Source organism: Scyliorhinus canicula, chromosome 15, assembly GCF_902713615.1.
Source record: "Scyliorhinus canicula chromosome 15, sScyCan1.1, whole genome shotgun sequence".
NCBI classification, from domain to species: domain Eukaryota; kingdom Metazoa; phylum Chordata; class Chondrichthyes; order Carcharhiniformes; family Scyliorhinidae; genus Scyliorhinus; species Scyliorhinus canicula.
This window is the reverse complement of record NC_052160.1, coordinates 23,506,582-23,578,670: the sequence shown is the minus strand read 5'-3', so window position 1 is coordinate 23,578,670 and position 72,089 is coordinate 23,506,582. Positions and strand designations below refer to the sequence as shown.

The window sequence follows — 72,089 nt, the reverse complement described above, 5'->3', positions numbered from 1 at the left end:
CCTGCAGCCGTATTCTCCGGCACGAGTTTTCGGGCAGGGGCGAGGTTTACGCCGCGCCAATCGGGGGCCATTGGCAGCGACTCCCCCGGCAATTCTCCAGGCCCAGATGGGCCGAGCGGCCATCGTTTCCTGGCGAGTGCCGCAGGCGTGAAATGGACATGGTCCATCATGGTGGGACCTTGTAGGTCGTTTGGGTGAGTCCTCTGGGGGGGGGGGGGGTTTGCGGGGGGGATCCAGCCCAGGGGGGAGCCCCCCATGGTGGTCTTGCCCGTGATCGGGGCCCACCGTTTTGTGGGCGGGCCTGTGCCGTGGGGCGCTCTTTCCTTCCCCGCCGGCCTCGGTAGGACTCCACCATGGCCAGCGTGGAGAAGAACCCCCGTGCGCATGCGCAGGAAACACACCGGCTGGGCTGCGCATACCTTCGCCGCCGGTTGGCACGGTGCCAACCCCTCTGCGTCGGCCTAGCCCCCAGAAGTGCGGAAGATCCCGCACCATTCAGTTGGCCCGATGCCGGAGTGGGTCGCGCCACACTTTGTGCTGGCGTTGGGCCATCCGTCCAGTTGCGGGAGAATCCTGCCCACTGTGTTTCAACTTGGTAAGATGATGTAACTAATGGGAGGAGCTAGAATGCATTTTGCAGAAAAGCAGGCAGGGCAGTTCATTCCTGGAAGTCAAGCCATGAAGTTAGTTTCTAAAGACTTCAACGAGAGATTGTACATTGTTCTGACAGGAATCAGGTCTATCACTTAAAAAGTCTCAAAGAACATCTCTTCAGCAAGTATGCCTGAGTCTGCTAACTGTATTTAAAAGGGGATGTTGACCTGAGACGGTTTTGTTGTTTGAATGGAAATAAAGATAGCAGTTCAGGGTTATTGTGCCACTGTTAGCATTGTTTAAGGGGCAATTGTAATCTGTTATCTTGTGTGATGTTAAAGATATTTTAATACTGTGTTAGTAATAAAGTTTGTTTCAATATACCACATCCCGACTTTGCATGAAACCACCCCTGGAGCGAGGTGCCCTTTCCTCACAGTCTTACAAAATTAAAAATAATTTTTAAAAGTTAGGGGGCTGGATTCTCTGCCAGCGCGATGCTCCGTTTTGCCGGCAGCCCGGGGGTTTTCCGATGGCGTGGGACTACCCCACAATGGGAAACCCCATTGACCAGCCGGCGTAATGGGACATTCCGCCAGCGTGCTGAAACAGAAATGTGGCGCGTCGAGACAGACAATCCAGCCCAGGGTTTCTGTCCAGTATCCTAGCCACTGTTGGGGGTCTGGTCCGGGATTGGAATAGGAGTTTGAGGAAATTGGTTTGAGTTGGCTGTGAGCCTGAGTCAGCTCTGATCATGGTGACTTCATAGTCCTCCGAAATTGTAGCACCCTGTAGTGAGGGGAGGGCTGGTGGTTCCCAACATAAGTTCTGAGATACCCTCACTCCTAAGGCCATGGGCATCAGGGTTAGTTCTGAGAATTATCATCTGAGTGGCAGGCCGATTCACCAGGTTGTAAGGAGGATACAAATAGTTTACAGAGAGTGGACAGAAAATTGGCAAATGGAATTCAATGTGGGAAAATGTGAGATTATTTATTTTGGAAGAGAGAACGAGAAGGCGGATTATTATTTAAATAGAGAGAGACTGCAGAAAGCTGTAGCACCAAGGGACTTGGGTGGTCCTTGTTCATGACATCCTGAAAGCTGGCAGATAGGTGCAGGAGGCAATAGGGAAGGCAAATGGAATGCTGGCTTTAATTTCAAGGAGGCTGGAATATACATGTGAAGAGATGTTGCTGCAACTGTGCAAGGTACTAGTGAGGCCACGTTGTGTACAGTTTTGGGTCCCCTTATTTATGGAAAGATATATTATCATTGGAGGTTTACCCGGATATGGAAGGACTGCCATATGAGGAAAGATGAAACAAGTTGTGTCTGTACTCCTTGGCGTTCAGAAGAATGAGAGGTGATATGATTGAAACATATAACATTTTTTGGGGGTTAGACAGGGCTAATGTTGGGAGGATGTTTCCAGTCATGGGGGAGTGTAGGACCAGAGGACACTTTTGCAGAATATGGGGGTGCTCATTCAAGACGGATTTGAAGAAGAATTTCTTCTCTGAAAGATTGGCAAATCTTTGGAATTTCTTATCCCAGGAAGCTGTAGAACCCGAGCCCTTGAATATGTTCAAGGCTGAGATCGATAGGGTTTTAACCAGTTGGGGAATTAAGGGTTACGGAGATAAGGGAGGAAACTGGATTTAGTGAGCGTTAGATCAGGCATGATCTTATTGAATGGCAGTGCAGGTTTGAAGGGCTGAATGGCCTACTCCTGTTCCTACTTCTTGTAGTCTTATTCTGGGAGCCTCTTGCATGCTCCCACACTTGCCCCTCCCATCAGAAATGGCATGTTATTACACAAGGCTCTTCTTTCTAGTAAGGAAGAAAGTGTTGTTTAATGCCAGTTTCCAGCTCAGATTGGGCAAAAGTACTTCTCAGCCTATCATTTGCAGCCACTTGTTTGGGGAGAAAGATCTAACAAGTGGGGTTACTTGGAGATGCCCTGCTCCTGCAACATCTGAGCCAGTGACTCAGGCTTCATAGCCTCATAGCATTTACAGTGCAGAAGGAGGCCATTTGGCCCATCGAGTCTTCACTGGCCCTTGGAAAGGGTACCCTACTTAAGCCCAAGTCTCTACCCTATCGCCGTAACCCTGTAACCCCCACCTAACCTTTTGGACTCTAATGGGAAATGTAACACGGCCAATCCACCTAACCTGCACATCTTTGGACTGTGGGAGGAAACCGGAGCACCCGGAGGAAACCCATGCAGCTGTGGGGAGGAAGTGCAAACTCCACACAGACAGTCACCCAAGGCTGGAATTGAACCTGGATCCCTGGCGCTGTGAGGCAGCAGAGCTAACCACCGTGACACCATGCCGCCCAACAGTGCACCCTACTGGATATGGATGATAAGGGAATAGTGTAGATGGGCTTCAGAGTGGTTTCACAGGTCGGTGCAACATCGAGGGCCGAAGGGCCTGTACTGCGCTGTAATGTTCTATGTTCTATGTTCTGTACTGTCACCTTGTTGAATGAGCTCACACAGACCCAGAGTAACCAATGCAACAATTGATTATAATGACAGACACTTGCTAATGAACCATCCCCATCTCAGCCCAAATGGTGACCAGGGAGAGAGGATCATTTAATCATCTTGAGACCAGAAGAAAAGTAAAGCTTTTTACAGGCAGACATTGGCAGAGGTGCTATGTATTATTATTTGGTCGCAGATTCTGAGAAAACATCAAAGCTAAATTAAGCATATAATCTCTTATTGATTACCGGTGGTTTCCTGAAACCATTTGTCTCCCATGAAAATGAAGAGAGAAGTTTAATCAATGAATTTGAACTGCAGCAGGGTACATTTAAAAATAACTCCAATTGAAACTGATGGTTGCGTGGTTAACATATTAGAATGGCGCAGAATCAGGTTTGTAGCAGTACAGAAATTGCAAGCGTGGTTTTCTTTTTCAATATGTGTGTGCCTTATGACATCTGAGGAGGTGCCATCTTTCAGATGAGATGTTACACTAAGGCCCCATTTGCCCGTGTAGGTGTATGCGAAAATTCCCATGGCGCTATTTTGAAAAAGAGCAGGAGAGTTATCCCACATTCCCTGGCTAATGTTCATTCCTCAATCCACCTGATCAAAACGGATTGCTTAGTAATGATCATATTGCTGTTTCATTGAATCCCCTAGAGTGCAGCAAGAGGCCATTTGGCCGATCAAGTATGCACCGACCCTCCGAAGTGCACCCTACCCATTTCCTCTCCCCCATCCACCCTGCCCTATCCCCGTAAACTAATCTGCACATCCCTGGACACTAGAGGGCAATTTATCACAGCCAATCCACCTAACCTACACATCTTTAGACTGGGAGGAAACCGGAGCACGGACCCACCTCCCATCCATTGATTGTCTACACCTCCCGCTGCCTTGGGAAAGTGGGCATCATAATCAAAGACCCCTCCCACCTGTGTTATTCTCTCCACCAACCTCTTCCATCGGGCAGAAGATACAAAAGTCTGAGAACACTCACTAACAGATTCAAAAACAGCTTCTTCCCCGCTGTTACCAGACTCCTCAATGACTCTCTTATGGACTGAACTGATCTCTCCTCGCATCTTCTCTACTGTTGTAGCACCATCTGCTTCACCTGATGTCTATGTCTATGTATTTACATTGAGTATTTAAGCTTTCCCACAGAATCCGGAGGAAACCCAGGCAGACACGGGGGAGAATGAGCAGCCTCCGCACAGACAGTGACTCAAGGCCAGAATTCGACCCGGGTCCCTGGCGTTGTGAGACAGCAGTGCTAATCACTGTGCCACCGTGCTGCTCCTAATTTACCTAATATTTGTGAGAGCTTACTGTGTACAAATTAGCTGCTGTGTTTCTTAATTTACGAGAATGACTATGGGTGCAATTCTCTGGCCTCCTTGCACTCTTGCTCAAGTGAAATGAGGCAGGTGTATAGCAGGAGAGGCCAAAAACAAGAACCGCCCCAGGCACCAAAACATTTGTGATGTAACCAGCCCCACTCCCATTGGTGAAATCGGGATCTCGCTGTAGCGTGCCAAAAAAGCAATCATCATCACTTAAACCCCCTTTCCATACAATTAATGATAGCGACCCCATATCCAATGGCCTCCCATCATTCAGCGACCTCCCCAGCAAGTGCTCACGCTGGCACCAATTAGTACCTTTGAAAATGTGAACCTGGCGGAAGGGCTTCTGCGGTGAGCTGAGGAGGTGAGTAGCCATCTTTTCTCACAGGCAAAGAACCCGGGGGTACTAGGCTTGCCGCCCCAGTGCTTGGCAGGAGGAGGGGGACCCTCAGCTGGGTGTGGGGGATACTCTGCCATGACGGGAGGGTGAGGGGGTGCACTAGGGGGGCAACCGGAGGGCAACTGACATCTCTGACATCTCCCTCTGAATGTCCCGGCTGCTCCCTATCGTCTGCATCAGCTCCGAGTGTACCTCTTCCACAGGCTCAGCATCAGGCTGGGACCCAGCTGGGTCCTGGGATCCTGCAGACCTCCGACTGCTGTCTCGCCCGGGGGTTCCTGCCTCCACCGTATGTACAACAGCAGCTGTGTGATGCTCACCAGATTGTGTCCCAGAAGCCTGACCACTAACATTTCCCACCGAGTTGCATGTATCTGCGGTGGTGGAGGAAGGGTGGGGATGTCAGCTGTGCCGCGACAATTATGGTGGCATCCTCAGAACTCTCTTCTGAGGTGGTCTCCTGGGAGGCAGGTGAGGGTGTGTCCAGGAATGGGCCGGTGCCGTCGCCTGAAGGACCTGCGGGAGAATGGACATGTGGTCAGTGGAAGGGATGGGTCAGTCAGTAAGGCAATAACAACAGGCCCTTGGGGTGGAGCCTGGTGGTTCCTCACCTCTGCGCATACACAGCTTCCATGTTGGTGACCACTCTGTCCTCATCCACAGTGGTCACCTCCAGGGCACGCTCCTCGTAGGTGGTAAGGATCCTGATGTCTGGCACACCACCGCCAGTCTGGGCCGGCTCGCGGTGACTGTGGCGAGCGCGGTGCCGGCGAATCAGCTGGCGAGCCTTCATTTGCAGCAAGAAGCCCATGAGGCCTCGTTAAGTGGACCAATTAACGTTGAATAGCGTAGCCGGCCTCGCTGGGCCGAGCACCGGGATACTCATGGCACCGCTCACTACAGCACTTAGAAATCTTTCTGGAGAATCGCGCCCTATGTTTCAAAAATACTTAATTGACCTTGAAAGTGCTTTGGGACTGAATGGCACTGTATAAATGCAAGATCATTCTCTTTTTTTGATTGTCACTGAATCTGGAAAGATTATGGTGTTCCTAAGGAGGCCAGACATCGGCTAGGACCTTTTTGCTTCTAATTATTAATTATTAATGCAATTTTAATGTTGTGCACTTTCTGTCAGTCAGGGTATCTTTTTTTAAATTAAAACAAAATCCAATTAAGGGGCAAGTTTGGCATGGCCAATCCATCTACCCTACACATCTTTGGGTTGTGGGGGTGAGACCCATGCAGACATGGCGAGAATGTGCAAAATCCACACGGGCTGTGTCCCGAGGCTGGGATCGAACCCGGGTCCTCGACACCGTGAGGCAGCAGTGCTAACCACTGCGCCACCGTGCCGCCCTCAGTCAGGGTATTTCTCGGGCTGGAATTTTCCAGCCGTTCTTGCCTGTGGGATCTCCAGTGCGGACTTCGCTGTGCGGAAACACGCCATAGGGGACCCGGAAAATCCCAGAGGTCTCAAAAATGTGGTCGGTTTTAAGCCTTCCCACAGACTGATACAGCTCTGAAGGAGACTGTATGTCTATGCTGCATCTTGGAAAGAACTATCCAATCATTTCAACACCTCTGCTCTTTTCGTATAGCCTTGAAAACTTTTCCCCTTCAGGTATTTATCCAATTTTCGATTGAAAGTTGAATCTGCTTTCATCGGGCTTTCAGGCTGCGCATTCTAGATCACAGCAACTTGCTGAATTAAAAATAAATGTCTCCCAATTTCACCTCTGGCGTTTTTATTTTGTTGCCAATTACCTTTAATCTGTGTCCTCTGATTACTGACCCTCCTGCCAGTGAAAACAGTTTCATCCCTAGTTACTCTATCAAAACCTTTCACACTTCTGAAGTAATTCATTAATGTTTGATGGATGTGCTGCATGTGGCATCAGTCACATCAGTCGCAGAAGGAGACAGAGGAAGGGCGTTCTAGTCAGCAGATGGGACCAGCAACGTTGTTTGCAGATGGGTTGTCACATCCCTGGAAACAGCAGGAAGCAAACTGGGAGCAGTGTGACGCACAAACCTCATCCTTAGCTCTTCAAGCAAGCAGAGAATGTTTTGTTTTAATTAGAGGCAGTTCTGAAACTCTGAATGGAGGAAGGTTAAACAGCACTTTTCCAAGAATGTTCTCATTCCGCGCACCCGTTGGTTACTTAGGCAACACCGCATTTTTCTCTCGGAATAGTACATTAGGATTATAGAATCCTACAGTGCAGAAGGAGGCCACTTGGCCCATTGAATCGGCACCAACCTTTTGAAGGAGCGCCCTACCCAGTCTCAATCCTTCATCCTATCCCCGTAACCCCACCGGGGGGCAATTTAGCAGAGCCAATCCACCTAACCCTCACATCTTTGGACCATGAGAGGAAACTGGGGCAACAGGGGGAAACCCAAACAGAAATGGGAAAATGTGCAAACTCCACAGAGACAATCACCAAAGGCTGGAATCGAACTGGGGTCCCTGGCGCTGTAAGGCAGAGGTGCTAACCACTGTGTCACCGTGCCACCCATAGAAATAAAACACTGCCAAAAATGGGAATCGGTAAGTTTTGAAGTTGTGCATTGCAGGAATTCAGGGGAGTAATGCCCTTGGTCTATTTTTTATTCGTTCAAGGAGTGTAAATGTCACTGACAAGGCCAGCATTTATCATCCATTTCTAATTTCCCCTGAAAAGGAGGTTGGGAGCCACATTCTTTAACTATTGCAGTACTAATCCCTCACTATGAGGATGCTCCAGGGTTTTACTAATGATGAAGGAATGGCAATACATTTCTGAGTCAAGATGTTTAGTGATTTGGTGGGCAACTTTCCGGTTGGCATGGCAACTGCTCGGCCCAAGACTGTAAGAAACTACAGAGAGTTGTGAACACAGCCCAGTCCATCACACGGACCCACCTCCCATCCATTGATTGTCTACACCTCCCGCTGCCTGGGGAAAGTGGGCATCATAATCAAAGACCCCTCCCACCTGGGTCATTCTCTCTTCCAGCCTCTTCCATCGGGCAGGAGATACAAAAGTCTGAGAACACTCACTAACAGATTCAAAAACAGCTTCTTCCCCGCTGTTACCAGACTCCTCAATGACTCTCTTATGGACTGAACTGATCTCTCCTCGCATCTTCTCTACTGTTGTAGCACCATCTGCTTCACCTGATGTCTATGTCTATGTATTTACATTGTGTATTTATCATATGTCCTATGATTTTCATGTATGGAACGATCTGACTGGACTGTATGCAGAACAATGCTTTTCACTGTACTTCAGTACACATGACAATTAAAACAAAAATTTACATTACCCAATTCATTTTTCCAATTAAGGGGCAATTTAGCATGGCCAATCCACCTAGCCAGCACATTTTTGGGTTGTGGGGGAAAAACCCACGCAAACACAGGGAGAACCTGCAAACTCCACCCGGTCAGTGACCCAGAGCTGGGATCGAACCTGAGACCTCAGCGCCGAGAGGCCGCAGTGCTAGCCCACTGCGCCACCGTGCTGCCCTAACACATGACAAATTGAAATCTAATTCTAGTGGTGTTCCCATGCGCTTGTTGTCCTTATCCTTCTTGTTGGTGGGGATTGCGGATTTGGAAGATGCTGTTGAAGGAACCTTGTCGAGTTGCTGCAGTGCAATTTGCAGACGGTGCACACTGCTGCCACTATGTGCTGTTGATTGAGATGGTGGGTGGCATGTTTTGTCCTGGACAGTGTTGAGCTTCTTGAGTATTGCTGGAATTGTACTCAACCTAATGCAGTGGGTCTAATGCAGAACTGAAAGCTACCATTTTGAGGGACAAATTACAGTCTTGTCTTGAGTAATCTTGTGGTTACTATCATGGACAACTATAGTATTGCAGCCAATGGATTTGTGAGGCGGTAATCATGTTCATCACTCTTAACTGATACGCCCACCACATTCATAGCTCCATTCTCATGGGGTGCGATTCTCCGCACTCACGACAGATCGGAGAATAGCGGGCGGCGCAAATTTTCACGGCGACGCTGGTCCGATGCCCTCCCGCTATTCTCCGAACCCCGCACAAACTCCAAGTCGCCATTCCCGTCAAACGCCTCGAACGCGCCCCCGACACGACCAGAATCGCTAGTTTTTGGCCCCCCGCTAGTCTCCGGCCCGGATGGGCCGAAGTCCCAATGTCATCACGCGCTGTTTACACGGCGTCCAACACACCTGCTTTTCAAGTTCGTCAACCAGTCGTGCTGGCTGATGACAGCTTCGAGGAGGTGAGCGCACCGCTCAGCGCACAGCTCAGCGCACCGCTCAGCACACCGCTCAGCGCACTGCTGGGGTCTGGCCACAACGGGAAAGGCATCCCTGAGAATGGGAGGGGGGTCCAGAGCGGGGGGGGGGAGTGGGGGAGACGGAGGGGGGGGAGTGGGGGAGACGGAGGGGGGAGTGGGGGAGATGGAGGGGGGAGTGGGGGAGACGGAGGGGGGAGTGGGGGAGACGGAGGGGGTAGTGGGGGAGATGGAGGGGGGGGAGTGGGAGTGGGGGGGGGGTTAGGGAGAGAGTGAGCGAGTGACCCGTCCAACCCCGTAACAAAATGTCTGCCACCATGCCATGGCGTGCCGGTCACAAGGACAAGGCCGCTGGTTCCCCTGTGGCTTACGGCCACAGGCCACTGACACACCGGTGAGGAGGACATATTTAACTGCCCGTTGGATGCAGAAAGTGACCAGGGGTTAGGCTGCCCGCGTATCAGCAGCGCGCCCAGGCCACCGGAACACACAGGTATCCCGTGGCAGGCGGCTGCCGAGGTGTCGACTAACTTCCGTCTAACATTCCCGTTTCTCTGCCCCCACCACCCTTCTGTAGGTTAGCACAATGTCTGTGAACAGAACGGCGATGTTCTGTGCAGTGGTTGGGGCCGCTGCACTGCATTTGGCGATGCAGCAGCATCCACACCCACAACCCGCAGTGGATGCAGGGCCAGCTGCAGCAGCAGAGGGAAGGGCCGAGGAGTTGCCAGTCGTCGAGCAGCATGGGGGGGAGGAGGAGGAAGGGGAGGAGGAGAGAGTGAGGGTGCAGCCACGGCGCCAGAGGCGACGACCAAGGCCGAGGGTGTACCGTGTCCGGGTCTCTTTCCTAATAATGACGGACATCACCTACAGGAGGAGACACCGGCTGAGTAGGCGGACGGTGATACATATCTGTCACCTCGTGGTGCACCTCGCCCCACGTGGAACGGGGGGAGGACACGCGATCCCAGTTGCCATCAAGGTGACGGTCGCTCTTAACTTCTATGCGACTGGCTCCTTCCAGTCTCCGAGCGGGGACCTCTCCGGGATCTCCCAGTCATCGGTGCACAGGTGCATCCGGGATGTGACCGATGCCCTCTATGCCATCGCGGATCGCTACATCACCTTTCCCGAGGACCGAGCAACTCAAGACGCACAAGCTCGTGGATTTGCCAGCGTGGCCGGGATACCGATGGTGCACGGGGCAATCAATTGTGTTCATGTCTCCATGCGCCCGCCTGCAGGGGACAGGGAGGTGTTCACAAACAGAAGGGGGACATATTCCATGAATATCCAGGTGGTATGCGACCCCCACATGAGGATCATGAATGTCTGTGCAAGGTTCCCAGGGAGTGTGCATGACTCCTACATACTGGCGCAGTCGTTCATCCCTGCGATGTTTGAGGGACGTCCCCCCCCGGCTGAGGGGCTGGTTGCTAGGCGACAGGGGTTATCCGCTGAGGTCTTGGCTGATGACGCCTATACAGAGGCCTCAGACCAATGCGGAAACCCGATACAACGAGGCCCATGCAGAAACCAGGGGTGTGGTGGAGCGCTGCCTTGGCCTCCTGAAGATGAGATTCAGGTGCCTGGACCGCTCCGGAGGGGCCCTGCAGTACCAGCCCGACAGGGTCGCTCGCATTGTTGTGGTCTGCTGTGCGCTGCACAACATCGCGATGCAGAGGGGAGATAACCTGCTGCAGGAGGCGGAGGGAGAAGCCAGTGGCAGTGGTGCCAGCACAGAGGAGGAGGAGGAGGAGGAGAGGGAGGAGGAGGAGGAGGAGGAGAGGGAGGAGGAGCAGGAGGAGGAGGAGGCTGGTGGAGTGGCGGGCGTAGCACGCAGACACGACCCAGGTGCTGGTGATGTCCAGGAGGCGGCACGACGGACCCGGCGAGGACGGCGGGCACGCGATGCCTTGGTGGCAGCACAGTTCATGCATCGCATGTGACGTCACCGCTGAACACCAAACCACCACCTGCATCGCTAGTCATGCAGAGGGTCACCACACACAACTGCCACCACCACAACCCCCCCCCCCCCCCCCCCCGGCCCCCACCCCCCGCCCCCACCCCCTCTCAGTGTACACTGCTCCACTTCGACATCACCCTTACCACTGGGTCCAGATGGTATGGCACAACATTGATGGTTGTGTCAGCGGGTGTGATCAGTGCCATGTGGAATGATGACAGCCCGCTCTGCGAAGAGCTGTGAGCTCAGAATCGTTAGAGAGAGTCTGACCCATGGCAATAGCTGAACCATCCACCTTGGTGGCCACTGAGTTCGTCATGGACACTCCATCACGTGCCCACGTGGGCTAGCTGTGGGAGGGGGTGGGGGGAGAGGCAGGGACTGCACACCCGGCACCGAGGTTTCACCACCCGTCACCCCCAGCGACACTCGGTCACCATCACGATTCCTGTGGCTGTGGAACAATCACACAGTTTTACAAGTAAGGTGGAACAGTGCGTTTAATGTTAACAATAATTTACAGGTGCCCTAGCCCCTTCAACTAAACTGTGCCCTTCACCCATGCCAACTTACTCTGTGTCTCACTTTGTTGCCTTACGGGCCCTACCACTACGTCTACGTGAGTCCCCAGATGATACAGCAGGAGTGGAGGAGGACTGCTGCGAATCGCCCCCTTCGACTCGTTTCTCCTTGGCCAAGCGTTTCCTGGGGCGACCCGGCCTTGATGGGCCAGGCTGCTCTGCGGGCGTCTCGGGTGATGTTGTGCCACCCTGCTCTGCCTGCTGCCCACCGAATGCACCAGGGATGGGACGGGGGGAGGCCGAGAATTCCGGGACGTCCCGTGATGGACTTAATGGGACGGGCCCCGAAACCTCCTCCTCCCTTGGGGAGCCCGGTGGCCCCCAGGCCTCACTTTGGGACAGAGGTGCGAGCGGGGAGGTGCCCCGTTGCGCCACCGACACCTGGCGCTGCCAGTCCTGGAGGCCTGCGACGGTATCCACCAGGATCCGAACGTTTGCAGACACGGAGTCCAGGGAGTTAGACATTCCCGCCAGGGACTGTGCGACCTCAACCTGTGTGTGCACGACGCCATCCAGCACATGTGTCAGGCGGTTGATGCTCTCGGCGACTGACTGCTGCAACTGGCCAATGACCTGGTGAGACTGGGCCAAGGCCTGCAGGGCGCCGGCAATGTCGTTTTGGCTCTGGCACATTGCTGCCTGTGAGAGGGCCGAGGATGACGCGTGCACATTAACCCCAACGCCTTGCGTAACCTGACCCATTGCCTCCACCGCGGATGCCATCCATGCGGTGTCGGACTGGGTCGCTGCCATGAGCGGCACCACTCCCTGCTCGTGGACGTGGTTCGACTCCTCTAACAGCGTCTGCAGAGCCAGGAAGACAGCCCTCATCCCGTCATTGTTTCCCTGGGTTTCTTGAGGCATCGGCTGTGCGGGTGGGTTGAGAAACTCCAGGAACTCCGAAAACGTCTGGGAGCCAGCTGGATGCTGGGCCTGGCCTGGCCTCCGCCAGTCCGGGCCCTCGTCTGCTCCGACCTCCACCTGCTGTACCTGCTCAGCTGTGATGTGCGAACCAGACTGTGACCCAGGAGCCTCATCACTAAATAGGCCAGCCGGGGTGAGTGTCTCTGGGATGGTGGATGGTGTGGGAGATAGCAGTGCCGCAAACTCAAGGTCGTCTTGGGTTGACGCCTCCTCTGTGTCATCATCCAGGTGAGAGGCCGCAGGGCGTTGGCGGGCCATTTCTGTTTCCTGCTGTGTCGCCGCCCTCTGGGCGTCCTGCTCCACAGATTCTGTTGGGGAGGATGGGACTCCCCGCTGATCGGGCACCGAATGTTGTGCAGCCCTGGGTGAGGTGGGGCCAGATGCGTGTCTCCGCCTGGAGGCAGACGGCCCTGGTCGTTCGGCATCACGTCCTAGGGAAGAGAATGAAACGGCTTATTTAGATTCGCTCGGCCGGGCGCTGGACGGTCCCAGTGGGCAGGGTGTGAAGGGACAGAGGATGGGGAGGTGTCCAAGTGGGCAGGGTGTGTGAAGGGACAGAGGATGGGGGAGGTGTCCAAGTGGGCAGGGTGTGTGAAGGGACAGAGGATGGGGGAGGTGTCCAAGTGGGCAGGGTGTGTGAAGGGACAGAGGATGGGGGAGGTGTCCAAGTGGGCAGGGTGTGTGAAGGGACAGAGGATGTGTGGGGGGGGGGGGGGTGTTTGTCATGGAGGGTTGTCTCACTTGTTGCAGCTCCGCCAACCTCGCATAGAGCGACTTCCCAGACCCCCCAACAAGGTCCAGTGCCCTCTGCTCAAACGTGGTGAGGGGGTGCAGGTTGGGCGAACCCCCTCCAGTCTGGTGCCACTCACGGGTGTTGTGAGCGGTCTTGGCCTGTTGGGGGAGGGGACATAGGTAGATCATTACAATACGGCAGGTATCAGCAGTCCGTTCAGATACTGGCACAGTTTGGGGGTCAAGTTGTCATAAGACCATTGCATCTCTCCACGGGGGCCAGAGCGCTGGGTCTGTGACAACTTTGTGAACCACCCTCAACTAACTCTGCCCCAATCCCCCTCCACCCCCGTGCCAGGGGGGGGAGGTGGGTGATTAAGTTAAGGGGGGAGAGATGGTTGTGACCAGGGGGCACCCTCTTGGCACTTACCCTGGCAGCCCTGGTGAGGTCGTGCATCTTTTTTCTGCATTGCTCTGCTGAGCGAGGGGTCTGCCCCACAGCACTAACGGCAGCAGCCACCTCACGCCAGGCCTGATGCACAGCTTTGGCAGGTTGGCGATGCCCTCTACGCGGGCAGATGATGCCCCTCCTCTGCTCGACGGCATCGAGCAGCGTCTCGACATCGGCCTCAACAAACCGAGGGGCAGCTCTCCTGAGCTCCGACACCATGGCCGACAGATTCTGTGCTCGCCCGCGCCTTTTTACGGCGTCGGGCGGCATCACGTGGGCGTGGTCGTATCGTCATCGCGTTCCGTTGTCATCGCGCACGTGATTGACGCAGCCGCGTTCCTAGCCCATTTCCCGGACGTGAATACGTCGGGAAATGGACCCTTCCTGACCATCGTAAAACGCGCCCGTTTTAACGGCCAACTTGGCGATTTTTCGCGGGTGCGGAGAATCGCGCCCATGGTCTTTTCCTACATTTAATCCATCCCTGATATTCACACTTTGGACAGCTGTTCCTTCAAGAGACAACCTGACTGAGTCCCAATCTGATACATCAAAGGCATTCAGATCTTACAAAACATTCAAAATAAAAGTGTGCATCAGCACCATATTAAAACTGTGATGGGAACTGACAACGGAAAATATAGGAAGAAGAAGGAGTTTCAGGGTCAACAGTCACAATTTCTTTTCCATTGATCTCAATCTCACCTTCTGACTGTAATCTTTTTGTCCTCATTGCATGTAGTTGCATTTTGAATCCACCAACATTATTTGTTATCTTGATAACTGATGCCCAAGGGTTTGAAGCCGTGCTCCTTGATCTTAGAAATTATTGCATTAATGACTTTCGTGGAACTATACTTTAAGAACCCCTTCAATGTAATTTGGTTGGGGGGGGGGGGGGGGGGGGGGGGTGGCATGTGGCGCAGTGGTTAGCACTGCTGCCTATGGCGCTGAGGACCCGGGTTCAAATCCCAGCCCTGGGTCACTGCCCGTGTAGAGTCTGTACATTCTCCCCGTGTCTGTGTGGGTTTCACCCCCAAAACCCATAGATGCGGCCATGCTACATTGCCCCTTAATTGGAAAAAAAATTACTTATTAAAAAAAATGTACTTTGGCTCAAGGATTCAGTAAAATTGCGGAGACAGGAATTTCATATACACATGTTAACCATCTTCAGTTGCTTCACCAATGACCTTCCCTCTATCATAATGTTAGAAATGGAGGCTGTTGGCTAATCATTGTACAGTGTTCAGCTCCGTTCACAAGGTCATGGATAATGGAGCATTCCATGCCCATATGCAGCAAATCCTGGACAAAATCCAAGCTTGGGCTGATAAGTGACAGGTAACACTCGGCAAGTGGTGACCATTTCCAACAAAAGGGAGCCTAACTTCTTGATATTCATAGAATCATTAAAATCTACAGCACACAAGATGGACATTCGGCCCATCCTTTCTACGGTGGTCAACAGATAGCCATCCTGCATAATCTAATTTTCTTGCTCTTGGTCCGTAGTTTTGTAAGTTTTGCCACTTCAAATCCATATCCAAGTACTTTTTAAATGTTACGAGAGTTCCTGCCTCTGTCACACTTTCAAGCGAGTGGTAGCATTACCATTGCTGAACTCCCCCTCATTGTCAACAATCTACGTCCACTATTGAACAGAAACTCATGTGAGCCGGCCACGTAAATAATTATGGTAAAATCTGGGCTATGACATAAAGAGCTGAAAACATAACAATGTGCTCAAAACCTCTATTGTGCATTTTGCTGTTTTTCAGCAAAAGTGTGGTTCCCATAGACATAAAAAAATAGGTAAATAATAATAATATTTATTGTTACAAGTAGGCTTACATTAACGCTGCAATAAAGTTACTGTGAAAAGCCCCTAGTCTCCACACTCTGGCACCTGTTTGGGAACACAGAGGGAGATTTCAGAATGCCCAATTCACCTAACAGCACATCTTTCGGGACTTGTGGGAGGAAACCGAAGGAGGAAACCCACGCAGACATGGGGAGAACGTGCAGACTCTGCACAGACAGTGACCCAAGTCGGGAATCGAACCTGTTGCTGTGAAGCAACAGTGCTACCCGAGGTGCTACCGTGAGCAGGAGGTGGCCATTCAGCCCCTTGAGCTTATTCCGCCATTCAGATGATCTGTATCTTAAGTTTGCCCACCTGCCTTGGCTTTATAACTCTGGATACCTTTGGCCGACATAACACAGATAAATTATATCCTTGAAGTCAGGAATGTCAATGTTGGCAACAGAATTGTAAAACTTAATGTTCCTCCGAGTGTAACACTGACATTTGAAACTATAACCATGGGTTAAAGAATGACATTTCATCCTACCTGCCCAAGCAAACTATCCCCTGGTCACAACCATTTGACCAGCAATTTCAGCCAGTTTTTGCGCCATTAATTGGGTTGGAATTTTCCTGATTTACTTCATTTAGGATCCTTTTCCAGGAGAAAAAAAACTTTTTAAAATCTCATATGTCTGGGTTGGATAGATTTTCAGGACCCAGTCATTTTGATTTAAAATCTAAAATCAGCAACTACTTTCTGAGGATCGCTGTTTAACAAAGTATTTTCTTGCTCATTGTCTTGAAATTAACATATTGCAAAAGCATCTTACATTGACCTGTCAGATGTTTGTATGGTTACGTCTACAGCTGACACAGAGGGGTTGATGCACAGATGTTTTCAGCTTTTGCCAGTTATCTTTGGATGACAGAGTTCAAATGGAATACAGAAAGGTCACATGAGGTAATGACACAGCAGGGGGAGATGTTACTTTATTTTTTGTAGCATTGCGCCATGAGTAATTAAAATGGTCTTCTGCCTCTGTTACGCATTGAGATGATTTTGTGAAAGGTATCTAAGTTAGTGTTAATGCCATTGGAAATTATGCTGTGTGCGTGCATTGTTTAAATTCAAATTAGAAAAAGTTTAATTCACAGGCTGGATCATTTAAAAACTGACCAATTTTATAGTGGAGCGTGGAATGGTAGTTTTGGTGTCTGTTACAATTACAAGGTTTACAAGATTTATATTTTGCTACTGCATGTTTAAATTTAGGGTAAGTGAAAGGGGTCATGGTGACCTGTTTTGCAGTCTGCCTGACAGTAAGCCTGGGTGGTTTAAACATTAGAAGTCAAGGTAGGACATAGACTGTTTTACAAATAAGAAGGTGCTTGGAGACAATGGTGGCAAAGTAGACCCTGAGTCTCCTAAAGTCCCAGAAAGATATTATGGATATTGAATTTAAACGGTTATGCTGTCAACGATCTATTTACTTCTAACATTAAAGTGAGTGGGATAAAGGATAACTAATTACCATTTTTAGTTAGATATAAATTGTTATGTTGTTAGGGGATAGAGGGTTAAGAAGTTTTGATATCAGGTTACAGGCTTCCTATAAATTAATGAATAATGCAGACAGACAATAATTTCTCTGCAGCTTTCTGAGAAGTAGAGAGCAGGAGATAGGAGTCGACATTCTTGCCCTGGGTCAGAGAAAATGTTGACTCAATTGTTCATCACATTGACTGTGGGTGGGAAATCAAACTCAGTTTGAAAACAAAGTGTGTGAGGATTTAAGGGAGGCCAGAAGATTCACTCAATTTGATGCTAGAGGGAAGGCATCTACAGTGTAACTTCCACAGTGAAAGTCAGTCCTGGGATCAGAAGTTACCCGTCTGGGGGAGTGAAAAGAGGCAATTCATTGGAAGCTGTGAGTAACTGCTATAAAATCTGTAATTCTGTGCAGAATGCAATAGGTGATAAGTATGAAAAGGAACTTTATATTTTCTGTGGTTTAAAGTAAAGGCTGCCTACAAATAGAAAGTAGTAATTAGTCAATAAGGTTTTCTTAGTCATTTGTTACAGTAAAAGTTTTTAAATTTGAAAATTTTCAGTCTAATAATTTCAGCTAGTAACTGAAAGTTCAAATTTATTTTTTTAAGTTATCAGCCTTTAGGGAGATTGTAATGAGTCATTGGGAAATGTAAAGGTGTCGGCTGTGCTCAGTGGGTAGCACATGCTTTCTCCATCGGAGATACTGAGGCTTGAGCACAAAATCTAGTTAAGTTCCACTCTAGTACCAAAGATGTGCAGCACTGTTGGAGGTACCATCATTTTGATATAATGTCTGCCCTCTCAGGTGGGCATAAAGATCTCATGGTCCTATTCCAAGAGATACAAAGCTGTCCTCCCTGTTGTCTTGGCCAATATTTATCCCTCAACCAATACAGGTATTGCTTAAAAAGTGTGGGGCTGGTCATTACTGTTTGTGGGAACTGGCTGTGCGTGAAATGGTTGTCATGTTTCCTATACTAGGACAGCACGGTAGCATGGTGGTTAGCATAAATGCTTCACAGCTCCAGGGTCCCAGGTTCGATTCCCGGTTGGGTCACTGTCTGTGCAGAGTCTGCACGTCCTCCCCGTGTGTGCGTGGGTTTTCTCCGAGTTCTCCGGTTTCCTCCCACAGTCCAAAGCTGTGCGGGTTAGGTGGATTGGCCATGCTAAATTGCCCGTAGTGTCCTAAAAAGTAAGGTTAAGGGGGGGGGGGGGTTGTTGGGTTACGGGTATAGGGTGGATACGTGGGTTTGAGTAGGGTGATCATTGCTTGGCACAACATCGAGGGTCGAAGGGCCTGTTCTGTGCTGTACTGTTCTATGTTCTATAACAGTGGCTATCCTACAGGAATGTTTCAGTTGAGACATACTGAGGTCACGTAAAGTGTTATATAAATGTTAGGATGTCTGTTGGGCCAATCACAGTCTCAAGAAGAGTTCCAATGTGAAAAGAAGCCAAAAATAAATTTTCTGACTTCAGGAATGCCGCTGTTAAAGTGATGAAATAGCAGTAACCGAATAGTAAAGGAGTGGCAAAGTTTGGCTCCAACTCCATCGGCAAGTTTACTGATAACTTGAGCATAGTGGGTCAGATCTCGAACAACGATGAGTCGGCGTGCAGGAGGGAGAAAGATAACTTAGTGGCGTGGTGTAATGACACCAATCTCCCCCTCAACGTCAACAAAACTAAGGAGCTCGTCATTGACTTTAGGAAGCAAAGTATCGTACATACCACTGTCTGCATCAATGATGCTTCATCTTCTGTGGCATTCTCGAACGAGAGGTCATAGTTTTAGGTTAAGGGGTAGCAGATTTAAAACAGACATGAGGAGAAATTACTTCTCTAAAAGGGTCATGAATCTGTGGAATTTACTACCCCAGAGTGTGTAGATGTCAGGACTTTGAGTAAATTTAGCCAGATTTTTAATTAGTAATGGGTTGAAGGGTTATGGAGAACAGGCAGGGAAATGGAGCAGAGGTTAAGAGGAGATCAGCCATGACCATATTGAATGGCGGAGCAGGCTCGAGAGGTTGAATTGCCTGCCCCTGCTCCTCAGTCTTAAGTTCTTAGATCCATTCTCACCGCATTGATATTTGCCCCATCCAATTATTTATTTTTACTCTGGAGTGCTCCTTGCCCTTTTCCATAGTGAATCTAATCCTCATAATATTATGATCATCTCCTGACACTTGATCCACTTCTCCTGCATCATTTTACAGAACCCAATCCAACAATTCCTCCTTCCTTGTTGGACTGGAAACATACTGATATGGAAAATTCTTCTGAATGCGCTTTAGAAACTCTCCCTCCCGCAATGCCATGCATACTATCTGTACCCCCGTTCATACTGGAATCAGTACAATCCCCATCCATTAGAATGATTCTATAATTCTTTCACCTCTCAGGAATTTGCTTGTAAATTCGTCCTTAATGTCTTTCCTACGTAGGTGGTTTATTAAAATTTACCCAGTTGTGTCACGGTACATCCGTCGTTTCTTAGCTCGAACCCAAAATAGATACTAACTCATCGGGTAATGTTAACCTGGGCGAATGGACCAAGTGGGGATTGACTCGTCGGGTGATTGTTCAAAGAGATCGTTAACCTATTTTTCTTGAACTCCCATGAGTAAAATCTTCATCAGCTCCATGTCGTTCAATGATGATTCAAGTGGAGATGAGTGTTGAATGGAGGTGAAGCAATAAGTGAATGGTGGTGTGGGTTCGGCTGGGGGGTGAGGGGCATTCGCGTGTTTCCTGCCTTGGCTGCTCGGATATTGCAACATGACTGATGTGGAAACCGACACAGGGGCGGAGCTGCAACTGTCCGGATCTCGTTCATTCCTTGGAGGCTAGCTGACGCAAAATCTTTTCCCACCAATAAATAGGCGCGGATGAAGGCGGCAAGAGCATTAATCGGCTTCGGGGTGTGATCGCACCGCCAGTTGCAACCCTCTCCCACCGCGGCTCCCTCATTCCCACAGCCGGCTGGAGTTGCTGCCTCACTCGGAACTAACTATCTGGTCGCCACCAGCATGTTGCTTCTGCTGGCTGCCGCCGCTCTTCTCGTTACCGGCATCAGCTCCACGGCACCGGCCCACGACTCGAAGGCCACCCGGTTCGTCTGCACCTCCATACCGTTAGATGCAGACCCCACATGCCCGGTGCCCCCTGCGGCAGCTCAGGTTAACACGCCCCAGGAGCAGGACCTCCGGGCCACGGTGATGCACCTAAGGGAGACCATCCTGCAGCAGAAGGAGACCATGGGCAACCAAAAGGAGACCATCAAGGAGCTGACCAGCAAACTGACCAGGTGCGAGGGCGCCCAGCTGGAAACCAAGTACAAGGGGAACCGGAGGAAACCGAGCGATAAACCGAATGGCAAAGACACCATGGGCGACCTCCCCCGGGACCACAGCGAAGTGGTCGACCATCTGGGTCGAGCAATACAGGCACTGAAGGATAGACTGGGGAGCCTGGAGGTAAGACCAACAACTTCAAGCCCACAGGTAAAGACATGTAAGAGTTGTCAGCCCGCACTTCTCACCGTGTTATTCTCCTCTTTTCCCTCTGCCGAGCTCTCTGGAAGTGCCCTGATGTGCTCCAGTTTCTGTAGGGTCGCGATAGGCTCTTTGAGCCAGCTGAGGCTCGGAGTGTGTGTCACAGATTTGGAGTCAGGCTGGGCGAGGTTCAGCAATCGGGGCAGGAATGATCATCACGGCTCATTTGGACCGTTTTCCCTCCAGGCGTTCACATTTGCTCCTTCTGGCATCGTTGCGCCCACAGCGGTCCCGGGGAGTGGAGCTGTCCGCGGTGCTGAACTGACCAACGCCGCAGAGAGGCAATAGCCGGAGCTGTCCTTGGAGCCGAACCGAGAGTCTGTAGCCGGAGCTGTCCTTGGTGTCAATGACTGGTGCTGTCCTTGGTGCTGAACCGAGTCAATAGCTGGAGCTGTCCTTGGTTCTGAACCTCCAGATCTGTGAACTAAACTCCCGGCCACTCTTTAGGATGGAATGCACAGCGCACTGTGTGTGTGTGAGTGGTGTGTGTGTGGGTGGGTGTGCTTTTAATGAAAGTAATTTGAGAATAGGGCGAAACAAGAAGGGGAAATGTAGATGAATGTTCCTCTTTAAGTGAGAGGAAATTTTTAAGCCGCTCTTAGACTTCAAGACCGATAACATATGTCTGTCTGATGCACTTTCAGAGGCACAGGCCATGTTTGCCAGTGACATACTCTGACCCAACAAGTGCTATCAGCTAACGAGTCTCTTTAAAGATGAGCAGAAACTCACTCTTTGCTTCCCATTGAAAATTAATCACTGAGAACAATATCATCTCAAAACGACTTGCTCTGGCTTTGTAATCATAGAACCTTCCGGCACAGAAGGAAGCCATTCGGCCCAAGGTGCTTAGTCTTTGAATTAACTATTCAATTAATCACATTTTTCAGTCTTTGCTCCGTGGTCCTGAAATTTTTCTCCCCTTCAAGTATTTATCTGATTCCTTTTTGCAAGTTACTATTGAATTTGTTTCATCATCTTTTCGGGTAGTGCACTCCTAACGTCAAGTAAGGCATATTGTTCTGACTCTTGTGCCAAACAATAAAACAGGACTTATTTGAAACACCATGAGCAGTCCTTCCAGCACACCATGAAGCAAAGACAGCACCAGACAAGTAGTTTGAGATTAAGTCATTATCAATGGTGGATCTGCTCGCGTATGGCATTAGTTTCACTGCAATAATTGCCATATTAACCAAATGAACAATATTGATTTGAAGAGGAAGGCTGAGTTAAAGACACCTGTATTAATAATTTACTAGGAATCAGTTGTGTGTGCCCATCAATTGAAGAGAACTCTGGGGTGGTGCTACTAGAATGGGGGAGGTGTTGGTGAAATAGTTCAGTTGTTTTCCACTAGGGTGCTAAAAGGAGGAGTAGGGTCGATTAGTAATCAAAGAAGAGATATAAACATGGAGGCATGGCCGAGGTATTAATTTTAATTAAGGCCCACGTCCTTTGCATTTGTCTTTACCCAGGCAGCAGGTGTTGTGCAGGCCATAATGAAAGAGGAGGTCATTCAGACTCCTGCAGGTTTTAAAATTGATAAGAAGAAGGTATTAGATAGACTGCCTACACTTAAAATTCATAAGGCACTTGGACCAAATGAGATACATGCAAGGATAATATGGGAAGTGAGAGTGGAAATTAGGAAGGCACTAGTCATATTTATTTCAAATCTTCTTTAGTCTCATGGGTGGTGCCAGAGGCTGGAGAGTTGCAAATGTAATAGCCATTTTCAAAAATGATAAGCCCAGCAACCACATCCAGTCAATGTAACCTTTACTGCAGAGAAGTTTCTCTAAATGATACCTTGGGACAAAATTAATAGTCACTTGAGCAAATGCAGATTAATTAAGGAAAGACGGCATAGATTTGTTAAGGATACATTGCAGATAACTAACTTGTTTCAATTGTCTGATGAGGTCAATGAGAGCTCGAGGAGGGTAATGCTGCTAATGTGGTGTGCGTGGACTTCCAAGATATATTTGACAACGTATCACACAGCAGACTCCTGAGCAAAGTTAGAGCTCATGGAATAAATGGGATAGCAACAACATGGATACAAAGTTGGCTGAATAGCAAGAAACAATGGTTGCCAGTTATTTTTCAGATTGCAGAAAGATTTATAGTGATGTTTCCCACTGGTCACTGTTAGAGTAACTACTCTTCCTGATACATATAAATAACCTAGACCTTGGTGTACAAATTCACCTTTTTTGGATACAAAACTTTTGGAAGTATTATGAGCTGTGAGGAGGATAGTATAAAACTTCAAACGGTTATAGGCAGTTTGGTGGAATAGACGGACAGGTTTGAAATTTTAATGCAGAGAAATGTGAACTAATTTATTTTGGTATAAAAAATGAGGAGCGACAATGGTCGTGATCTACCTGAATGGAAACAGTCCCACAGCTCGCGCACGATTAGCTGGATGTTTCCTAGTGCTCAGAGTGCTGAGAAACACCATGCTATCGAATGGCCATTTGGGTAGATTGAGGGCTTCAGCGGGGAACTCCCCAATGAAACCACACTAAGTTTTGCCATTTTTAAATGGCATCCCAATCTCTTGACCTCCAGGCCCAACCCCCAAACATCAGCTCACCTATAGGGGATCCTTGGGGGCGGGTGGGGTAGGGCAGCACAGGGCACTCCCGGCCCAATCCCATTGTGGGAACTATGCCAGCATGGGACTGCCAGCTGGCAGTGCCCCAGCCACCTCAGCAGTGCTAGGGTGTCACCCTGCCCATTTGCCTGGGGGCTTCCAAACCCCTGGGAGACCCCCATGAGTGCTGCTCCATCTGGTCTCCATTTGTAGAGACCAGCACTGATCAGCACTTGCCCGAGGTCTCCAACGTGAAGGGATTAGATCCTGATGCCTGTGTAGATAGTGGGAGTGCATATTAGAGTGAGTCTCGCTGTCTCGCTCTAATATGCAAATTTGTTAAAAAGCGATCCCGCCCACAATGATTGGATTTAGAAGACAATTTTGGAAGAATGCAGTACAGTCTTCATCTTTTATACATTTATTCATTTTAATCTACATTGATTTTTTATCAGAGAATGACAATTCTGACAATTATTTTATTCTGTATAAACATTAAACATGGCATTCTCAAGAAAATTGGACATTTTAGCAAAATGTTCTGATTAAAATGTTTACATAGGCGCCTTTCTGACATGAGTCTCATGTTTATTAATAATTTCTTGAACAGATGTGGCGATATTCTCTTGATTTAACTGAATTTAAATGACTTCTCCAACTTTAATTTCATACCAGCTATTTTACATAAAATACAAATCACTGTCTTTCCTTTTTATCCTTATGGTTTTTATATAATGTTACCTGCGATATTTATAATGTGCTTTGTTTATTACATAGTGTATGTAGTTCATTCAATATTAATGTAGTCTGTTCAATATTATTGTAGTTTACTAAGTAATGCTACGTATTAGTCCATTTAACATAATTTCTGAACAATTACACGTGAAATTTGAGGAAATGTGCTGAAAAGATTACCTTTTCACAAAAACCTAAACACAATCAAGTGATGAATTATTTTCAAGCAAGGTGTAAATCCAAAGATGTGCATGTTAGGTGGATTGGCCATACTAAATTGACCCTTACTGTCCAAAGATGTGCAGGTTTTGTGGGGTTATAGAGTTACTGAGATAGGGTGGGGGAGTGAGCCTAGATAGAGTGCTCTTTCAAAGGGTCGGTGCAGACTTGATAGGCTGAATAGCCTCCTTCTGCACTGTAGGAATTCTGTGGCTCTATGGTGTACACTTACAGCATTGAACAAAATTATAGACATTAATTTGCAATGCGCATGTAACCTAAGCACCCAGTTCTCCCAAACCTAATCTGGAATAGATTAATTTACTCTGATTTAAACTGTACTTGGCCCACATAATTACCTCTCCAACCTCTCTACTGCATAAAATTCACTACATTAAGGGCAGCCTTGTATATTGGGCAGTTTTGTGATCAACCAAACATGTTATGTAGAGAAACCTGAAAGCTAAATGATAGATAATAATTTCACTTCGACAGGCTAAGCATTCTATTAATGCTTTAATCCAATAAAGGAGAGTATGGCTTAACCATTCACATGCTTTCAACTAATGATATAGGTCTGACTTATTTAATATTAGCAAACCAGAGCTTAGCTTGTCTGTATCAAAATGTCTTTGCCCACTGATTCACTTAATTTTAAACTGATGAATGGCTCCATGAAGATATCAGGCAATCTAGGTTTGTTAAGTACTTGTGTTGGAAAATTAGACTATGTGATTTAAAATGCTTTAGCAATTAGAGAACTGTCACAAAAGTCATATTTAATGGAATAAAAACGTTCAACCGGTCCTTGTTGCTCGATGTGAAAATGTGTTACAAATGTCGGTGCCTGTCAATTAGCACCAGCAGGGGTGGGGGAGTAACTGGAGTCAGTAATGGAACATGTGCACTCTAAATAACAACATTCCAAGGGGACAGATCACTAAGGTGAAAAATAGAATATCATGTGTTATTACAGTGGCAGTCTGTTCAGTGGTACAGCACACTCCCAGCCTGCTGTTATTCTCTGTGCAATACATTTCCCAACCCCTGCACTGTCAACAAGACCAATGATTTTCAAGGAATTATATATGGAGGATCCCATTTGCAAAATATTGATGGCCTTCCAGGAATCTTCTGCAAATATTGATATATTCTGGGTATCCTAAATTCCAAAAGTGGTAACTACCTAGAAGGGAACACTGCTGACGTAGTAAATGATTTTTTAACATTATTATGTTGCAGCAGTGGAAATAATCCATTACTAAGTCAGTCAGTAAATAGATAAATATGATGATTTCACAGACCTCTCTCCAGATGATGACTTTGGTTTGAAAATTTGTAAGCTAGAGGATAGTGAAAGAACAGAATATATCAATGTATATTAAGTTAGTAAGTAAGCCCATGCTTTGAAGCTTATTGATCATGGTTCAGTTCTCAGTGCTTATGGTCTGTGTTTTATTTTGCAACAGCAACAGACACGTCCTGATCTTTCCAACCATGCTTTCCCCAGTGACCTCCGTGAACAGCTTCAGAGAAAGCTCGGGGATTTGGAAAGTCAACTGTTGAACAAAGTCTCTGAGCTCGAGGATGACAAATACATTCTTCTGAATGAGACTGCAGCCCACCGTTACAAGACAGAGTCTGCTCTCAATGCATTGCATGAAAGGGTTACTGAATTAGAGAAAGGTATTGACTGAACAAAGTTATTGGAATATTCGTCTTGAATCAATAACTTCTGGTTATTTTAAAATAATGCTTATTTAGATTATTTAAAGTGAAAACACATTTGACCTGATAAGATAAACAGGAGAATTGCCCTTCAAGGTCTTATTTTCAGCCAGTTATTGATTTACACTAAAACTAGAAATCCCAATCTACAAATTGTGCCAATGCACAGACCTGCAGGACCAAACATTAGAAATTGTTGGTTCGTTCCAAGTCTTAATTGTCAACTATCATATTCGTATTAATTATGAATATTAACATAACCTTGGTTAAAAGCTTGAATGGAATGTTGTCTGTCACGATTTACTTACAGTTTTAGCTCAGTGCCTAGTACTCTTGAAGTTTGTGGGTCCAAGTTCCACTTCAGGGTCTTGAGTACAGAATCAAGGGTCACACTCCAGTGCAATATTGAGGGAGTGCTTCATTGTTGGAGGTACTGGGCGGAATTCTCTGATCCTGAGGCTAAGTGTTGACGCCATCGGAAATGCCGTCGCGTTTTACGATGGTGTCAACAGGCCCCCAGATTCCTGCACCCTACAGGGGGCCAACACGGCACTGGAACGACTCACGCAGCTCCAGCTGCTGATACTGGTGTCAAACAGGCACCACAGGTCTGCGCACGCACGCTACAGCTGGCGCGAACTCGCGCATGCACGTTACGACCGGCGCAAACGCAACATGATGGACAGCTACAGGGGTCCGGCACAAGAGTGAAATAGGCCCCGACCAGGAGAAGCTGGCTTGCCGATCGGTAGGCCCTGATTGCGGGCCACAGTGGAGCCCCCCCCCGGGGTCGGATCCCTCCTCCCCCCCACCAGACCGTACCCCCCGCGGGATGGACGGCGAGGTCCCACCGGGTAGGACCGGGTGAACGCGCCGGCGGGACTCAGCGGCCACGTGGCCCAATGCGCATGGAGAATCGCTGGGGGGGGGGGGGCTGCGTAGAGCGGCCCCCATCGGCGCCGCACCAACCGCGCCAGTGCCAATGGCAGCAATTCTCCGGTGACCCCCCCCCCCCGGCAATTCTCCAACCCGGCCCGGGGTCAGAGAGTCCCGCCCGGTTTCACTTGAAACATTAAACTGGTGCCCAGTCTGCCCTCTCAGGTGGACATAAAAACCCTTTGAGACTATTTCAAAGAATAGATGCGTTATCCCTGGTTGCCTGATCAATATTTGTTCCTCAATCAATATGACAAAAGTGGATCAGCTGGTCCTTATCAGATTGTTGTTTGATGGAACTTGCTGTTCACAAATTGGCTGCTGTCTTTCCTATGTTGCAACCGTAACAACACATCAAAAGTAGTTTGTTAACAGCAAAGTGCTTTGGGTTGTCCTGAGGTTCTGAAAGGGGTTGCATAAATATAGGTTTGTTTTTTAACAAGGTGACAATATAACCACCGCAAGTACATCTCAAATCACCGAGCCTTAGATGGCAGAGTACTTTCAATGGCTTATACGCAATGAATTAATGCCCCTCTGTTCTCTGTAGCATTATGCAGTCCTGACCTTGAAGTATATAAAGCAGCAAGTAGAATGACTGGATACAGAAAAAGACAATCCTTTGTACAATGGCATCCAGTTGTTCAGGATCTATTATTTTTTGAAATTACAAATATTTTGTAAACAATTGTTCATAAATGTTGCTTTGAGATTCCCGGATCTTCTCAAAATATAATCTGTATCTGACAAATAAAAAAAATATATTTTTTAATCATTAATTATTTGCCCCCACTAGAGAGCAGTGGCTTTAAGTCACCCGATGATTTCAAGGTGGCACTGCCTTTGCGAACAAATTATCTGTTTGCCAGGATAAAGAAGAGTCTCCCTGAGATGTATGCCTTCACTGTGTGCATGTGGATCCGGTCCAGGGCATCGTCTGGTATTGGAACACCGTTCTCGTATGCTGTGTCCGGACAAACTAATGAAATTGTGCTCATTGAATGGGGAAAAAATCCAATTGAACTTCTTATCAATGACAAGGTATATATCATGTCTTCCATATGGCACACAGAGATAATTGATAATATTAATGATTGAACATTTACATGTGTCAAAATATATTTAAGTGATATATTGACTTTTTTCGTCAAACAATTCATTGCCATTTTGAAACGTGGGCCACTTTAAGAATGAAGGTTTTCATCTTTGTCAACTTACGGAATAGATAATTCTGACTCCAGGTATTGATCCTAAACTCCTCTGCTTTGCTAGTTCTCCCCCCACCTTCAAAGCTTCCTTATAGTCTTTACATGACTATACATCCACCGTCTTCTCCCCTAACTCTGAACCTTTCTTTTGTAAAGCACATTGAGAATGCCACAAATTTATGAAAACCATCTAAGCTATTAAATGATGACTGTATGTTGTAAACGGTGGCTCCATATTATGGTCGAGGAGGGCAGCATGGTGGCACAGTGAATAACACTGCTGCCTCACAGTGCCAGGGACCCGGGTTCGATTCCGACCTCCGGTGACTGTCTATGTGGAGTTTGCACATTTTCCTCATGTCTGTGTGGGTTTCCTCCCACACTCCAAAATGTGCAGTTTCATAGAATCATAGAATTTTCAGGGTGGAAGGAGGCCATTCAGCCCTTCGGGTCTGCACTGGACCCTGGAAAGTACACACCCACCCTATCCCCTTAATCCAGTTACCCCATCCAACATATTTTGGAAACTAAGGGGCAATTTAGCATGGCCAATACACCAAACCTGCACATCTTTGGACTGTGGGAGGAAACCGGAGCACCCGGAGGAAACCCACACAGACACAGGGAGAACGTGCAGACTCCGCACAGACAGTGACCCAAGCCGGGAATCGAACCTGGGACCCTGAAGCTGTGAAGCAACAGTGCTAACCACTGTGCTACCATGGTGCTACCATAGGTGGATTGGCCATGCTAAATTGCCTCTTAGTGTCCAAAGGTTGGGTGGGCTTCCGGGATTGGGGCAAGGGAGTGGACCTGGGTGGGGTGTTCATTTGGCGGATCAGTACAGATTCGATGGGCCAAACAGCTTCCCTTAGCACTGTGAGGATTCTATAATTCTATGGTACAGGGGGAGTCCAACTCCCAGTGTGTTGTGGGTTCTGAGAATGTGCGGGCTTTTTCGTCTGCAAGACGTGGGGAGCACGGTAGCATGGTGGTTAGCATAAATGCTTCACAGCTCCAGGGTCCCAGGTTCGATTCCCAGCTGGGTCACTGTCTGTGTGGAGTCTGCACGTCCTCCCCGTGTGTGCGTGGGTTTCCTCCGGGTGCTCTGGTTTCCTCCCACAGTCCAAAGATGTGCGGGTTAGGTGGATTGGCCATGCTAAATTGCCCGTAGTGTCCTAAAAGTAAGGTTAAGGGTTACGGGTATAGGGTGGATAGGGTATAGGGTTTGAGTAGGGAGGTCATTGCTCGGCACAACATCGAGGGCCGAAGGGCCTGTTCTGTGCTGTACTGTTCTATGTTCTATGTTCTACAGTGACCTGTAAGCACAACTCGTGCTCGTGTTTTCATAGTTAGAATTCTAGTTAGAACTCACTGTTCTACTGAGTTACTGTGATTGTCAAACTTTGATATTTATTTATATAAAGAAGTTCATTCTTTTAAACAACGCATTTGATTACCTGCTTTGTGGTCTCAAGTTACCACAAACAGTACATTATTTGGACCAATTTTTACCCTTTGTCCTCTGTATGTCGTAACTGTTAGTGAGTTGCCAACTTCAGCTGCCTTGCCAAAGTGATCATACTTTAGGCTCGGGAAAATCAAAGTCCTTGATTTCAGTCCTTGCCACAAACTCTGTGCCTTAGCTACCATTCCAGCCCACACCCTGGCCATTATATCAGGCTCAGCAAGACCATTCACAACCGTAGCAACCTATCGGATCCTCAGGCGAGCTGCTGCCCCCATAACCACTGAAGAAATCTCAGCTCAGCTGTTATTGAAACCCCCAATCCTACTTTTGTAACTGGCCTGGTTGATTCGAACACTCTCCTGGCCAGCCTTCCACCTTATATTTTCTGTAACCTTGCCGTTCCAATCGCCCAGCATCCTGTGCTTGGATCCCAGTTTGGCAACACCTTGAATTTCAAGCTCCAAATCGTTGCACCTTCCTATCTCTGTCGCATCCTCCAACCCCACAAACCTCTGAGGTCTCTCGTTCCTCCAATTCTGGCCTCTTAAATATCGCCTATTTTCTCTCCCTGAAGCGGTCTGCGTCTCTAGCTCTCTCTTCTCCCCCTTTTCAGGATGCTCCTTTAACCCTGATATCTTTCACCAAGCTTAGGGTCAGCTGTCCTAATATCTTCTTAGGTGACTTGGTGTCAAATTCGGTTTGATAAAGCCTCTATGAAATGTTTGGGCCTTTTACTATGTTAATGGCACTACATAAATGTAAATTGTTTTTTGGTTGAAGGTTTTAATGTCTGAAACAGACCATGAGTGCCAATAGGTACTTGATAATGGGAGGGGAGGTGATCGTAATCAGGAAATTAACTTGTTGAAATTAACAGCCTTTCACCACCATCCAAAATTTCTGCCATGTCGGACTATTTACAATTCCCCACATAATGGACCAACTAACCCCTGTCATGATTTACCATATTCCCCAAACCCCTAAGTGAGTGACTGCTGCCTGGTAACCACTTCCAGGTGTTCAATATTCTGGGTTTCCAATTAGAAAATGCAGAAATCTGCTAATTTTATTTGGAGCCATTTAAGCAAAACAACACTAAAGGGATGATCCACCGGCTATGTTATAAGACCATAAGACAAAGAAGCAGGAATAGGCCACTCGGCCCATCGAGTTTGCTCCGCCATTCAATCATGGCTGATATTTTTCTCATCCCCATTCTCCTGCCTTCTCACCATAACCCCTGATCCTCTTATTAATCAAGAACCTATCTGTCACTGTCTTAAAGACACTCAGTGATTTGGCCTCCACAGCCTTCTGCGGCAAAGAGTTCCACAGATTCACTACCCTCTGGCTGAAGAAATTCCTCCTCATCTCTGTTTTAAAGGATCATCCCTTTAGTCAGAGATTGTGTCCCCTGCTTCTAGTTTTTCCTACAAGTGGAAACATCCTTTCCACATCCATTTTATCCAGGCCTTTCAGCATCCTGTAAGTTTCAATCAGATCCCCCCTCATCCTTCTAAACTCCAACGAATACAGACAGAGTCCTCAACCGTTCCTCATACGACAAGCTCGTCATTCCAGGGATCATTCTTGTGAACCCTTTCCAAGGCCATGCCCGAAAGGCAGTGCTACGTGGCTGGTAGATGCCTGGAGTCCCTTCTTCCGGGATCAACCCAGCTTGCCATGCCCTGCGAGATCTAATGTGATCATGAGAGACGTCGCAATGTGAATCTCGGCCATTGCGGGCAGATCACTTTTAGGCCAATTTGTATATTAGAGTGAGACACTCAGTCTTATTCTAATTTACATTCCCATGAACGAGTCAAAGTGTAGGGATCTAACTCCATCGCCTTGGAGACCTCAGGCAAGCGCCATTCAGTGCTGGTCACCACATATGGCGACCAGATGGAAGGACACACATGGGGGTCTCCCAGGGTATTGGAGGCTCCAAGGTGCTTGCCCTCTGGGCAGGGTGGCACCCTGGCACTGCTGGTGTCACCCAGGCACCACCAGCCTGGCACCTTGGCAGTGGCACCTTGGCAGTTCCAGGCTGGCAGTGCCAAGCTGGTGGCAGAGGTTAGGCCGGGAGGGGTACCCTATACGGGTGAAGGGGGTGTGGTGGGGGTGCTGAGGACGCTCTTATAGGTGAGCTGGGGCTTTTGGGGGATTCGGGGGTTGCATCAGGGGGTTTGGAGATTGGAACTCCATTTAAAAATGTCTCTGCTCCTCGGAACTCCTCAGTGCCGGAAACAGGATGAAATGCAGCCTTGTCGAGGAGTATCCTGCTGAGCCCCGAATCTACCCAAAGGGAGCAGGGTCCCGTTTGCTAGCATGGGGTTCTTGGCTCTCCGAGCGCTGGGAAACATCCGGCTAAACATGTTCGTTATGGGACTCTGTTCCCATTCGAGTACATCGTGCCCTAAATGTTTAAACTACGCATGAAAATAAACCCTTGTGTGAATCAGTGACCTTATCCTCTGTATCTTGTTCACAGGTAGCCCAACTGCCCATGAATATTAATGATGGAAAGTGGCATCACATTTGCATAACATGGACCACCAGGGATGGCATGTGGGAGGCTTATCAAGATGGCCAATTGCTTGGCAGGGGGGAGAATCTGGCACCTTGGCATCCCATCAAAGCAGGTGGTGACCTTATATTGGGACAGGAGCAGGTGAGTGTCACTGTATATATATAACAGTAGCCTTTGATGGCGGCAATGTGGCGCAGTGGTTAGCACTGCTGCTTCACGGTGCTGAGGACCTGGGTTCAATCTCGGCCCCGGGTCACTGTCTGTATGTAGTTTGCACATTCCCCCCGTGTCTTCGTAGGTCTCACCCCACAACCCAAAAAGATGTGCAGGGTAGGTGAATTGGCCATGCTAAATTGTCCCTTAATTGAAAAAAAAAAGAACTGGATACTCTAAATTTATAAAAGCAAAGCATGGCCTCCGCATCTAACATCCGCTGAGATAGTGATGTAAGGATCAGCTGAAATACGTAAGAGTTATACATCATTCTTGAAAAAAAGTTTTTTAACACAGGATTTCTTTTTGATAGTAACATTTATATTCAGGAGATCAACAATTTGAGACATGACAGGTAGTAAGTGCAGTATTCCCGGACGAAACAGGTAACAATGGCACCCAGAGCACTTCACTACCATGGCTTTCTTCACCTCATGTCCAGCAAGTGTGGAATTAAGAGGCAGACCTTAACCTGAGAAGCCCAATTGACATAATTGAGGATGTAACATATAAAGCTGATATCATAACTCTCTGGGACATAGTTTATTTGGGCTTTCAGAAAGCTTTTGCAAAGGTTCCACATGAAAGACATCTAATAACTCCAGGACAAAATATGGGACTGGATGCAAAGTGAGTTACAATATGAAACAGGGTATGGAAGAGAGTTGAAATGGAATGAGTATTGAATGGATCCCTATGGGAGATCAGTGCTTGAATTCCAGTTGTATTTTGTTTATTCATTCATGGGATATGGACAATATTGGCAAAGTTTCACCGTCCCAGCATGCCGTCGGGATTCTCCATTTCTCTGGTTGGCCAATGGGGTTTCCCATTGTGGGGCAGCCCCACGTCGCCGGGAAACCCCCGGGCTGCCGGCAAAATGGAGAACCAGGCTGATTATTGAAAACAAATAGAAACCAATTTATTGCCTAAGAAAGAAATTAATAGGAGCAGAGTTTACAGCAAATAAAATGACATTGGCTACGTAGCTGATCAAACAATTGGTAACTGCAACTTAACATTGTTGCATAGAAAACATTGCTCATTGACCAAAACGTTTGCATGATCTATTCACATGTAACACTGAAGAGAGTTTGGAAGGAAGATGGTTATTGGTGGATTATCAACCTACATAAATATTAAATGGATGCAAATATACATCCATAATATTGTTTCAGATTAGGGGCAGCACGGTGGCACAGTGGTTAGCACTGCTTTCTCACAGTGCTAGGGACCCGGTTCAATTCTGACCTTGGTTGACTGTCTGTGCGGAGTCTGCACGTTCCCCCCGTGTCTGCGTGGGTTTCCTCCGGGTGCTCCAGTTTCCTCCCACAGTCCAAAGATGTTCAAGTTAGGTGGATTGGCCATGATAAATGACCCCTTTAGTGTCCAAAAGGTTAGATGGGGTTACGAGGTTTGGGCGGGGAATTGGGCTGAGGTACGGGGCTCTTTCAGAGGGTCAGTGCAGACTCGATGGGCCAAATGGCCTCTTTCTGTCCTGTAGGGATTCTATGATTCTATGATAGGATCATGAGGAAAAAATGTAAACATGTGACAGAGAAGTTATATGGTGTACATTAGGAAGAATGCTTTCACTCAGTGATGCTTGTTTTGAATAGTCTCGCAGGCAGAATATAAGAGAAAAGAAAATGTGAGCAACAATCAAACATTGCTGTAAATCACTAGAGGCATGAGCTTTGACAGGACATAGGATCAAGAATAACAAGGAAAGGCAGGTGAATGGAGTTGAAGTGCACATTAGCCATAACCTCATTGAATGGTGGAACAGACTAAAAGGGCTGAATGGCCTGCTCCTGTTCCTATGAACTATTAAATTAATTCACACAGCTGAGAAATCCAAGGCAAAAGTCTGCCAATTTGGAACCCGTAAACTGCAACACTAAACCAAACACTAACGTCATAGCAATCGAGAATAAGTTGAGAATTGTATTGAATTCATTGCAGCAACGATTTAGAACTATTGAAAAGTTATGGTGCGGAAAGAGGCCATTCAGCCCATCATGTCCGCACTGGCCAAAAAAGAGAAAATATAAACTAGCCGCTCATTTTAACCCCTCTTTCGTGCACCTGGTCTGTATCCTTGCAGGTTCCAGCACTTCAGATGTAGATCCAGGTACCTTTTTCTTAAATGGGTTGAGGTTTTCAGCCTTAACCACCAACTTTGGTAGTGAATTCCAGACAACCACCACCCTCTGGGTGAAGGCTTTTCCTCCCTTACCCCCTAATCCTTCTGCCAATCACTTTAAATCTATGCCCCCGGTAATTGACCCCTCAGTTTGAGGAAACAAGTCTTTCCTGTCTCCCTGTCTCGACCCTTCATAATTTTGTACACCTCAATTAGGTCACCCCTTAGCCTCCTCTGTCTAAAGGAAAACACCCCGAGCCTATTCCAATCTCCTCATAGCTGCAATTTTCAAGCCCTGACAATATTCTTGTAAATCTCCTCTGCACTCTCTCCAGAGCAATTATGCCCTTCCTGTAATGTGGTGCCTAGAGCTGTACACAAACCTCCAGCTGAGTTCTAACCAGTGTTTTATACAGCTCCATCACTACGTCCTTGCTTTTGTAGTCAATACCTCACCCAATAAAGGAAAGCATTCCATAGGCTTTCTTGACCACCTTGCCCATCTGTCCCGCCACCTTCATGATGGAGATGCATTCCCAGGGTTTCTCGCTTCCTCTCAGTATCTTCCTGTTTATTGAATATTCCCTTTCTTTGTTTACATTTGTATGTAAATTTGCTCCAATTTAGGACACAGTCGGAGGGAGGTTCGATGCAACACAGGCATTTGTTGGAGAACTCAGCCACTTCAATATCTGGGACCGCATTCTCACTTCGGATGTTATCAGAAGCATAGCCAACTGTTCTGCCAACCTGGCCGGCAATGTCATTCCCTGGATTGAAAATAATGTCATTGTGAATGGTGGAGCAACAAAATTGCCACTGGAGACTTGCCAGGAGCGCCTGGTTAGTTCCTGATCACTGGTCAGGATTCACATAAGTGCCGCTTTCTTTTCGTACAGACAACTTTCTGTGATATGATTAAAACATATATTATTTTTTCCCCCATCTGAGTTTGCACTTCCTGGGAGGGAGCACTGACTGTGGGATTTTATTTTGTGTCTTTAAAACTTCACAATGCTGTCAGCCATATATCATTATGTAGCACACTCGCCTATTGGGCAGAAGGTCATGGGTTCAAGCTCCACACCAGACACAAAAAACCCCAAGCTGACATTCTCCGTGCAGCATTGAAGAAATGCTGCACATTTGGAGGTACCATTTTTCAGGAGAGAGATTAAGTTGAGGTCCAGTCTGCATTATTTAGTGGATATAAAAGACCATGTGGCGGTATTGGTCCCAGGTTCGATTCCTGACTTGGGTCACTGCCTGTGCAGACTCTGCACGTTCTCCCTGTGTCTGTGTGGGTTTCCTCCGGGTGTTCCGGTTTCCTCCCACAAGTCCAGAAAGACGTGCTTGTTAGATCAATTCTCCCTCAGTGTACCTGAACAGGCGCTGGAATGCGGCAACTAGCGGATTTTCACAATGACTTCATTGCAGCGCTAATGTAAGCCGACTTGTGATACTAATAAAGATTATTCAAAGATGAACAGGGGTGAAATCCCCTGTATCCTGGCGAATAGTTATCTCTCATCAAACTTCACTAAAATGGTTATTATCACATTGTTGTTTGTGGGAACTTGCTGTGGTCAAATTGGCTGATGTGTTTCCTACATTATAACAGTAACCACTCTTCAAAAAATACTTCATTGGCTGCAAAGCACAACGGGGCATCGTGAAGTCACTAAAGGTGCTGTTCAGATGTGAGTCCCTTTCCTTATGACATGCAGAAGTATCTGTGAAGATATTACTGCCTGGAATGTTAACTTCTCAAATGCTGATTGCCATGTGTTCTGATGCACTCTTGTCACCACGGCCCACATTTTGCAGTCAATGGCAAAGCGATGACGATTGCCAGTGACCTTGAAGAACGTTGCCCACAAAGATCCAAATCAGGCCTGGGTTAATCCTGTCCCAATTTAATTTTGAACCTGGCACCAAGCAAAGGGGATCTCCCAGTTTCCAGCAGCAGCGATTATTATCTAGCAGGGTGATCAGCCAATCGCATTGAAGTATTTTCACAAACTGCAAGCCAGGAAGTAAAAATGCACTTATTATTCTTCATTTTTAATTATATTTTTCAGCAATTGAATCAAGGATTTGGACATACGCATAACATAACTTAAAATATTACTTTTTTTTAAAATGGAGATATTTTTTATCATGATGGAGAAACGTAACATTCCATAAATATAAAATTAGTCTTTCAGGGCCAGAGAGGTCGTCCAGCAGCAATGATGAAATTAGTAAACCATTTAAATATGAGCCATCAGTAGGCTAGACAGCTTGTTTGTAATGTAGAACAAGTCCAGCAGCGCGGGTTCAATTCCTGTACTGGTTTACCGGAATAAGCGCCGGAATGTGGCAACTCGGGACTTTTCACATAACTTCATACTTGTGCCATTAAAGATTATTATTATTAGTAGTAAACCTAGTTGTACCTCATTCAACTAGTTCTATGAGGATAATACAAAAACAGGCAACTTCTAGTTGGTTCAGTAATCTTGACTTGATTTTGATCTGTGGGACTTAAACAGTTTACCCTCTGGGGAAGCATGGGCAGCAACTTCTGGACTTTTGCATTTAACCAGGTACGCATGGATTCCAGACATTACTGTAGGTCCAAGGGGAGTAACAATGGTGAGCATTGACATTTCCACCATCATTACTACTGCAATGATTCTGACAAAGTTTCCCCACTTTCGCATCGCAAAGATTCAGCTGGGGCAAAGAAGAGCTACAGAAACTTTCCTGCTGTAACATGTTCTCTGTTTTACAGTCACTTTTCCTTCGAGCACAGTCACAGGACTAGGGGCTTTTCACAGTAACTTCATTTGAAGCCTACTTGGGACAATAAGCGATAGTTCAGCCAGATAAAATAGCACAACATTTTTATTTCTGATATTTGAAGAAATATGGCGTTTCTTGTTCTGTTGAATTTAGCACAATTTCCTAACTGTATCTCATAAAATACAGAGTAAAAGGCAACCAATCATTTTATTTATTGGGATGATGATTGATAAGCTTCAACGAGCAAACATTATTGAATTGTCAACTGAGAATCTGTAGATCTAAATGAGTTTTATTCTGAGTTTGAGTGGCTTTATTAAATGACTTGTGCCAAAGGTGCTTTATCCAGATCTCAGAGGAAGTAAAGTACTTTGTTTTCTTGTTAAGATTTATATTCTTTAGACTAGCTTGTTCTCTGTCCTTCAGATGTGACTTATTTTGTCTGCGCTGTAGCTAGCTCCTGGTAAACCACCAGCATCTCAGCCAAAGGCCATTCTGCACTTGTGAGCGAAGACGGTAAACAATGGTAGGCCATTCGCTCTTGAAGGGCATCGTGGAGAGATCCAATCCTGTCCTCCAAAGCATGTTCTCAACTGGAACGAGAAATCCTGGCTGATTCTTTCCAACCAGTTAAGATGTAGGGGTGTAGTATTTGGTGACTGGAACTTGGTAGAGCTGATAGCAACCGAGAGTGAAATAGTTCTTGGGCGGAAGCACAAACAAGTCACTAATAATTGGCTGGCAGCACCTTTTACAGTTCAGCAGATAGAAAAGCAAAGTTGGTAAATTTTGGCGGTATTTGTTAATGCTGTTCATTCCCAGTTTTATTCCAACAGATTTATCTGTCCACATTCTGGGATGAGATCAAAAGAACATCTTAACATCATTTAACAAGAAATTATAGAAAGGGAATTATATTCATTGTCCAGTTTTCTCTTCTCTTTCTGAAGGCACTGGGATTTGCTGGGAGCACCCAAATGTCTATTATGTAAGAGTCTAGATGCTGACATTGACAGCTATTTGACTTTGTGAGGAGTCGCAGCTAACACCAATCCAGTTGTGCATGATACCCACAGGTGTGCACCTTCCATTCCTGGTCACAGAGACATGATAAGGATTGGAAACACTGTCTGATTTCCCTTGTTCCTCAACACTGAGACCGACTGTAGCATTTCCAGCTGAGATAAGCATGAACTTGCCATCTGCGAATGATGTAGTACAAGCTCAGGACAGGCCATTTACCCTTTTTAAGGGAGTTCAATTCTTTAATTAACCAATTAGTATCAGTCCACGCAAGATTAATCTGAGCTGCAAAAAGCAGTGGCTCAAGAAGGCAACTCATCATCACCTTCTGAAGGGCAACTTGGGATGGGCAATAAATGCTGGTCTAATGAGCAACACCCGCTCCGATAAATGAATTTTTAAAAAATATATAGAATGGGAAAGCACGGGAAGAGTCCATTTTGCTCATCATGCTTATCCTGGCCTTTCAAAAGAGCTATCTAATTAGTCCTAGTCCCCTGTACGTTTCCCATAGCTCTGGAAAGTTTTCTTTTTCACATATTTGAAAGTTACTATTGAATATATTGAATATACAGAGTTTAGCACAGGGCTAAATAGCTGTCTTTGAAAGCACACCTAAGGCAGGCCAGCAGCACGGTTCAATTCCCGTACCAGCCTCCCCGAACAGGCGCCGAAATGTGGCGACTAGGGGCTTTTCACAGTAACTTCATTTGAAGCCTACTTGTGCCAATAAGCGATTTTCATTTCATTTGCATTTTCTTTTCATATAGATTACAAAAGTAGGGAGGTCATGTTGGAGTTGTAAAGAACTTTGATGATGCCACAGCTGGAGGACCGTGTGCAGTTCTGGTCGCCACATTATAGGAAGGATGTGATTGCACTGGAGGGGGTGCAGAGGAGATTCACCAGGATGTTGCCTGGGATGGAACATTTAACTTATGAAGAGAGGTTGGATAGGCTTGGGTTGTTTTCACTGGAGCAGAGAAGACTGAGGGGCGACGCTCGAGGTGTGTAAGATTATGAGGGGCATGGTCAGAGTGGAACAGCTATTCCCCTTAGTTGAAGGATCAGTCATGAGGGGACACAAGTTCAAGGCGAGAGGCAGGAGATTTAGGGGGAATGTGAGGAGAAACATTTTTTACCCAGAGGGTGGTGACGGTCTGGAATGCACTGCCTGAGAGCGTGGCCGAGCACCTGGATGAGCACTTGACACATCATAACATTCAAGGCTATGGGTCAAGTGCTGGCAAATGGGATTAGGTAGTAGGTTAGATGTTTTTCACAGGTCAGTGCAGACTTGATGGGCCGAAGGGCTTCTTCTGCACTGTGCTTCCACCACACTTTCAGGCAGCACATTCCAGATCACTACAACTCGCTGCGTAAAGGAATTTGTTATCATCTCCCCTCTGGTTTTTTTGATGATCATGTCGATGTGTCCTCTGCTTCCTGACCTTGCTGCCGGTGGAAGCAGTTTCCCTATGTTAGGGTGTGAGTAAGAAACACTAAATTCCCAGGATTTTCTGGATTGCTCAAATGGCCTAGAGTTAAATTCGAGATTTAGTCTGGCCTTTGCGATATTTTCACTGCCCCAGTCAGTGTGTTCACATTGATATCCTGTCATGCCAGTTGATGCAATTGTTAAAGCAATGTTACATGGGCTTAAAACTGTTTTAACATACTGGAGACAGGAATTTAGTGTAACTTTCTTCATTGATGCACCCGTATTAGTGTCCAGTGCATGTTATATTTCCCAAAACCTTTGATGCATTTCCAAAAGAAAAGGATAGCAGAAAACAGGTGATAAATACGATAAAATATCTTTCAGTGTGGAAGGAGACCATTCAGCCCACCGTGCCCGTTCTAGCTCTTGGAAGATACCAATCCATTAGTCCTATCTCCCTGCCTCTTTCTCCGTAGCCCTGCAATGGAGACATTTTTCTCCTCTTAAATTATTTTTCCAATTCCCTTTTGAAAGTTACTATTGAATCTGCTTCCACTGGCCTTTCAGATGGTATACCACAGATCACAACAACTTGCTGCGAAAAAACATTCTCCTCATCTCACCTCTGGTTCTTTAGCCAATTATCTTAAAGCTGCGTCCTCTGATTACGAAGCCTCCTGCCTCTGCAAATAGTTTCTCCCGCTCTACTCTGGTAACAACACTTCATGATTTCAACCGCCGCTCCTAAATATTTCCTGACTTTTATTTCTGTTGGAATCAAGGTGAAGCAGACAGCTCTTTCGCTATCGCCCTTTTTAAACCACTGCACAACATCGAGATCTACCCCATCCCCAAAATGTCAGGCTTAATGGGATGAATAATGACACCGTTAAACGGTCTGAAGCTCATGTTGAAAGTAGCCAAACTTCATGCCTGCTAAATGCTTTACTCTTTGCCTGTATCACATTGTTCTTATTTTAAGACAGCCGTCAAAAGAAATGTGTCTTTCTTCATCCCGCAGGACTGTGTCATATTGACTGTCTTTGTGAAATTGTTTACTGTCTGCCAGTGTTACTGTCTGCATTAAATACTGGCCATCTCTTTTATTGTATGGTATTGGAGTTTCATGGAGCATTTTGGTTTTAAGATTATCAGTCTGTATTTTGTGACGTTTTTTCATTACATCAACTGTATCCATTAATGCCTTTAGCCCTCTCGTTTATTTGATGTTTTTGCATCAAGATGATTGTTATATCTTTTGGAAAAAAAAAGACAAACTTAATAAAAATGAAAGCATTATATTAGTATATCACTTACACTCTGGCTTACTTTCATTCTTTTAACTTTGCATGCTAGGCACAGTTCTGGTCTCCATATCACATAAAGGGTGTAACAGACCCTGAAGAAAGCGCAAACCAGATTTCCAAGGATGGTACCAGAACTGAGAGTTTATAACCATCAGGAAAGACTGAACAGATTGAGGGTCTTTTTCTCCGAGAAACGAAAAGACTAAGGGATAATTTGCTAGAGGCCTTCAAAATTTATGAAAGGGGTTTGATGATAGGGAAAAGTCAGCATCAACTGGACGAGGTGGAGATGGTTAGCAGTTTCAAATTCCTACGAGTACAGATCTCCAAAAATCTGTCCTGGTCCACCCACGTTGACGCTACCACCAAGAAAGCACAACAGCACCTATACTTTCTCAGGAAACTAAGGAGATTTGGCATGTCCACATTAACCCTTACCAACTTTTACAGATGCACCACAGAAAGCATCCTATCTGGCTGCATCACAGCCTGGTATGGCAACTGCTCGGCCCAGGACCACAAGAAACTTCAGAGAGTGGTGAACACAGCCCAGTCCATCACACGAACCTGCTTCCCATCCATTGACTCCATCTACACCTCCCGCTGCCTGGGGAAAGCGGGCAGCATAATCAAAAACCCCTCCCACCCGGCTTACTCACTCTTCCAACTTCTTCCATCGGGCAGGAGATACAAAAGTCTGAGAACACGCACGAACAGAATCAAAAATAGCTTCTTTCCCGCTGTTACCAGACTCCTAAATGACCCTTTTATGGACTGACCTGATTAACACTACATCCCTGTATGCTTCACCCAATGCCGGTGCTTATGTAGTTACATTGTGTACCTTGTGTTGCCCTATTATTTCCTTTTATTTTCAAGTACTTAATGATCTGTTGAGCTGCTCGTAGAAAAATACTTTTCACTGTACCTCGGTACACGTGACAATAAACAAAAAATCAAAAGCTGTTTCCACGTCTGGTGGTGGTTACAGATTCAATAGTAACGTTCAGAAGGGGATTTAATAGATAATTGAAGGAGAAAACATTGACAGGGATATGGAGAAAGAGCAGGGGAGTAGGGCTAATCCAATTGCTCATTGAAAGAACTGGTACAGACGCTTGGGCCAAATGACATCCGACTGTGTTGTGCTGCTCTGCATATGGCAGGGAAACCAAAACTGGGGATCGTAAGTAATAGGCAGTCAATCATAAATCCAATAAGGCATTCAGGAGAAACATTTTACCTAGAGAGCAGTTTGAATGTGGAACTGTTGGAAACTGTTGATGCAATAGCCTAGAACGCTAACATTTTTGCCAAGACTAGAGGTATATGGAGATTCCCACTATTTCTACCTCCTTCGAGGCAAGATTTTGCTTCGGACTGTGTCAAGTGTGCAAGATGTACTCACGCCAATGGAAGCAAGTGTGTGCCCTAATAATGAGCCATTGGTAAACTGCACCAATGCACAATGGCTTCACAGCTCCAGGGTCCCAGGTTCAGTTCCCGGCTGGGTCACTGTCTGTGCGGAGTCTGCACATCCTCCCCGTGTGTGCATGGGTTTCCTCCGGGTGCTCCGGTTTCCTCCCATAGTCCAAAGATGTGCAGGTTAGGTGGATTGGCCATGATAAATTGCCCTTAGTGTCCAAAATTGCCCTTAGTGTTGGGTGGGGTTACTGGGTTATTGGTATAGGCTGAAGGTGTTGACCTTGGGTAGGGTGCTCTTTCCAAGAGCCGGTGCAGACTCGATAGGCCGAATGGCCTCCTTCTGCACTGTAAATTCTATAATTCTATAATGATTGGCCAACAACTCTGTTATCACCATATCATGTGAAGGTGGACCAAGTGGACCTTGGCTTCCTTTGGTTTCACAATTCCTCTGTGTCGAGCTCAGTTCATTGATCCATGTGCTCAACTTGGTTTCCCAACCTGACATAGGCATCGTAAATGTCACTCTTTGAAAATGTCTCTGTTTGTACGACTCAAAAAACACCCCCAAGGAAATAGACTCATCTTTCCTCCTTCAGATGTATGTGTTGCTCTCAGCATGGGTCCAATTACAGGACCAAAGCAGAACAAAACGTCTCATCAGTAGATGAAAGCCAGTGCCAAAAAGCAGGAGACCATAACTGCTGGGTTGTTTTGATGACAGGTCCCTGACTAAAGGTTCGAGGGTTACCTGACTCATAAGATCACGTCAGTGAGTCTTTGAAGATAGGAGTTGGTAAAGGTGACACCTGTAAACCCAGCTGTCTTGAATGCGAGCATAGTACTGACTAAGCAGTGGATAATGTTCCCATCTGCACCATGTTAGCCTCGACTATGGGTACCATCCACCTCCTAGTCAGAAAACTGTAGATTCAAACCTCACCCCAGATCCCTGAGCACATAAATCACTGCTGACACTTCAGTCAAGTACTGGGGAGGTGCTGCATTGTTGGAGGGTCATGGCGTGATATTAAACCAAAGAGGTCTTGTATCGAAGAGCAGGGCAGGTCTCCCTGGTTTCTTGAGAAATACCTGTGTGGTCTTTCAGTTGAGCTACTAAGCTGAGATCTCAAGCACCCAACACCTACTCCAACCTCCATGGTAAATGCTTCAAGTTGCACCAGACTACATGGAGTAAATTCTCTTCTTAATTGTCTGGCTGGAGATCTGACAGACCAATTGAATGCCCACTGTCGAATTTGTTCGGTTTCTCGGTGGTGAAACCTAGGAAAGAAACACAGGGTGGGTTCTACACAGAGTAATCCTTTGCCAGACTATGAAGGTACATGGAAATCTGATTGTAATTCCGACAGGGAAATGGGAGGAAAGGATTCGGTTGGAGGCTGTAGAAGGGGATCAGTTGAAATGGATTCATGTTGATGTAATCCCGAAACAGCTCAGGCCTCCACACTCGTCCAATGGACTGACCACTCAAAGGACAAGATGTACTCTATAATATTCAATCCCAAAGTCAGAATACTGCAGATCAGTATCAGCAATGTGCTGCTGGGCATCTTTCCCATGCCAGACATGCCAGTTACTGCTCAGAGTTAATAAGATCTTCAGAATCGATTCCTTTTGTTCAGCATCAATCTGCCTGAGGTGGCACCAATATGATTCATGTGTTATAACAACAAACTAGGTGCTTAAACCAAACGGATTGCAGATTTTCCACTGGTCAATTGTTGTATTCGCATAATGATGATTATGGCCAGAAGACATGAAGACAGCTAATGCCATCACACCTTTCCACCATCTACTTGGCACAACACAACACCAGGGGTTCAACACCATCCAGGACAAAGCAGCCCTCTAGATCGACACCCCATCCATCACCTTAAACATTCACTCTCCCCTCAATCGGTGCACAGTGGCAGCAGTATATATCATCTACAAGATGCGTTGCAGCAACCTGCCAAAGCAGTGCCTTCCAAACCTACGACCTCTACCAGTTAGAAGGACAAGGATGGCCGATATATGGCAACACCGCAACCTGCAAGCTCCCCTCCAAGTCACACAACATCTTGACTTGGAATCATATTACTTGTTTACTGTTGCTGGGCCAATGTTTATCCCTCACCAACACTGAATGGCAACAAGATTATCAGGTTGTTTATCTCGTTGCTGTTTGTGGGAGCTTTCTGTGCACAATTTAGCTATTGTATTTTCCTATGTTACAGCAGCGACAACACAGCAAAGGATATTCATCAGTTGTAAATGCTTTTGGGATATCCTGGGGATTTGAAGGTTGCAATACAAATGCAAGTTCTTTCCTTACTTCCTAAATTTTCACTCAGGAAAATAGTTACTTTTCTACTGCACGGGTCGCACCGAGGCAAACCAGGAATGGCTTTGAATCTGTGCAAACTCTGAAGTGAAACTGGTCGACAAAAGCGTATATTTTGTCATAATGCGTCTGTAGTTTGGGTGGATGTGTGCCACAGTATAATGGCGAATCAATGCAATGAGCATGATGGTGTAGAACTGCTTTCTCAACAATGATCCTTCGCGAAGGAATTTCTTGCTGTCCAGGTGAACTTTCGGGCAGGTGTCCTAGAAGGCAATCTGAGGTGATGTGTATGAGCTTGACTCACTTGCTGCCACTTTCGCCCTTGGGTCTGAAGAATGTGGATTTCAAACTCCACGCCTGGATTTATTAAAATGCATTCACAGGATGTGGGCATTGGCGGCAAGTCTGGCATTTTTTTGCTCATCCACCGTGGCCTCCATCTGCCCGCTCAGGTGGGTGCAGAAAGATGCAGTGATGATTCTTGCAGGCAAGTGGGGGAGTTCTCCCCAGTGTTTCCAAATCCAGCACCTAAAAACGAACGATCTGGTGAGTTAACTCACTGCCATTTATGGGAGCTTGCTGTGCACAAATTGACTGTGTATTTCCTACAGTGTACCAGTGATTGCATTTCCAAGTTTCTACATTGTCTGCAATTCGCTTCGGGGCAGCATGAAGTTGTGCAAAGTGCTATAGGAATGCAAATTCTTTCTTTCTTTAAGAACTATCGGAACATTTGGGAGAGTTGATTTTTGTTTAACTTGAAAACCCTAAAAGATAGCTTTTCTGGTTTATGCATTCATGCCTTAAGTCTAAATAAAATGACAATATTACACTCACCGTGATTGAGGGCAAGCAATTGAGTTCATGTCTATAATCTGCTTCAAATGCTATCCTGATCTCATTATCCAAGTTGAAATACCATGTTCTGCCTTAGACTCAATAATCTCCACATAACCCCCCAACATCTGCTCAACAACAATAAAAATGATTACATCCTATAGTTTATTAAAAATCCGATCGGTGTTACAGTTATATTCAAATTAGTGCAATTCGATAGTCAAAAAGGTCTATTAGTGTATTCGTGGAAAAAGAAGAAAATGTGTGTGATTGCTCTTAAAGACATAACATGAGGGATCTGATGATGTTATTAGACTAGAAATGCAGAAGATACCAACTGATAATCCAGAGGATGTGAATTCAAATCCCACCATAGTGAGTTAAGAACTGGATTTCAGTTTGTAAATAAATCAGGGAATAAAATGTTGGTATCAGTAAAAGTGAGCATGAACTTGTATTAAAAAGCTGACTGGTTCACAAACACCCTTTAGGGACTGAGCCCAGGTTTACCTATCTGTTCTGGGCCTACATTATCTGATCGATCTAGCTGGTCTGATGTGACGACAGTCTCACGTCAATGTGGTTGATTCTTAACTACCCTTTGAAGCCACTCGGATGTATCAAACATTTACAGGGCATCTATGTAAGAGCAACAAAATGCTGGCCTTGCCAACAATGTCCACATCGTGAGAATAATTTAAAGAAATATATGCCCAGGGCCATTGAATAAAGCCAAGTTCCTTGTTCCTTAATTTTTTTTTAATCAGTCTCTTGACTCTTGCATGCTGAGATCTATCTAGTTATTCATGAATGCCGTAATCATAGCCTACAGGACAGTATTTTTAAAAGCCCTGCAGCCTGAAGGTAAATGTAAGGTGTGAAAACTCTTACCTCCTGGAGCTGTACTCGGATGTCATGGGAAATCCTGATGGAGGAATTTCGGAACGTGATCCCAATGCCAACTCAGTAATCTTTGGATGCTTTCCAGAGCTGTACTTGAGCTGCTCCCGCAGTTGGCAGCGCTGCATCTGTTACCCAAGTTACAGATGGCTACTGTCATAATGAATTATGCAAATGATTTGCTTTCTGTCCACCCCCTCAAAATGAATTTTAATACAAGTACTGGCTTAAAGGAAGTCCCAGTCTCATCTCACCCTTTTGGAAAGTAAGACTAATTCATGCTTCCTCCCAATCCTGGTACATGGGGCACAGGATGAGTATTATAGAATATCATTACCTACAGCTTAATATAGAACATAGAACATAGAACAGTACAGCACAGAACAGGCCCTTCGGCCCTCGGTTTTGTGCCGAGCAATGATCACCCTACTCAAACCCACGTATCCACCCTATAACCGTAACCCAACAACCCCCCCCCCCTTAACCTTACTTATTAAAGACACTACGGGCAATTTAGCATGGCCAATCCACCTAACCCGCACATCTTTGGACTGTGGGAGGAAACCGGAGCACCCGGAGGAAACCCACGCGCACAGTGACCCAGCCGGGAACCGAACCTGGGACCCTGGAGCTGTGAAGCATTTATGCTAACCACCATGCTACCGTGCTGCCCTAATATGGGTGGCACGGTAGCACAGTGGCTATCACTGCTGCTTCACAGCTCCAGGGTCCCAGGTTCGATTCCGGCTTGTGTCACTGTCTGTGTGGAGTCTGCACGTTCTCCCTGTGTCTAGGTGGGTTTCCTCCGGGTGCTCCGCTTTCCTCCCACAAGTCCTGAAACACGTGCTGTTAGGTAATTTGGACATTCTGAATTCTCCCTCAGTGGATCCGAACAGGAGTGTGGCGACTAGGGGTTTTTCACAGTAACTTCATTGCAGTGTTAATGTACGCCTACTTGTGACAATAAAGATTATTATTATATATGGGACTCCCCTGTGCCTGCTTTGAATCAGTAATTATGATAGTGGAAATAGTTCTGGTCTTCATAGTCATTGCTATAATTAATTTTTCTACAAGGGCATTTATCAGGCTCATGCACCAAGTTCTCAGGGAATTAATGTTCTCACTTCGAATTTTGCAAGCTATTCTACAAGATTATACACATCAAAGGTCAAATGCATGTATTGGCTTTCACGGGATTTAAGCATACACTGATAGCTATCATTAATAGTAATTATCATACATACTTACAGCCACACTTACAAACTACTGGTTTGCAGGTTTTGATCTGGAGGGGTATGATTGCCCAGGGCGGTATCTACCGACTGCATAATGTCCCCTTTACGGCTAACAGGGGCGCGACGTGGTCAATAGATTCCAGGAGAGGTTTCTTCCAGGATCTGCCCATTCGTCATGCTTCGGCTCACGAGATCTCATGAGATCTCGTGGGATCTCGCCACCTGGATCCTGCCCATTGTGGTTGGGATCAGTATTTGGCAAATCTGCATATTAGAGTGAGTAGCTAGAATCACTCTAATATGCATCTCGCCTGGATGTTGGGATCTAAGCCGTTTGTCTTGGAGGCCTTAGGCGAGCGCCATTTAGTACAGTTTTCCAAAAAGGGGCACTGGGTGGAACAGCACTTGGGGAGTCTCCCAGGGGATCAGAGGCCCCCAGGTGGTGGGCCTCCAGGCACGAAAGCACCCTGGTATTGCTGGTACCTGGCAGTGTGGCACTGCCCAGTTGGCATTGCGGGGATTGGGCCCGGGGGTACACTGCCCACGTGAGGTGGGGTGTGGGGACCCAACGACTGCCTTATAGGTCTGTTGGGAGGCCTGGGGGTTGCGTTGGGGAAGGAGTTGAGAGATCAGTGCACCATTTAAAAATGACGTCCCAATCTCCTCCTGCACTGCGGATTTCTGGTGAGCAGAGCTCCTCAGTGCAGGAAATGGGACTAAGTGATGCCTTGGCAGGGCATTCCTCGCTGAGTCCAAGATTGCAACAAAGTCCCGTTCAATAGCATGGTCTTTCTCAGTGCTGGGAGTGCCGGGAAATACCAGGCTAAATTAGTTCAACAAAGGACTCTGTTGCAACTCGGTTAGATCGCGCCCCCAATCTTTGTCCAATTCTGAGCCATCTATTCTAACAACCCTCCTTTTATATCTTTCTTTCACTGTTGCTATATCAGGGTCAGCATTTTTCAAAGTATTAACTTACCTAATTAGCTCTGTTACTCCAGTTTTAACAGGAATAACCCGAACACTTGATTCACTGCCCTTAATTCTCACATCGTGAGTAGGTGTATTTTCAAGGCTCGATCTAACAGAGACGTGTTTTATGCCCACTCCGAATCAGCTATAACACTGTCTGAATGGAAATCCTTTTGCGAATTGAACATTGTTAACAGAAACACACTTAAACAGCTAAGGTTAATACAAAGAATTTAACCACTTCCTTACACATAATTCTCCCTCTACATGTATCTGCCGATCAATGGCTGCTGATCAAGGTGAATTCCATGATGTTACTATGGTTCACGGTGAAGAGGCAGGTCCCAAGAACTACCTCAGCCAGTACAGGCATTGAACCTGCAGCATGGACTAACCAGCTGAGCTAACTGACCCCCCCTTTGCATACCGTAGGAACACTGACAAAAACATCCACCTTTAAGTAAATGGCATTCCTCAGATAAGGAGACCAAAACTGCACACAATATTCCAGGTGTGGTCCTACCAAGGCCTTGTATAATTGCAATAACATATCCCTGTTCATGTACTCAAATCCTCTCCTTTGAAGGCCAGCCCACCATTTGCCTTCTTTGCCCCCTGCTGTACCTGCATGCTTACTTTCAGCGACTGGTGTACGTGGACACCCAGGTCTCGTTGCACTATCCCCTCTCTCAATCTATAGCCATTCAGATAATAATATTTTCCTGTTTTGCTACCAAAGTGGATAATCTCACTTTTTTCCACATTATACTGCATCTGCCATGCATTTGCCCACTCACTCAACCAGTACAAATCACACTGAAGCATCTCTGCAGCCTCCTCACAGATCATTCTGCCATTCAGCTCTGTGGCATCTGCAAATTTGGAGATATTACATTTATTTCCCTCATCTGAATCATTAATATATATATACAGTGAATAACTGGGGTCCGAGCACTGATCCCTGTTTTTAATTCCTACTCTTTTTTTCCTGTCTGACAACCAGTTTTCTATCTACCTCAATAAATTATCCCCAATCCCATGCACTTTAATTTGATACGCTGATTTCTTATGTAGGATTTTGTCAAAAACCTTCAAAAAGTCCAAATAAATCACATCCCCCGTGTCAACCCTACTAGTTACATCCTGGATGAATTCGAATAGATTCATCAAGCATGGTTTCCTTTTTTTAAATCCACGCTGATTCTTAGATCCTTCCACCATTTTCAACAAGTGCTCTGCTATTAAATCTTTGATAATGGACTCTCGCATTTTCCCCACGATCGGCATCAGTGTTACTGATCTATAATTCCCTGTTTTCTCTCTACCTCCCTTTTTAAATAGTGGAGTTACATTAGCCACCCTGCAATCTGTAGGAACTGTTCCAGAGTCTACAGAACCTTGGAAGATGCCCACCAATACATCCACTATTTCTAAGACCACTTCCTTCCCTTGTAGGACAGCACTTCAGAAAACATATAACTGGCTATAAAGTGCTTTGAGAACATCCTGAAGTTGTGAAAGATGCTATAGGGGTGCAAGTCCTTGCTTCTATTGCGGCCTGAATAATTTAAGTTTAAACTGCAGCCGTAAAATACATGAAAGTTCTACCAGAAGAAAATTAAGGTACCTGTTCTTTCGTGGCGGCATGGTAGCACAGTGGTTAGCACTGTTGCTTCACAGTGCCAGGGACCCGGGTTCGATTCCCGGCTTGGGTCACTGTCTTTGCTCTCCCTGTGTCTGGGTGCTCCAGTGTCCTTCCACAAGTCCTGAAAGATGTGCTTGTTAGGTGAATTGGACATTCTGAATTCTCCCTCTGTGTACCCGAACAGGCGCCGGAGTGTGGCGGCTGGGGGCTTTTCACAGTAACTTCATTGCAGTGTTAATGTAATTGGAGGTCAATTTTCATTTTGCCACAGGCAGGCGCCCGTTGCCCAAGCTGATCAATTTTCTTATCCATAAAGGAATGCGACGGGATGTTTCCATAGGGGCTGGTCCCCACTCTCCTGCTTAGTATCCATGTCAAAACTGAAAATGACCCTCCCTCCTTTCCCCTGTCTGAAGGTTGGATGTTCTGAGGAATTTCTCTGACGGTTAATCAATTCATCAAAAAAAAGCCCAGGAAGCCCGCACCAAAATGTAATGAGTGATACTATGAATCTACAGCGAATGGTGAGTGCGCTCTTCTCTACCCATCAGGGTTGATTGTTTAGAGCTGCGGAGCTGTGGACACACTCGAGCTTGGGGCAGCCACCATCAAGTCACAATGGGGGAAGGCCAGAGTGTAAGGCCTTTAAGCCAATGTACATCAGGGGGTTGGTAACCATGTAAAACCCCTCAGGCTGTAAACTTATCCTGACTGTGTAAAGTAGATATAACTGCTGAAGCACCTCAAGAGTGCATTATGACTGATGTATATAATTTGAACAGCATTGAACTCTCTATATCGAAAATATCTGAACAATTGTAATGTTCTCATTACTAAATTGAAGTACCCCAGTGTGCAGCTTGATCTCTGTAGAGAATGGAAATATCACTGCACTTTCCTGTAATGATGATTTGTAATGTTTCTTTCATGTATTTTATGAATAAAGTATATTTTTGTAAAAGAAATGCTGTGGAAAGTCTGGAAACAGTAGACACCATTGGGAAAAATCTCCCTGAACTGTTCAGATCTGTTTGTAAAAGTGAACATGGTCTCAGTTTTCTGCCGATTGAATCAGTGGGATGAAATTCTAACTGGATATGATGCGGTTTTTGATAGGAGCAGTGCGGTGGCCTTGATCTTCCCCCAGACAGGTTTCAGCCATCTCGAAGAGGTGTAAGAAAGAAGGAGCTTGCATTGATAAAGCATCTTGACAGACGCCAGAATCACCCAAAACTTCTGATGAAGGTCTCCTGCAGCACTGCCGATGTTGTCATGTGATGCCGTGCAAACACCATGGGCTGGATTCTCCGATCACCGACGCTGAAATCGTGTCTGGCAACGGGGCGGAGAATCCCCGATATCGACAGGATCGGCATGATGCTCTGCCCGCTGAAAAGTGAGGCCCGTGCCAACTTCCCGACGGCGTGGGACATGTGTGGCCTCACCCATCCAGCGCCGCCACAGTCGGGGGACGGTCGATCCGTGGGCTGGGGGGGGGGGCTTTATTCAGGAATGGGGCCACTGTGGGAGAGGGGGGAGGGGTCCGGGTCCGCGGGGCTGCATCTGCCATGAAGCACGGCGCGCGGCAAGGCTGCGGGCCGTATCGGCAGCTACAGCTGGGAGCTCTACGCCGCCTGGCTGCTAGCCCCCCACCCCCACCACCCCCCCCCCCCCCACCCACCCCCCGAGCAGGGAATCGGTGGTCGTTTTGCGCCAGTTTTCCTGGCGTAAAAACACCACCGTTTTCACGCCAGCGTGGGGACTTAGTCTCCCAAATGGAGAATCCAGCCCTATATATAAAAGCAGTGTGAAATGTATGGGCTAATCCACCAGTAGCCACAAGAGTTTGCAATAAATAAATGATTCCACGAGGCGTTTCGTGATTAAGTCACGGCTTGGTCCAGCTGGAGACAGAAAACTCTCTTGAAGGAAATCAAACCCCTTGTGACATTTTGAGTAAAGGTGGAAGGGAATGAGCTCAAATCGTGTCTTTCTGATACAATATTTCACAGAATCATAGAATCTTACAGCACTGCGAAAGGTCAATTGTTCCATTGTGTTTGTGCTCTTTCTTTGAACTAGATCTCCCATTAGTCCCACTTCCCTTCATTCTTCCCCCATAGTCCTGCCATTTTTCCCCTTGGAGTATTTGTCAGATTTCCTTTTGAAAGTTACTATTGAACCTGCTCCGGCCATCCTTTCAGCGAGTGCATTCCAAATCATTGCAACCATTTGCAACGTGCTCCTTAATACTTTCCTGTGACGCTCCTTCAGCCACTAAACAAGCAAGAGAATTAATTCAGTGCTTGGTAAAATAATCAGCACGTTGGCCTCACCCAGTTGGAAAAGGTACAAAAGCTCAAGGGAACACACTAGGTAAACCCCATTCCTGACACACTTCCAGCAAAGTTATAGCCACGGGATGGAACCAGCTCAGAGAAATCCCTGGCCCATGGGTTAAACATCCAACCGCACCCACTCCGTCAGCACTCGACCCTGAGCACTGTTTAAAATGGTGGGAAAACCATCCGCACAGTCGCATTCTTCTACCCATGCAAATTGACCATAGAACATAGAACAGTACAGCACAGAACAGGCCCTTCGGCCCTCAATGTTGCGCCGAGCAATGATCACCCTACTCAAACCCACGTATCCACCCTATACTCGTAACCCAACAACCCCCCCCTTAACCTTACTTTTATTAGGACACTACGGGCAATTTAGCATGGCCAATCCACCTAACCCGCACATCTTTGGACTGTGGGAGGAAACCGGAGCACCCGGAGGAAACCCACGCACACAGGGGGAGGACGTGCAGACTCCACACAGACAGTGACCCAGCCAGGAATCGAACCTGGGACCCTGGAGCTGTGAAGCATTTATGCTAACCACCATGCTACCCTGCTGCTTAAGGAATTATTGGCAAATGGTACAAATGGCCATTTCCAACAGCTCGCGATAGTTTTACAGAAGGGATATGTGGAGATGTGATTATTGTACAGAGTCCCTGACTTGCAGTGGAAATGTAAACCATAAGGGTTCACCTTCAGTGCATATGACATCACACAGAATTTACAACACAGAATCAGGCCATTCAACCCAACTGGTCCATGCCAATGTTTATCCTCCAGATGATTCACTCTGCCCCCCCCCCCCCCCCCGCCCCCCCCCCCCACCCCCCGCCCCCCCCCCCTCCCCCCCCCACCCACCTTAATTCATCTCACCCTATCAATACAACCAATTCTTTTTTTTTAATAAATTTGAGTACCCAATTCATTTTTTTTCCAATTAAGGGGCAATTTAGCGTGGCCAATCTACCTACCCTGCACATCTTTGGGTTGGGGTGAAACGCATGCAGACAGAGGGAGAATTTGCAAACTCCACACGGACAGTGACCCAGAACTGCACAAACAGACTCAAAAAACAGCTTCTTCCCCACCGTCACCAGACTCCTAAATGACCCTCTTATTGACTGACCTCATTAACACTACACCCTGTATGCTTCATCCAATGCCAATGCTTATGTAGTTACATTGTATATCTTGTGTTGCCCTATTATGTATGTTCTTGAATTTTGTTTAATTCTCTTTTCTTCCCAATCCGTCAGGGGAATCACCTTATCTTCTGTTATGTACATACAGTGGGGGAGGTGGAGATGAAATATCTTTGACCTTGCAGCTTTGTATAGCTCAGGGAAGTTGAAAGACAAAGTTAAAGCATACGAAGGACCAGGTGATCCAGCAGACTGCTAACTGAATCTATTCCCAAGGCCCAGGTTTGATAGTGTGAGTGGGGTACTCTATAAAAAAAGGACAACATCATAGTGTGTGCACTGCAGTCAGGTAAAGGAGGACCTGTCATCTCCAGATCTGGGGATTCAACATCTGTAATAGCCAGCCACATAGGTGATTGTAAGTTTCAGTCAAATCATGAAGGGATAATTGTGCACTTTCCTTCCCCTTTTATCTGGAGGTTTGTACATCATGTCCCTTCGAAAGCAGAAAATGCTTCAGTAATCACCAGAGCGCAGGGGTGATGAATGGACCTGGTTCTTATTTTTTAAAATTAATTCATGGGATGTGGGCATCGTTGGTTAGGCCAGCATTTATTGTCCATCACGGGCCTCACGGTAGCATGGTGGTTAGCATCAATGCTTCACAGCTCCAGGGTCCCAGGTTCGATTCCCGGCTGGGTCACTGTCTGTGTGGAGTCTGCACGTCCTCCCCGTGTGTGCGTGGGTTTCCTCCGGGTGCTCCGGTTTCCTCCCACAGTCCAAAGATGTGCGGGTTAGGTGGATTGGCCATGCTAAATTGCCCGTAGTGTAAGGTTAATGGGGGGGATTGTTGGGTTACGGGTATACGGGTTACGTGGGTTTGGGTAGGGTGATCATTGCTCGGCACAACATCGAGGGCCGAAGGGCCTGTTCTGTGCTGTACTGTTCTATGTTCTATGTTCTATCTCTAGTTGCCCTTCAGAAGGTGGTGGTGAGCTGCCTTCTTGAACTGCTGCAGTCCCTGAGGTGTAGATACACCCACAGTGCTGTTAGGGAGTTGGGTTCCAGGATTTTGACCCAGCGACGGTAAAGGACAGGCAAGATATTTCCAAATCGGATGGTGAGTGACTTGGAGGGGAACCTCCAGGTGGTGGGACTCCCAGGTATCTGCCGCTCCTGACCTTTTAGCTGGTAGTGGTTGTGGATTGGAAGGTGCTGTCTCAGGAACTTTGGTGAGTTCCTGCAGTGCATCTTATAGATGGTACACACGGCTGTCACTGTTCAGCGTGTTGGAGGGTTTGAATGTTTGTGGAAGGGGTAGCAAACAAGCGAACCTTGTCCTGGATGGTGAAGGGCTTCTTGAGTGTTGTTGGAGCTGCACTCATCCAGGCAAATGGAGAGTATTCACTCCCTCCACCACTGACGAACAGCAGTAGCTGTTGATGGGGTCTAGAGTCGATGTTGACAACTCCCAGGGCAATTCCCTCCTGACTGTATACTACTGTGCCATCACCTCTGCTGGGTCTGTCCTGCCAGTGAGACAGGACATAAGGAATGGTGATAGTGGTGTCTGGGACATTGTCTGTAAGGTATGATTATGTCAGGCTGTGAGACAACTCTCTCAACTTTGGCACAAGCCCCCAGCTACCGGTAAGGAGGACTTTGTAGGCTCAACAGGGCTGGGTTTTCTGTTGTTGTTTCCGGTGCTGGTTCAATGCTGTGAGGTCCATCTGGTTTCATTCCTTTTCGTCTTTTGTAGCTGTTGAATACAACTGAGTGGCTTGCTCGGTCATTTCAGAGTCAACCACATTGCTGTGGGCCTGGAGTCACATTTAGGCCAGACCAGGTAAGGATGGCAGATTTCCTTCCCTAAGAGAAGTTGGTGAACCAAATGGGTTTTCACAACAATTGTTTCATGGTCATTATTAGACTTTTTAATTTAAAGATATTTTATTGAGTTAGGATTTCACCATCTGCTGTGGTGGGATTTGAACCCGGGTCCCCCAGATCATTACCTAGGTCGCTGGATTAGTAGTCCTGTGACAATACCACTATGCCACTGCCTCCCGTTGTATGGTGAGGGTGCACATATCCGATTTTTGGTTCATTATACCTACTTGCTCATTCCAGTTTCTAACGCATGCCAAGGTCTCTCCGAACCATGTCCACATCATCTTCAGGCCATCTGACCTGAAGGGGACAAGGGATTGGTCAGCCCAATACCCAAAGACCGTGGTCTCGCTCTTGCCCTGATTTACCTGGTACCTGAGGCTGGTTCAAACCGGTCGCGGAGGTTGATCAGATGCGCACCGATAGCGGATCTGCGCAGAAAACGGCGACATCGTCCATGTACAGAGATACTTTGACTTGAGTGCTTCCACTGCCTGGGACCATCACTCCTCTGATGCCAGCATCCATCCTGAGGACTCAGTAAAGGGTTCGATACAACACGTGAACAGGACAAGAGAGAGAGAGGAAGCTCTGCCTGACTCCAGATTTAATTGGAAAGCTTTCTGTTTCCCACCCCTGATTAAAACTGCACTACTTATGTTTGTGCAGAGCAGTTGGACCCAATTGCGGATTCCCTCCCCAAACCCCATTTTGGAGAGCACATCAATCATGTAGCTGTGTGATATTCTGATAAAGGCCTTCTCCTGGCCAGGCTGATCAGGCAGGTGTCCACCCCTCTGTCCCGCACATAGGCAATCGTATCACCACCCTAATCCTGATGGCCACCTTTGTGTGTGGCTGCATCAAGCTGTGCATAGGTCCTGGGCACGCAAACACCAAGTGTCACTACGTGCTGAGGATCTACGTAACTCAAAACCCCAGGATGGATCTGGCCATGCTGTCACAGAAGGCTCCAAGTAGTTGGACTGTGCCATACCAGTTGTCCCTCATGGAAACATTGACACAAAGAAACACCTTTGATCACAATTCCATCAGGCCGTGGTCCACACGTAACATCCTTCAGGAAAAGGTGATGGTCGATCCTGTTGGATGGCTTCCTGAACGGACTGTCGTGGTCATTTGGCAGAATGCCTCATCACCACAACTTTCAAACAAGCACCAAGATGGAGCTTGGCTGGTGGTGAGAAATCCTCCCTGTCGGATCCTTCCTGCACCCCTTTAGTCTCATCCCAGCCACACTTTGCCCTCAGGTGGATGTGGTGGGGAAGGGTACATTGTCCATCTCTTTGTGGAATGTGCCTTTGCAAAGAAGATCTGGAGAGAGATGCAATGGTTTTTGTTCAGATTCATTCTGAGCAGTTCCTTGATACAGAACTTTGTGTTCTGTGGAGTGACCCTGGGGACGCACACCAAAACACATTTCAGCTGTTGTTGGAGGATCATCAACTCGGTGAAAGATGTTCTTTGCTCTGCTTGAGATTGTTAGTCTTCCAGTGCAAAGAGTGCTGCGGTCTTGCACATTCCAAAGCCAAGACTATCTACTGAGTGATGCACTAAAGATTGGGGAAGCTGCTGGAGAGGTGCATGGGGGGAGGTCGCTGTCTAACAACTTTCACCCTATAGTGCGCTGAGGGGCTGGGAATTGTACAAACTCCCTTGGGCTGGATGACTCACATTGAATGTACACAGTCAATATTACATGTATCACAATTGTATTGAAGCACCTCTTCAAGCAACCTGAGACCAATGGAGACAACTTAAATACCTCTGCACCGTTTGTAATGACCATTTTGAAATTTCTGTAACGTTTCTTTGACTGTATTGAAACAACTCAGAGTGCAACATGGTGGATGTAGGGAACCTGAATATTATTGCACTTTGTGTGATGGCCACTTTGAAATGTTTGTAATGTTCTTTTGGATATTTTAACAGATAAAGCATATTTTTACAACAAAGAAAAATGAAGGTTTAACACCTGTTCTTGTCAGCTGGAATCCAGTTTGTCTCCTTTGTGGGGACCATGAATTGGATTCAATCTGAATTGGTTTTTGAACAAGCAAGTAGATGGATTAAGAGCTTGCCCTGTCCATTCTGCTTTGGAACTCATGTTACGATGCCTGGACGAGTGCACAGTCAATTCCAGCCCCACATACCCCGGAGTCCCAACATAATAATAATCCTTATTATTGTCACAAGTAGGCTTACATTAACACTGCAATATAGTTACTGTGAAAATCCCCCAGTCACCACATTCTGGCGCCTGTTCGGGTACACACATCTGGAGATGTTGGTCTGTAGAAAGAAGCGGGGTGCGAGTGCCTCATGCCTTTTATAGTGAGATACCACCCCTGAGTGTTCTGACTGCTCATTGGTCGTGTCCTATTCTACGTGTTCATTAGCTGCATGTTTGCACATCATGACAGTACTGATGTTAGAGGAACAATTCAACAACAAAATCCTTTGTTCAGCTCCTTCCCACTTCAAATTTTGACCTTGAATGTTCAATGCTACACTTCACATGTTCCATGTGCGTGCAGACTCATACATATTCAATTGTGACTTTTTATTATGCTAAAAGGAATAACTGAACTTGAATGTTTTTACCGGATATTTCTGATTCATTCATTAGCTTTCATTTTGGAATAAAGAAGTTCAACTACTTATTCAATTTGTCATGTGAATTTATTTATTTTGTGGTTCGTAGATACGTATCCCCTCTTCCCCTAGATTTACAGTCTGTTTGGTGCCCATTTTCCAAGTCTTACCCAGGTTGGTATGACACATTAAATTTGGCCTCTGTCAGACCCTAGGATGTAGGAGCAGAAGCAAGCCATTCAGCCCATCGAGTTTGCTTCGCCATGATAATCTACTCCACTTATCTGCCTTATCCTCATAACCCTTGATTCTCTTACTGATTAAAAATCCTTGAACAAAATTGACAACCCTGCCTCTACAGCCCTCTCTGCGGTAAATAATTCTACAGATTCACTATGTCTGAGAGAAGAAATTCCTCCTCATCGCAGTCTCAAATGCGCAACCCCTTACTCTGAGGTTATGCCTTCTGGTCCTGGACTCTCCGACAAGGGGAAACAACTGGTCCACAATAGACACTATCTCCCTGGCCCTACACTCATCCCTGGAGCATCTCAACAACAAGGACTCCTACATCAGACTCCTATTCATTAACTACAGCACCTCCTTCAACACCATAATCCCAACAAAGCTCATGTCAAAACCTCAAACCCCAGGTCTTGGCTCCTCCCTCTGCAACTGCACCCTCGACTTTCTGACCCATAGACCTCAATCAGTAAGGATAAACAACAACCCCCACCTCCTTCACTGTAGTCTCAATACCGGGGCCCGCAAGGCTGCGTACCTAGCCCCCTACCATACTCCGTATCCACACACGACTGTATGGCAAAATTTGGCTCCAACTCCATCGACATGTTTCCTGATGACACGACTGTAGTGTGTCGGATCTTGAACAATGATGAGTGAGAATACAGGAGGGAGATAGAGAACCTAGTGGAGTGGTGTAATGATAACAATCTCTCCCTCAATGTCAGCAAAACTAAGGAGCTGCTCATCAACTTCAGGAAGCAAAGTATCGTACACACCCCTGTCTGCATCAAAGGTGCCGAGGTGGAGATTGTCAACAGCTTCAAATTCCCAGGTGTGTACATCACCAAAACTCTACCCTGGTCAACCTATGTCGATGCTATGACCAAGAGTGCACAACAGCGCCTGTACTTCCTCAAGAAACTAAGGAAATTCAGCATGTCCACATTGACTCTTACCAACTTTTACAGATGCACCATAGAAAGCATCCTATCTGGCTGCATCACAGCCTGGTATAGCAACTGCTCGGCCCAAGATTGCAAGAATTTACAGAGTCGTGAACACAGCCCAGTCCATCACACAAACCCGCCTCCCATCCATTGACTCTATCTACACCTCCTTCTGCCTTGGGAAAGCGGGCAGCATAATCACAGACCCCTCCCACCTGGGTTATTCTATCTTCCAAGCTCATCCATCGAGCAGGAGATGCAAACGTCTGAGAACACTCACTAACAGGTTCAAAAACAGCTTCTTCCCCGCCGTTACCAGACTCCTGAATGACCCTCTTATGGACATAACGGATCTCTCCACACATCTTTTCTACCGAGTAGTACTCTGTATGCTTCATCCGATGTCTGTGTCTATGTATTTACATTGTGTATTTATCGTATGTCCTATGTTTTTCATGTACAGAATGATCTATCTGGATGGTACACAAATAATACTTTTCACTGTATCTCAGTACATGTGACAATAAACTCAAATCCAAATCCAAGCTCTCAGCATCTACCCTGTCAAACTCCCTGGGAATCATAAATGTCTCAATAAGGTCGCCTCTGATTCTTCTAAACTCTAATTCAGGCCCATCCGACTAGATTTTCCTTGTAAGAAAATTCCTCCATACTTGAGTTCAACCTAGTGAACCTTTTCTGGACTGCCTCCAAATGCTCCATGTAGGAAGAAATTGGACAGGAATCTCACTCTTGCTTCGTATCGAGTTATCGCCTGGCCTTCTGTACAAGGGTGGGAGGGTCAAGTTTCCTTTGCTTTGTGCCTGAAGAATTAAGTAACGGAAATGAGGGTGGAGACACATTGCATTGTCTGTGACCCCTGGAGACCAGAGTGCTAATATCTCTTTGGGGAGTCAGCATTCAAAGGCCACGAGGCAGGGGTTAGATTATCACCCATTCCATCTCAGTTTCCACTTGGCAGAGGGAGGGCTTTGGGGTGCCCACAATTAGCAGGATTTAGTCCTTGCCTGAGAGGGGGCAGGCCGTGACGTTGTGCAGGGCTTTCTGTTCAGCCAGCATCAACTCAAAACCCTGAGGCCAAAGGGTTACTTTGTATCTCGGTCAGTTTGCAGGGATTTATTTTTAGAATGGAATTTGTGCCTTCTCTGAGAGCTGACGCAAAACTTGGAAGTATCGTGAACCACGAAGAGGATAGTGATACACTTCCAGAGGACATAGACGGGCTGGTGGAATGGGTGACCACATAGCAGATGAAGTTTAATGATGAGAAGCATGAAGAAATATATTAGTAGGAAGAACAAGGAGAGGCAATATAAAATACGGGAGATAATCCTAGCTGGGTGGAAGAGCAGCAGGGCCTGGGGGTATATGCACACAAATTGTAGTTTTGGGGTACGGGAGATTGAGAGTATAGAGGTCAGGAGCACAGATTTGACTTCGCAGGAGGGTGCCAGTGTTCAGGTAGGTGGTTTGAAGTGTGTCTACTTCAATGCCAGGAGTATACGAAATAAGGTAGGGGAACTGGCAGCATGGTTGGTACCTGGGACTTCGATGTTGTGGCCATTTCAGAGACATGGATAGAGCAGGGACAGGAATGGTTGTTGCAGGTTCCGGGGTTTAGGTGTTTTAGTAAGCTCAGAGAAGGGGGCAAAAGAGGGGGAGGTGTGGCGCTGCTAGTCAAGGACAGTATTACGGTGGCGGAAAGGATGCTAGATGGGGACTCTTCTTCTGAGGTAGTATGGGCTGAGGTTAGAAACAGGAAAGGAGAGGTCACCCTGTTGGGAGTTTTCTATAGGCCACCTAATAGTTCTAGGGATGTAGAGAAAAGGATGGCGAAGATGATTCTGGAAAAGAGCGAAAGTAACAGGGTAGTTGTTATGGGAGACTTTAACTTTCCAAATATTGACTGGAAAAGATATAGTTCGAGTACATTAGATGGGTCATTCTTTGTACAATGTGTGCAGGAGGGTTTCCTGACACAATATGTTGACAGGCCAACAAGAGGCGAGGCCACATTGGATTTAGTTTTGGGTAATGAACCAGGCCAGGTGTTAGATCTGAAGGTAGGTGAGCACTTTGGAAACAGTGACCACAATTCGGTGACCTTTACGTTAGTGATGGAAAGGGATAAGTATACCCCGCAGGGCAAGAGTTATAGCTGGGGGAAGGGCAATTATGATGCCATTAGACATGACTTAGGATGTGTTGGTTGGAGAAGTAGGCTGCAAGGGTTGGGCACACTGGATATGTGGAGCTTGTTCAAGGAACAGCTATTGCATGTTCTTGATAAGTACGTACCAGTCAGGCAGGGAGGAAGGGGTCGAGCGAGGGAACCGTGGTTTACCAAAGAAGTGGAATCTCTTGTTAAGAGGAAGAAGGAGGCCTATGTGAAGATGAGGCATGAAGTTTCAGTTGGGGCGCTTGATAGTTACAAGGAAGCGAGGAAGGATCTAAAGAGAGAGCTGAGACGAGCAAGGAGGGGACATGAGAAGTCTTTGGCAGGTAGGATCAAGGAAAACCCAAAAGCTTTCTATAGGTATGTCAGGAATAAAAGAATGACTAGGGTAAGAGTAGGGCCAGTCAAGGACAGTGGTGGGAAGTTGTGTGTGGAGGCTGAGGAGATAAGCGAGATACTAAATGAATACTTTTCGTCAGTATTCACTCAAGAAAAAGATAATATTGTGGAGGAGAATGCTGAGACCCAGGCTATTAGAATAGATGGCATTGAGGTGCTTAGGGAAGAAGTGTTGGCAATTCTGGACAAGGTGAAAATAGATAAGTCCCCGGGGCCGGATGGGATTTATCCTAGGATTCTCTGGGAAGCCAGGGAAGAGATTGCTGAGCCTTTGGCTTTGATTTTTAGGTCATCATTGGCTACAGGAATAGTACCAGAGGACTGGAGGATAGCAAATGTGGTCCCTTTGTTCAAGAAGGGGAGTAGAGATAACCCCGGTAACTATAGGCCGGTGAGCCTAACGTCTGTGGTGGGTAAAGTCTTGGAGAGGATTATAAAAGATACGATTTATAATCATCTAGATAGGAATAATATGATTAGGGACAGTCAGCATGGTTTTGTGAAGGGTAGGTCATGCCTCACAAACCTTATCGAGTTCTTTGAGAAGGTGACTGAACAGGTAGACGAGAGTAGAGCAGCTGATGTGGTGTATATGGATTTCAGTAAAGCGTTTGATAAGGTTCCCCACGGTCGGCTATTGCAGAAAATACGGAGGCTGGGGATTGAGGGTGATTTAGAGATGTGGATCATAAATTGGCTAGTTGAAAGAAGACAGAGAGTGGTAGTTGATGGGAAATGTTCAGAATGGAGTTCAGTTACGAGTGGCGTACCACAAGGGACTGTTCTGGGGCCGTTGCTGTTTGTCATTTTTATAAATGACCTAGAGGAGGGCGCAGAAGGATGGGTGAGTAAATTTGCAGACGACACTAAAGTCGGTGGAGTTGTAGACAGTGCGGAAGGATGTTGCAGGTTACAGAGGGACATAGATAAGCTACAGAGCTGGGCTGAGAGGTGGCAAATGGAGTTTAATGTGGAGAAGTGTGAGGTGATTCACTTTGGAAAGAATAACAGAAATGCGGAATATTTGGCTAATGGTAAAATTCTTGGTAGTGTGGATGAGCAGAGGGATCTCGGTGTCCATGTACATAGATCCCTGAAAGTTGCCACCCAGGTTGATAGGGTTGTGAAGAAGGCCTATGGTGTGTTGGCCTTTATTGGTAGAGGGATTGAGTTCCGGAGCCATGAGGTCATGTTGCAGTTGTACAAAACTCTAGTACGGCCGCATTTGGAGTATTGCGTACAGTTCTGGTCGCCTCATTATAGGAAGGACGTGGAAGCTTGGAACGGGTGCAGAGGAGATTTACCAGGATGTTGCCTGGTATGGAGGGAAAATCTTATGAGGAAAGGCTGATGGACTTGAGGTTGTTTTCGTTAGAGAGAAGAAGGTTAAGAGGTGACTTAATAGAGGCATACAAAATGATCAGAGGGTTAGATAGGGTGGACAGCGAGAGCCTTCTCCCGCGGATGGAGGTGGCTAGCACGAGGGGACATAGCCTTAAATTGAGGGGTAATAGATATAGGACAGAGGTCAGAGGTGGGTTTTTTACGCAAAGAGTGGTAAGGCCGTGGAATGCCCTACCTGCAACAGTAGTGAACATGCCAACATTGAGGGCATTTAAAAATTTATTGGATAGGCATATGGATGATAAGGGCATAGTGTAGGTTAGATGGCCTTTAGATTTTTTCCATGTCGGTGCAACATCGAGGGCCGAAGGGCCTGTACTGCGCTGTATCGTTCTATGTTCTATGTTCTAAATCATTGAAGGTGGCAGGGCAGGTGGACAAAGCCATTATTAAGACATATAATAAGATCTGGGATTTTATCCATAAAGGCATAGAGTACAGAAGCAAGGAAGTTATGGAGAAAGGGCAGGGAAGTGGGGTTGAGGCCAAGATGAGATCAGCCACGATCGTATTGAACGACAGAAAGGGCTCGAGGGGCTGAATTACCTATTCCTGATCCTAGTTCTTATGTTCTTCTGAGCCTTTATAAAACACTGTTTCAGCCTTAACTGGGATAGTGCATCCATCTCTGGGCACCACATTTTAGGAAGGATGTGGAGGTTGTGGTATTATCATAACTGTAAGAACTGCAAAGGTTAATGAAGTGTCTAGAGCAGCCACTAGAGGGAGCTACATCTACAAGTATATAAGGCATTGTGGGAGGGAGTAGTGCAGGAGATGGCTAGAGACAGACAGAAATAAAGATAGTGTGAGTAAGAGCAGATCATAGTTTATAACAGTATAGAGATTAGTTTTAGGTGAGTGTAGTTTATATGTTACTAATCAACGGTATTATTTAGGAGTACGTGTCGAATCCAAATTAGGAGTGTTAATAAATTTATAACTTTGTTCAAGTTTAAGCTATTTTGTGGTCTTTGTGAAGACTACGCCAACCATCCTGAATTTAGCAAAGAACACCACACAGGTGTTAGAGAGGATGCAGAGAAGACTTATGAGCACGGTTCCAGGATGAGAGGCTTCAGTCATGTGGAAATAGTTGGTGAAGTTTGGAATATTGTCTTTAGAGATGAGGGGTGGGATTCTCCGGGAATCGTCGGGGCGGGCAGAAACGGCGCAGTGGAGTAGCGGAAACCATTCCGGCCGCCCCAAAAGTGCGGAATCCTCTGCACCTTCAGGGGCGAGGACAGAGGCGGAGTGGCTTTCACCCCGCCAGCCGGCGTGGAAGGCCTTTGGTGCCGCGTCAGCCGGGGCTGAAGGGACTCCGCCGGCCGGCGCGGGTCCGCGCATGCGCAGGAGCATCAGCGTCTGCTGAAGTCATCCCCGCGCATGCGCAGGGGGGGGGGTCACCTTCGTGCCGGCCATTGCGGAGGTATACACGGCCGACGGGTAGGAATAGAGTGTTCCCACGGCACAGGCCCGCCCGCGGATCGGTGGGCCCCAACAGCAGGCTAGGTCACCGTGGGGGCACCCCCCGGGCCAGATCGCACCGCGCCCCCCGAGGACCCTGGAGGCCGGCCACGGAGTTGGGTCCTGCCGGTAGGGACCTACCTTAATTTACGCCGGCGGGACTCGGTAAAAACAGGCGGGAACTCAGACCATCGCGGGCTGGAGAATCACCGGGGGGGGGGGGGGGGGGGGGGGGGGGGGTGCTGCTAGCGGCCGCCGACCGGCGCCGCGCGATTCCCGCCCCCGCCGAAACCCCGGCGTCGGATAAAGAGGTGTTTATGACAAGGTTTAACATCGGTGTTTTAAACCTCGAGGGATCTGGAAGGAATAAATAGAGAAAAACTGTTTCCATTGACAGAAAGATAGAGAGCCAGAGAGCGCCGATAGAAGGTGATTGACAAAAGAAGTAATGACGACATAAGGAAAAACTCTTTCACGCAGCGAGTGGTTAGGACCTGGAATGCATTACCTCAGATTGCCTATGAGACCAGCTCACATTTTGATAAACTCTGGGCCACCTTTGACTCGCGCGCACAATATGTATGGTACCGTGGTGTCTGTTACCGTTCACAATCAATCAGGTGGTCAACTTCAGTTTGACAGTTGTGGATAATGGAATCTCCATTTTCTCAAATATTCACCATCCTAATCATCCACTAATTTTCATTGGACAGAGCGAATGGTATAAATATGGGCTGGATTCTCCTTTCCTGAGTAAAGTGTTGACGCCAGGGCAGGATTTTTGGACTTTCACAACAGCAAAGCTGGTGCCGGACCTGGATCGATTCAGCGTCTGTGGAGCACCGGCGTCACGTGGAACACAATCGATTCCAATAAAAAACGGTGCAGCATTCACCGGGTCCGTGATTGGCATTCGGCAGGCTGACATGCTTCAGCCGTATGTAAAGACTTCACTCCCCACACACACTCATCCCAGCCAAGAAGATGCCACTGGTTGCGCTGGAGCAGACAGTGGCTGGGGCCAGAAGGCACCCAGAGGGGTGGCCTGGGGGGACACCCATACGACTTGGGGCCCTAAGTTCTCAATGGGCTGTTAGCGGCTTGCGCAGCTGCATGGCTGCCTTGCCGGCTGCGGCAATGGTGTTCCGTGCCTATCCACCCCGACCCCACAATCCACCTCCTGGCCACCCCCTGCTACTCCCTCCAGCCCTGCTAGAAACCCCCCGGCCAGTCGCACAACTATCAGCAAACTATGGCGATGTTGGACACTTTACGTTACCCCTCTCTCTCCCTCAGCAGCTACGACGCCGGTTTCATGATTTTTAAAAGCACAAGTGAACCTCGCCGTCAGGAACCCGGCCCATCGGAGGTGGAGAATCGCGGAGGACACGGAGAATACCGGGTCAGGCTCGTGTGGTGATCCACTGAGTAATTGTGTGTGTGCTCGTATTAGGGGATGTACAGCAGTACCTGTACTACAGGTTCGCCGGTAGCCCCTGCCGGCTAGCTCTGCCCACAAGGAGCCGTATAAATATGTATGAGTTCTCCTGAGCAGCCATTCTACCAGCTGCAGTCGGAGGATAAACATCTAACTGTAATAAAGCCTCTCTTGTACCCATTCGAGTCTTTAGTACAATTGATAGCGCATCAGCTCACTAATGATGTGCAAACAGCATCTGTTCCAGATCGCAATGACATCACTGTCGTGGTGACGGATAATTGGGATTTGCCGTCAAATTGGCACCCACCGCGATTTTGGAGTCGGAACCTATTCTTCACCCAATCGCGTTTCCTGATTTCAGTGTCAGCCATCGGAGAATCCCACCCCAAGATATTTATTAATAAATGCCACTTGAAATTCGGGAGAAACCTTTTTACACAGAGTGGTGAGAAAGCCACTCCTACAGTCCACAGATGCGAAGGTTAGATGGATTGGCTATGATCAATGCGTTGGGTTACAGGGATAGGGTGAGGGTGTGGACCTAGATGGAGGGCTCTTTCGGAGGGTCGGTGCAGACTCGATGGGCTGAGTGGCCTCCTCTTGCACTGTAGTGATTCTATGAAATCAAGCCTGGAGAAATAGCATCACTCATTTTACTCCATTCCTCTTGCATTTTGCTGATGTTCCTTCAGCAACTCAAGTCCCGATTATAAATCAAGCCCACAGCTTATGAAAGATTAAATCTACTTTCCATTATTTATATTATACTTGTCTTTGTTCCTGCACCTGGACAACAGCAGCCCACATGTAGCAGTGTGAACATCTGGATGTAATTGGTTATTTGCCAACTCTTACTATTGATTGGGAGGACCGGGGGGGGGGGGGGGGGGGGGGGAGGCGCCCTGTTTTACCAAAAATATTAGAGGACTGTGCTGGAGGTGTAATCAGAAGTGATGGTACAGTACAGGAATGGTTAGGAAGCCTAACAGGAAGAAAGGAACTTTAATTAATCTATGTCTTGGATTCATACAACTGCCCATGGAGAGAAGCATCAAAGACAAATGGGGAATTAATTCCTGTTTTAGATCTTCATTTATTTTCAAACCCATATTGCTTACTCCATAGTGTGCCATGTCCACCTTTAAGTTCAGGTTAAAGCAGTGAAGAGGTTTTGAACCTCACCATTGGCTTGAGTTTGTGACCAAGAATGACAATCCAGCCTTGCTGGAGGTGCCGTCATTGGGGCGAGAATCCGTTACTTTCAGTCCATCAGGCTGCTCAGGCTTTTTTAAATTCTTGCATGGGCTGTGAGCGTTGCTGGCTGGGCCAGCATTTTTATTGCCCCCCCCCCCCCCTCCCCCACCCAATTGCCCCTTTAAGTAGATGGTGGTGATCTGCCTTCTTGAACCACTGCTGTCCATGTAGGCTCACCCACAGTGCTGTTGGGGAGGAAGTTCCAGGATTTTGACACAGTGCCAGTGAAGGAATGGTGACATATTTCCAAATCAGTATGGCGTGTGCCTTGAGGGGGAACGTACAGGTGATGTTGTTTCCATGCATCTGCTGTCCTTGTCCTCCCAGGAAGTAGAGTTTGGAAGGTGCTATTGAAGGAGATATGAAAGATGGCATTATACTCTCAGGAGAATTGACTGCAGCATAATCATATGCTGGGCAGCAGGGTAGCATGGTGGTTAGCATAAATGCTTCACAGCTCCAGGGTCCCAGGTTCGATTCCCGGCTGGGTCACTGTCTGTGTGGAGTCTGCACGTCCTCCCCCTGTGTGCGTGGGTTTCCTCCGGGTGCTCCGGTTTCCTCCCACAGTCCAAAGATGTGCGGGTTAGGTGGATTGGCCATGATAAATTGCCCGTAGTGTCCTAATAAAAGTAAGGTTAAGGGGGGTTGTTGGGTTACGGGTATAGGGTGGATACGTGGGTTTGAGTAGGGTGATCATGGCTCGGCACAACATTAAGGGCCGAAGGGCCTGTTCTGTGCTGTACTGTTCTATAATCAGATAGTCTTCCTCCTCTCCAACATAAAGTCAAAGTTTGCTGATGACGTAACAGGGTTCAATTCCAGTTGCAACTAACTAGATAGTGAAGCAATTCACCTTCATATATAATAAGACCTGGACAACATTCAGTCTTGGGTTCATAAGTGACAAGTAACATTTGCAACACACAAAGATCAGGCGATGACCATCTACTAAGAGAGAGAATCGAACCATCCACCCCTAGCATTCAACTGCATTACCATTGCTGAGTCCATTGCATCATGGGCATCTGGGAGGGGCTATCATTGACCAGAAGCGTTTCTGGACCAGTGATATAAATACTGCAGGTGCAGGTCAGAGGATCGGAACTCGGGGCATGTAACTGATTTCCCAAAGTCTGTCCACTATCTACAAGGCACAAGTCAGGAGTGTGATGGAATGCTCTCCATTTGCCTGGGTGAGTGCAGCTCCAACAACACTCAAGGAGCTGATCACTATCCAACACATAATAGCCTGTTTGAGCAGAACTCCATCCACCACTCTAACCATTTGCTCCCTCCAAAAACTGTGCACGGTGGCAGCCGTCCCCATATTCAAAATGCCCTGCAGCAACTTGCCAAGGCTCCTTCCACGGAATAGTCCAAATCTGTGATCTCTACCACCTGGAAAACCAAGAACAACACGTGCATCAGAACGGCCATCACCACATGCAAGTGCCCCAAGTGGCACACCATCCTAACTTGGAAATATATCGCCTTCACTGTCACTGGGTCAAAATCATCCAACTCTCTCCCTAACAGCACTGCGGGTGTACCTACATCATGTGGATGGCTGTGGTTCAAGAAGGTGGTTCACCATTGCCTTCTCAAAGGCAACTGGGGATGGGCAATAGATGTTGTCCCAACTTGTTACTCATGATAGCATTCAGTTGCTCAGATATCAGCAATGAGTAGGTAGCACCCTCCTTGAGGAGTCAATAGCACATAGGTTAAAATCTGTTCTCTTTAGAGAAGAGAAGGTAGCAAGGTGATTCGATAGGAGTGTTCAACATCATGAGGAGAGTGAGTAGATAGGGAGGAAATGTTCCCATTATCTCAAGGGCTGGGATCTGGAGGATACTGAATTAAGCTAAATGGCAAAAGAAGCATCGGTGATGCGAGGAAAACGCTCTCATGCAGCAAATGATTCGGATCTGGAATGTACTGCCTGGGAATGTGGTGGAAGCAGATTCAACCGTGGCTCTCAAAAGGGAATTGAATGAATATCTGAAGAGAAAATAATTGCAGGGTTACGGAGCAAAGCTCGGAATGTGGAATTCACTGAGCAGTTCTTACAGAGAGCTGACATGGAAACGACAGGCCGAATGGCCTGATTCTGTCCTTTAAGCATTCTATGGGCCTGATTCAACTAAATGGGAACAAAATCCCATAGCGAGCACATTTCAAGTGTTTCCCGGCACTCGCAGCGATGAGAAACACACGCTATGAAACGTCGCCCGGGTTAGATAGGGGGTCCCAGCGGGAACACGTGGCTGAGGCCGCATGTAGCCCCGTTTTGTACTCTGGGGAGCTATGCTCGGTGGAAGAACCCAGTGTAGAGAGAGATCAGGACGTCATTTCTAAATGGCATCCTGATCTTCGAGGATCCAGAAGTAATCCCCAGCCACCCCTCAGCCCGAACGCATTAACCCTGTCCCTCCACCCCCCCCCAACACCCATGATGGGCACCCCCGGCCCGATCAAGTGTGCGCAAAAAATGCTAATTTGGCAATGCCAACCTGGCAGCACCCATGCCAGCCTGCATTGCTACCTGGACACCTTGGCAGTGCCAGGCTGGCACCAAGGTGGCACTGCCAGGGTACCCAGTGGCACCAGCAGTACTAGGGCACCACTCTTCCCAAAGGGCATGCAGCTGGGGGCATCCGATCCTGTGGGAGGCCCCTAAGATTGCCGTTCAGTCTGGTCCCCTGAGGTGAAGGAGGTGAAACCCAAAGCCTCAGGTACCTCAGGAATCTGCACTTTAGAGTGTGACTAACGGTCTAATACGCAGATTTGCCAAAACGTCATCCTGCCCACAATAGGATCTCGCGAGGCATTGCGAGCCGGATAAATCCCGGGAGCGGGCTCTCGTGGCTATTACCGGCCACGCTACACCACAGCGAGCTGCAGTTCAGGCGCAGCGTTGCCGTCGGTTCGCGTGCTATGATTCTAGATTCCCAATTCATGATACTTCAACATGTGGGGCGCAATTCTCCGCTCCCCACGCCGGGTGGGAGAATCGCGGGAGGGCCGGGCGACTCACGACATGCCCCCCTGGCCCCCCCGCGATTCTCCCACCCCCCGCTCGGAAGAATCGCCGCTCGCCGTTTTTCACGCCGACCAGCGATTCTCCGGCCCGGATGGGCCGAGTGGCCTGCCGTTCCCGACTGGTTCACAACGGCGGCAACCACACCTGGTCGCTGCCGTCGTGAACATGGCGCCAAATGCTCGTTTGAAGCTTATGGGGGCGGAGAGGGGAATGAGCACCATGGCCGAGCTCGGGAGGGGACTGGCCCGCGATCGGTGCCCACCGATCGTCGGGCCAGCGCCTCAAAGCGACGCACTCTTTCCCCTCTGCCGCCCCGCAAGATCAAGCCGCCACGTCTTGCGGGGCAGCGGAGGGGAAGACGGCAACCGTGCATGCGCAGGTTGGAGCCGTCGTGACGTCAGCCGCGCATGCGCGGGTTGGAGCCGGCCAACCTGCGCATGTGCGGCTGACATCACTTAGGCACCGCCGTTGCGTCACTCTTGGCAAGCGTCAAGGCCCAGCGGCCGAGAGTTATGGAGCGCCGCTCCTAGCCCCACGGGTGGGGGTGAATAAGGTGCGAGGAGCGGCCTCCGAGGCCGACGTGAAACTCGGCTGAGTTCGCGACGGCCTTCCCAATTTATCGCGGGAGCGGAGAATTCCGCCCAAGATCTATATCTCACTGGGGGAGTGCTGCGCTATCAGAGGTATCGTCAGATGAGATGTTAACCCAAGGCTCTGTCGTCACTCTCGAGTGGATGTGAAAGGTTCCACAGCTATTTCAAAGAACAACCCCTCCTTTACCACACGTAGCTCTGAACACCATCATCAAAAGCATCATCTGGGGCTATCTCATTAATGAGATCTTACTGTTTCACAATTTGCTTCAGCATTTCCCATATTACAACAGTGACTACACTTCCAGAGCTGGTTGTGAGGAACTTTGGGATGTCCTGAGACTGTGAAAGGTGCTATCGAAATGCATGTTCTTTCGTTATTCAATTGCCATGAAGCCAAGCCAGGAGACAGCTTCACAGAGAGCTCCGATTTCACCCCCATGGAGTTTAACAGACACCTCACAGGCAGGGGCAATTAGATTCTTCTGTCCTGTGGTAATAGACTGTCAAAATATCAATTAGCTACTGGCAGAAAGCCATCAACATAAATTGATAGTTAATTAACACAGTTGCAGTTCCATGCTCTGTACATGTGTGCCTATTCAGCCAAGATTCAGCAACTGTTTGATCATTTCTAATCTTTGGTCAGCTGGCTTTCGGTGCCCTACTTTTGGGAGTCAATTTCGA

The 72,089-nt window shown here is 47.2% G+C and overlaps 1 protein-coding gene across 2 annotated transcripts; it reads left to right on the top strand.

Moving 5' to 3' along the window:
• The first annotated feature begins 20,034 nt into the window (after nucleotides 1-20,034).
• nptx2b (neuronal pentraxin IIb) lies at nucleotides 20,035-35,844 on the top strand. Of its 2 annotated transcripts, none has more exons than XM_038820498.1 (5): nucleotides 20,035-20,615; nucleotides 25,722-25,938; nucleotides 27,713-27,957; nucleotides 32,090-32,269; nucleotides 35,115-35,844. In XM_038820498.1, the coding sequence occupies exons 1-5, from the start codon at nucleotides 20,169-20,171 to the stop codon at nucleotides 35,340-35,342; spliced, it is 1,317 nt and encodes a 438-aa protein (XP_038676426.1). In that variant the 5' UTR covers nucleotides 20,035-20,168; the 3' UTR covers nucleotides 35,343-35,844. The 2 variants fall into 2 exon arrangements, with proteins under 2 accessions (XP_038676426.1, XP_038676425.1); XM_038820497.1 differs by having other exon boundaries at nucleotides 20,035-20,642.
• The last annotated feature ends 36,245 nt before the right edge of the window (nucleotides 35,845-72,089 follow it).

Bases quoted from the DNA above. Each gene is read 5' to 3' on its own strand.
- nptx2b (XM_038820497.1), top strand. From the start codon at position 20,169: ATGTTGCTTCTGCTGGCTGCCGCCGCTCTTCTCGTTACCGGCATCAGC. The intron at 20,643-25,721 runs GTAAAGACATGT...ATTTTGCAACAG, and splicing joins CAACAACTTCAAGCCCACAG to CAACAGACACGTCCTGATCT. The intron at 27,958-32,089 runs GTATATATCATG...TCTTGTTCACAG, and splicing joins AACTTCTTATCAATGACAAG to GTAGCCCAACTGCCCATGAA.